This window comes from Strix aluco, chromosome 14 (genome assembly GCF_031877795.1).
Source record: "Strix aluco isolate bStrAlu1 chromosome 14, bStrAlu1.hap1, whole genome shotgun sequence".
NCBI lineage: Eukaryota > Metazoa > Chordata > Aves > Strigiformes > Strigidae > Strix > Strix aluco.
This window is the reverse complement of record NC_133944.1, coordinates 2501-69994: the sequence shown is the minus strand read 5'-3', so window position 1 is coordinate 69994 and position 67494 is coordinate 2501. Positions and strand designations below refer to the sequence as shown.

The window sequence follows — 67494 nt, the reverse complement described above, 5'->3', positions numbered from 1 at the left end:
TTTGTCTGTATTTGTATCTCTCTGTCTCGCTTTGACCCTCACTCCCTCTCTGTCTGTCTGCCTCCCTCAGTCCCTCTCTGCCTCCCTCAGTCTATTTAGTTAAGAGGGAATTAGCAGCACTGTAACATGGTTGTTGCCTGGGAGTAATGAAATAAATAAAATTTTGGTTTTAAAAAATAAAACTGATTAGTCCTAGGCATTTTGGCCATGGCTCAGGACTTACTATGTTTGATTCTTTTCCATACACAACTCTTGCACCACTACACACTGAACCACCCCCAAACAAGCCCCCTCTACAAAACTTCACCTCCCTTCACAGCTGAAAACTCACTGCCCACGCACGACCCCACCACATCAGTTACACCCACCCCTCCCACACTATCTCCCCCAAGTCCCTGTTTCCGCCCGGACCGTATTCGGAGTTGCACCTTGCCGCGGGTCCCTGTTCCCGCCCGGACCCTATTCGCGGTTGCATCTGCCGCGGGTCACCGTTCCCGCCCGGACCCTATTCGGGGTTGCACCTTGCCGAGGGTCACTGTTTCCGCCCGGTCCCTATTCGGGGTTGCACCTTGCCGCGGGTCACTGTTTCCGCCCGGACCCTATTCGGGGTTGCACCTCGCCGCGGGTCACTGTTTCCGCCCGGACCCTATTCGGGGTTGCACCTCGCCGCGGGTCACTGTTTCCGCCCGGTCCCTATTCGGGGTTGCACCTTGCCGCGGGTCACTGTTTCCGCCCGGACCCTATTCGGGGTTGCACCTCGCCGCGGGTCACTGTTTCCGCCCGGACCCTATTCGGGGTTGCACCTCGCCGCGGGTCACTGTTTCCGCCCGGACCCTATTCGGGGTTGCACCTTGCAGCGGGTCACTGTTTCCGCCCGGTCCCTATTCGGGGTTGCACCTTGCCGCGGGTCACTGTTCCCGCCCGGACCCTATTCGGAATTGCACCTTCCCCGCGCACGGCCGTGCCGATGGTCATGCTCGGGAAGTGCCGCCCCCGCCCCCCCCCCCCCCCCCCCGTGCGCGCTGTCGGCGGGTGCTCGGGGCGCAAAGCGCGGAACGGCAGCGCCGGTGCCGATCTACGGCAATAACGGTCAGTGCTTCTGCCTCTTGCCCTCTTCCAGAGGCTGCACTGAGGACGCGCTGCCTGGCCTTAATCCCGGTGCTGGTCGCTATAGTTACCGGGGGGGGGGGGGGGGGGAGCGTGGGCCGGGCTGGAGGAGTCCCCGGGGCGGGCAGTGAGGCTGCGGGCAGTGGCCCCTCCCTGTCCGGGGCGGTGCTGGAGGAGGAGCCGGTGCGAGCCGAGGGAGCAGCAGAGAGAACGTGAGCGGGGCCGCGTGGTCGTTCGCCTGGCGGCTGCCGGAGAAAGCCGCCACGGGGGGGGGGGCGCGCGTTGCGGCGGGACCGGCGGCAGAAGCCGCTCCGGGTCGGGGCCGGGCGGCAGCGGCGCTTCCCGGAGCTGCGCGGCGCTGCGGTCGGCCGGGCTTCTGGGTGCATGGGCGACGGGGTGGGGGGGGGGGGAAGAATGGTGTCCCCGTAGGGTCAGAAAGGCGGGGCGGCCGGCTGTGGCGGTGTGGGAGGTGCTGTAGTCACGTGAGTGGGTCTTCCGGTCGGCCATGTTTGCTCCCCGGGGCACGCCGGGAGCTGTAGTTTTTGCGCACTCGGCTGCCCGGCAGCTGCGTCACTCCCGGGGGCGCGCGCGGCACGGCACAGTCCTCGCTACCGGCGCGGCCCCGCGGTGCGGCGCGAGGGGCGGTTTTGTGGCGGGTTCGTGCGGTTTCCCGCGGGCTGCCCGCGGCTCTCCCAGGACCGGTGTGCCCGTGCCCCGGCAGTGCGCATGCGCGGTGGCGGCCCCCGGAAGTGCGGCAATCCCCAAGCGCTCCCCAAACCTGCCCGTGGGGCTCTGGGAGTGCAGGGCTGTGGGGTGGCTGCATTCACCCCACCCCCCCAACCCTCGGCATTGCCCGTGGGGACTGCGGAGGGGGTCAGAGAGCAGACGGGGTGAGCTGTGCTGTGGGCCAGAAATGGAGGCAACGTTTTGCCTTCCTGGGACTTGAGAACAGACGCATGTGGCTGATTGAGGGGCTCAGAAACAGACGGAGTTGTGTGGCTTTGGGCTCAGAAACAAAGGTCAAGTCGTGAATTTTTGGGACTTGAGAAGTGGCTCAGCAGGCAGGTTTTTGGGCTCAGAAAGAGGCACTAAGGCGTCTGGTTTGGGGGCCAAAAGCAGAATGCAGTTTGGCTGGTTTTGCAGGCAGGTGAGAGGTGGAGGGGTGTGGGAGGGCCCTGGGGGCTACGGGGGAAAGGAGGGGGTGGGGTTTGGGGTGGCATGGGACCCCGAAGCTTGGGAGGCCGGCGTGCACCAGGCCAAACTCCATGTCTGAGGTGGTCTCGGGGGGGAAACGCGCTTTTCAGACCCTACGTGCCTTCTTTGAGTTCAGCAATTATTTGTACGCTGCTTAGAATAATTATGACCTGATTAATAATCCAAAGTAATGAATGCTTAGAGAATGTACAAGGTGGATGTTTACTCCTAATACTCAAGCTCTGACAGTGATTGATTTACAGCCTTGTCAAAAGCTCAGGCTGTTGCCGGTAGCTGGAGCCTGTGAGGAGAAAGAGCTGAAATCAAGCGGAGTTTCAGTGCAAAGTTGAAGCGTCACCTAGCCAGACCTGTATCCAGCAGGAGCTGGAACGAGACAGGGTGTCCGCTGTCTGGAGCCGGCATTAGCCAGAACTACGATTCTCTGCGGCTGTGAGGAGCAGGAGCTGCAGCCGGACTGCCGACTGGCTGCAGCACCCCTTGGCTCGACGGCGGAGGCTCCTCAAAGAGTGCAGGATTTGAGGTGAGTTGGTGGGAGAGAGAGGAGCAGTAGGGCAGGAGCCACAGAGCAAGTGATTGCTTCTGAGTACAACGGATGCTTTACCTCTCTGGTTTTCTGGCTTCCACGGGAGATGACGGCTGCAACACCTGCTTTTTGGGGGCAGCACAGCACTTCCCAGGAGGGTACTGTTGCAGTAGAGGTCAGTGCTGGCTGGCATGTCGGTGACTGGGGGCGCTCTGTCTTGCAGGTGATGGAGAGGAACCTGGTGAATGCGGGAGCGTCCCAGTGAGATGACGTGCTCCTGATGAGGATGGATTCTGGAGCATGCTCTCTGAAAGGTAAGTCAAGGGGCAAAAGCCGTGGGTAGGGTGGGGCCAGCAGAGGCTCTACCATCAGGGCTGTGGAGAGGGCTATTTAGGCTTCCTTAAGTCTGTGGGAAGAGAGCAGGGTCTGTCCCACAGGACGTGCATGTTCTGGCCTGTGTCAGTGTACTTGTGTCGTTTGTGGTGTCTGTGTTCTGTCTTGTATGCAGTGCCTTCTCCACGTCTCTGTGGTGCCCCACGGGCTCTCTGCACGGCGCATGCACCGTGGTAGGCGTCCATAGGGTCTCGGATGCCTTGCTGCTTTGGAAAAGAGCCCATTGAGCACTCCCCGTCTCGTGAGTGGAGCTTATGGCGTCTTTTGCATCACAGTTGTTTGTGGAGGGTTGCCTTTGTGGAGGAGATCTGGGCCAGAATGACAGCTCTGCTCTTCAGAGTTCTGTTTCCATAGAGGTCCCTCCCCTACAGCACTTCACCCCCCGTGTCCTTGTGGGCCTCGGCCTTAAAGTCTGGCTCCTCCCACGTCGGTTGTTCTGGTTGTGTATTGCACTGCAGCACTCGCTGTCGGTTTTGACTATGCCTTGCTTTGCAGGGCTTTGTGTTCTGCAGGTGACACAGGGCCATCTGGATCCCCAGAGAAAATCCTTGAGCGAGGTTTGCCGGAGCGTACAAACGCAAGCGAAGGAGGAGCGGGAGCGGGGCCCGTTGCGAAACATCTTCCTTGGCTCCCGGTTAGGAAGGCTGACACCGTGGGGGCGTGTGGAGCAGCGACGCTGCCGAGGCGCACGGTGAGGCAGTTCCAGGGGTGGGTTTAGAATGGGGGTGATCTGCCACTGTGGCAGGTGGGCAGTGGAATGGATGTTTGGAGTGAGGGGTGGATCGAGTGGCTGTTGAATGAGCGTCAGTTTCTGAATGTGTCTAACCTTGTGTGTGTGAAGTTTTTTTCATTTCAGGTTGTATTTAATGTTGAGATAGTAAATGTTTTTTTAAAATTGTGTTTAAAATAAAAGCCTAGCTGGGGGTTCGGTGTCTCTCTTACTCAGACAGAACCCTTCCTCAGGCTTTCTCTGTGCCCCTGAGCTCTCTCACAGTCTTCACTGCTGTCTTGGATGTCTCCATTCAGTCGCTCATCCCCTGGGGACATCTGTACATTGCTGGAACGCCTTGACTTTTGCACCGTGTCCCAGAGCCGCCTTCTGTCTCTCTTTCAGTCTCAGCACCCTGCTCCTGCTGTCACCACGCCTACTGAGGCCAACCTTGTGCCCCGCAGCCCTCTTTTGGCACCGTGGCGCACTCTGCACCCTCCTTCCTCCCTGAGACCCTTTCCTGATGCCACCTTTCATCTGCAGAACGCTCATGTTGTCCTCTGTGCTAGCTAGGATACCTACCTGGTCCCCTGAGGACACCTGCAGTTTCTTCAAATCCCGTCTGAACTTCTTTATCACGTCCTTGAGCATTCTTTTGGGTGTCCTCCTCTGCTGCTGTCACGATGCCTCCTGAGGTCTTGGATGATCCCTGCAGCACACTTTTATCCCTGTAAGTCTCCTTTGGACTTGTTTTGTCGCAATAGCACCTCTCCTAAGATCTCTGTTCCCAAAAAAGAGCATTCTTTTTCTTCTTTATGCCACCTAGGATGCCTCCTCAGACCTTCTTTGTGTACCACAGCCCTGTTTTAGCTCTGTAGCGGGCTTGGATTCTCTCTCATGCCCTCAGAAACCCATCCTCAGGTGTGTTTGTACCTCAGAGCACTCTTAATCATTCTCTGTGCCATCTAGGGTGTCTCCATTTGGTCCCCGCCTCCCGACAACATCTGTACTGTTCAAATCCCCTCCAGACTTCCTTTCTCATGTCCCTGAGCCTTCTTTGGCGTCTTTGGCCCAATCAGGACCTCTCTAAGGGTGTCATGATGCCTATCGATGCCTTCAAGGATACCCCTAGCAGACTTCTAGCTTTGTAGCAGACCTCGCAGCCATCTCATTCCCTCAGAGGGCTTCCTGAGTGTTCCTGCTATCTGTGACCCAGCCCAGTCAGTCTGTCCTCCCTTCCCTCTAGCCGTGCCTCTGTTCGTTCCCTGGCCCTCTGATGACGTGTTTACTTGGTTCAGATCCCCTCGGGATTTAATCGTCATGTCCCCAGTCCTTTTTCTGTCTCTCTGGCTCCCTCGGAACAGTTCTGCTCCCAGTCACGATGCCTCCCAAGACCTTCCTTGTGGTCCGGTTCCATCCTGTAGCACTTTAGGTGGGGCCGTCTTTGAGCCGCACACGAACTCATTTGTTCCTCTGTGCTAGCCAGGATTCCCATGTTTAGTTCCCAGCCACCCAAGACCATCTGTACTCTGCTCAGGTGATCACCTGAGTTCCTCCTGGTTGTCCCTCAGCCTTCGTTTATCCATCAGCCCTGCCCCCACGATCCCTCTCCTCACAGTCGCAGTGCCTGCTGAGACCTCCCTCGATCTCCGCAGCCCCTTGAGGCACTCGATCTCCTTTTCTCTCTCTCTCGTTCTGTCAGAGCCTCCCTCCTTTCTTTGCTGTGCAGCGCTCCTTTTTCTTTCTCTCTGCCATCGAGGGTGTCTCCGTTTGGTTGTTCTCTCAGTCATCTGTAGTTTGCCCAGATGCCCTCCTGAGACTCCAGGGCCCTCGCTGTGTCTGCAAGGCTTCTTTTCTTACCGTGCTTCCTCCTAACTCCTCTACTCTGTATAACAGTGTCTTCCGAGTCCTTTTGCGTACTCCACCGCGCTCTTGTGGCACTTCAGCTCCCTTTGGATTTTGGTTTTTGGCGCTCTTCAGAGCACTCTTCTCTTACTCTCTGGCGTGTCAGCCTGCACACGTATGTGGGTTGGAACTGCCCTGCCTGGGGGCACAGCGATGTCGGTCAGGGGAAGAATAGCACTAAGAGTCTGTAGTTAATGTTGATTTGCCTGGACTGTTTAGGTACAGCCCGTACAGCCCCCTCGCAGCAAGCAGCCCTCAGCAGCAGGCAAGGATGTCACGAGGATGACAGGAGCTATCTGGGAGAGGCTGCGGGAGTGGTAGTTGAACAGATGGAATCTCAAAGGTGTTAAGGCTCCTTGTGTGTAGGGCTTAATGCTGTTTTATTTTTATGGGTTTTTTTAATGGCAGGCTGTAATGACACCCTAGACGGTGTTCCTACATGGAGTCAAGAACTCTGGAATTGTTAAGCTGTCACTCAACATCCAGGTGACTTGCTTAAAAGTTTTTTTCAGATCCAGAGGGACAATATATGCACCGAAGAGTGACAGAGGCAGCGAGCAGGGCACTGTAAGAAGGTGGGTCAGTGTGTGGTGTCGGAGGAGAAGACGTGACTGGTTGCTAGATGACTGGCTTATCGGTTTGGGGGTTTTTTTGTTTTGAAGGTGCAAAGCAGGATATCGGCACCGGAGGTGACTCGGGCAAGGTGAGATGAGTCGGCTGAGTTATTTTTCAGTTATTTTTCATGTGTCGTACTGTTGGTGAAGCTAGAAGCATCTCCTGTTGTCTGTGTCTTACAGGTGGTACCCAGGCCTCGACGTGGCGACCGGTAAATGTCAGAGGCAGGGTGGGTGAGTGGCCAAGGTAACGGGGCAGGAGATGGCAGTCGGTGTGGGCAGGCTGCAGGTTCAGCTTGTGCCTCTCGCTTTGGTTTATGCAGGTGCCACATGTAGGCTGGGAGGGGCGAAGCCGCGTGCCGCTGAGCAGTCCAGGACAATGAGGCGGTTGTTGGCTGGGTCAGGGTTTTCGTGCAGAGAATCATGTGGCAGCTCAATGAAGCATTTCTCTTTGGTTTTGCAGGAGCCGGGCAGGCTGCCTTTGGAATCGGATGAGCGTTTGAGGTGAGCTGGGTAGTAGAGAGCAGGAGCACGGTGCTGGTGATTTCTCGCAAGCACAGTGGTAGCTCTCTGTCTTTTGGTATCGTAGGTGCCACGGGCCACGCTGGCCGCAGCGTCCAACACTGGACTCTGTGCAGAGCAGCTGAGCGGAAAGCCCCGTGGCTGTTGAGGTGGAGGGTGTTGTGGCAGAGGTGTGTCAGCTGATGTGATTCTGACTGCTGGCACTGGTTTTTTTTGCAGATGATGAAGAGGAACTTGGCAGCTGCAGGAATGTCCCGGTTAGCTGATGTGGTTTTTGTTGAGGATGGATTCAGACCCCCAGCCCTCTGAAAGCTGAGTTGAGGGATGAGGGACCGGTGCCCTACAGTGTCTAATCTTGACTTCAGTTAGAAAGAGACTTTACAAAATGGAAACCTTTCTCAAGGAAGTTTCATTTTATGAACTCTCCATCAGAGTGGATCTTCAGAGATGATGTATTTGGCAGTAGTACTCTTGGGCGGTGCAGCTGGCCCGACATCCCTGCTAATTATGGAACACACCAAACCCCCCCCCCCTCGTCAAGTTGTACGGGTGTATTTTGGAGATAGACAGTCTAGTGGTATCAGCTCACAGCTGGGAGAGTTCAGGGAATGCAAAAGGAAAATCAAATACTTACACATCTAATAAAAACACTTCTATAAGCGTATGCCCACCTTTACACTAAAGAGTGAAGGACTGAGCTTTATTGTTTGTTTTACTCTTTAAAGTTTTACACTTCACTTCTGATTTTATTGACCCAGCAAGCAGGATGTGCAGCAGCAGCAGCGCAAGGGCTGCGGCTGTCGCGGCGGATCCGTCAGCCGTAGGTTGTGATGACGGTACGACCTCGTCCTGCAGCCTCACAGGGTTCCCTCCCTGCAGCCCTGCTGTAAGGACGGGATGAGACATTCCAACACCACCAAGAGCGTTTGCTTTTATGGGCAGAATGTGCTCGGGATCGCATCGATTGGCCTTGCTGGTGATTTGAGGAGTTGAAATTGCTCCGGCCTTGCCAGGGTGTGTTGTATGTGGAGCTGATTAGATCAGGTGAGTTCAGGATGGCCGGGCTGTCTGTGGGCAGTCCCAGCTGCTGTTCTCATTATGCAAGAAGCCAGAAAATTAACTATGGTGCAGAAGATAACAATGCACGTCCCTCATGCTGTACTTACTGCACTGGAACACAAAGGACGTTACTGGCTTGCGCCGAGTCGTTTGTTACGGTATCAAGCCCTGTTATTGGAGCAAGACGACATCACCTTAGAAAAAAGTACGGTACTAAATCCTGCATCTTTAATGCCGACAGATAAGAAAAATGACTCTAACCTTGATTGTTTACAAGTGATTGAAGAGGCATATGCCAGCAGACCAGACCCGAGAGATGCTCCCCTCCAAACTCCAGCTGAGGAACTGTATATACTGATGGAAGCAGTTGCGTTTTGAAAGGAATAAGAAAGGCTGGTTGTGCTGTGGTGACACTAACTGAGGATTGGGAAGCTAAAGCATTGTCTCCAAATACCTCTGCACAAAAGGCTGAAATAATTGCCTCAACCAGGCCTTTGGAATTAGCCAAAGGAAAAAGAGTCAGTATCTATACAGACTCTAAATATGCTTTTGGGGTTGTTCATGCCCATGGCGCTATTTGGAAAGAATGAGGACTTTGATCTGCCAGTGGCACACCTATAAAGCACAGAGCAGAGATTTTAAACTTGCTGGAAGCAGTACAGAAGCCGGAGTCACCGTGATACATTGTAAAGCACATCAGAGAGGAAATGCGGATGTAATCCAAGGAAATCGGAGGGCAGATGAAGCTGCAAAACCAGTGACGCTCAGTGCTCCTTGTGTTCTAATTCCATCAAGGGAAATGCAAGTAGAATCCCCGAGGTCTAAAGAGAAAGAAAATAAATTGGCTGAGTTACTAAAGCACAAAAGCACGGTGGAGGGTGGTAGATTACCCCACACGGGCAATGCGTAGTGACTCCTGAAAACATGAAAAGGTTAACGACTAAAACCCGTGAAGAAACGCATGTGGGAGCAGAAGCAGCGGTCGGATCAGGAAGACGTTATGCAGTCGGGGTCAAAATGTTGCTCACTGCCAAAAGTGTGAGTAACCCCTGTGAAATTTGTTTTAGGAACGATCCAAAGATACAAGCCCGACGCCCTCCAGGAGAGGTAAGAAAAGGCATAACTCCTAGTGAGTATTGGCAAGTAGATTTTTCAGAATTGCCAAGGTGTAACCAGTACTGATGTTTATTGGTACTGGTGGATGCCTTCTCCGGTTGGCCTGAAGCTTTCCCATGTCAAACCAGCAAGGTAACAAAGGATTTACTAAAAGAAATTATTCCAAGGTTTGGGGTTCCTTTACGAATGTCCTCTGACAGAGGTCCACATTTTATAGCTGAGGTTGTCAAGAATATGAGCAAAATACTAGGGATGGGGTGGAACCGACACACCCCCTGGGGGCCCCAATCCAGTGGACAGGTAGAAAGAATGAATCAAACACGAAACTGACAAATTGCTAAATTATGCCAGGAAGTCCAAGGAAAATGGGTTGAAGCTTTGCCACTTGCCCTGCTGAGGATTAGAGTGACTCCTAGAACTAGAGGAAGGATAAGCCCATGTGAAAGTCTATACAGCAAACCTTCTAACGTCAGTCTGACAGGGAGGCCCCAACGCTTGCATCTCGTAGGGGAAAAGGTATGAACCGAATACGTTATTGAGGTCCATCCACAAATGTGTCCTTTTAAGAGCACCTGTACCCCTTGATTTCCCGGCACACTCTTTCTGTGCCAGAGATCAGGTCTGCCTACGGACGTGGAAGGACGATCCCCTTGATGAACAGCGGAAGGGACCCTATCGAGTGTTGCTAACCGCGAGCGCTGCTGTGAAGCTGGGACGAGCGGAACCCTGGGTCCATGACACGAGGGTAAAGGAAACACCTCCTGGGCTGGGGCGTCTGTACCTAAGGGACCTTGGAAATTCACTTTAAGATGCAGTTAACGAATCGCACCTGCAATGCTGCTGAAACATTGGTTCATCTAGGTTGTACACAAGGAATATCTCTGGTTTGTATCCTTACAAGTGTGGGGAGAATAGCCGTATTAACCTGTTTGTACAGAGAATTTAACCTGTGCTAAGGATGGACATCAGAGTTGGAGATTGAAGTCTTCGGAAGTTTATGAGCGCTTCCATTAGATGGTATTGAGCGTCAGTTCTTGGTGATTGGAACTTGTTGCTTAATTCAGCGTATGGCGCTTTGGAGACAACCTAGAAAAGAACGGTGTGAGCCTTGCGTTGTTTACAACAGGGTAAGCCTCTCGGGGGGGAATTGCTACCAAGCGCTTTGCACTTGCCAGCGGCCGCGGTTAATCCCGGTGCTGGTCGCTATAGTTACCGTGGGGGGGGGGGGGGGGGTAGGGGAGCGTGGGCCGGGCTGGAGGAGCCCCCGTGGCGGGCAGTGAGGCTGCGGGCAGTGGCCCCTCCCTGTCCGGGGCGGTGCTGGAGGAGGAGCCGGTGCGAGCCGAGGGAGCAGCAGAGAGAAGGTGAGCGGGGCCGCGTGGTCGTTCGCCTGGCGGCTGCTGGGGAAAGCCGCGACGGGGGGGCCGCGCGTTGCGGCGGGACCGGCGGCAGAAGCCGCTCCGGGTCGGGGCCGGGCGGCAGCGGCACTTCCCGGAGCCGCGCGGGGGCCGCGCTCGGCCGGGCTTCCGGGTGCGTGGGCGATGGGGGGGGTGGGAAGGACGGTGTCCCCGCAGGGTCAGAAAGGCGGGACGGCCGCCTGTGGCGGTGTGTGTGTGTGTGGGGGGGTGCTGTAGTCACGTGATCGGGGCTTCCGGTCGGCCATGTTGTCTCCCCGGGGCACGGCGGGAGCTGTAGTTTTCGCGCACTCTGCTGCCCGGCAGCTGCGTCGCTGCCGGGCGCGCGCGGCACGGCACAGTCCTCGCTACCGGCGCGGCCCCGCGGCGCAGCGCGAGGGGCGGTTTTGTGGCGGGTTCGTGCGGTTTCCCGCGGGCTGCCCGGGGCTCCCCGAGGACCGGTGTGCCCGTGCGCCAGCAGTGCGCATGCGCAGTGGCGCCCCGGTGCTGCCGCTGCAATATGGCGGCTGGAGGGGCGAGATTGCTGGCGGCGGGTGAGGGCCGAGGGGAGTGGTGGGGCGGGGGTGTCTGCTGCCCGCCGGCCGCCTGGCGGGGGCGGGACGGGAAGCTTCACTCCGCCGCTGCGGCAGGGTCCCGTTCCGCTGGAGGTGAGGCGGGCCGGGGCAGCCCCGGGCAGTTCCCCGAGAGCTGGTAGAGGGGAAGAGAGGCAGTTACCGGGCGCATCCGCAACTCGCCAGAGCTCCCCCTGAGCCGGCTCTGGCCCCGCTCACCCAGTGCAGCTGCCTCGAGCTCCAGCAACTGCCCTGAAGCCTGTCCCGTAGCCCCAGGCCACCGCCAAGCCCTGTGGTGAGGGCAGCAGGCTGGTCCTCGGTGCGTCTGCAGAAGCCTCTGTGGAAGGTGGGGCTCCGGCCGGGGGCGATCTAAGGTAGTAATGGTCAGTGCTGCTTCTTTCCCTCTTCCAGAGACCGTGCTGAGGCCGCGCTGGTCTGTTCCTGTCCTGGGGATGCTGTTCACTGCACCCACCTCGGGCTTGTGTGGGGTGTCTCTGCCTGGCCTTGTGCTTCTCACAGCACGGGGGCAAAAAGGGACAGGCGGAGCCTTTCCCGGCTGTGGACCGTGGCCAGGAGCTGCCACAGCTGAAGCTGGAGAGGCCAGAGAAAGGGAAAGAAGGAGAAAATCAAGGCTATGTGGGCAGCACCCGCCTCCCAGTGCAGGAAGAGAGAGCCTGCCTCTCTGGGTGAGGAAGGAGCCCTCTTCACAGTCCGCAGCAGGCCAGGCCGCCAGCGTGCACCCGGGGTCTGCGTGCGTCACCCCAAGCGCAGTACGGCCGCGTAGTGCGCAAGCAAGCGAGGCTGCGTGTGTCGGAAGCCTGGTCTTGTAAGAGGTGAGAGACACCCGCGTATTCTTTGAGGGGGAGGACAGCCAGGCGACTGGATTTTCAGAAGAAGAAGAGGGGCAGGAGGAAGGAAGGAGAAAGAAGCATCTGACCCGTCAAATTCTCCCGGCAGCGCCGAGAGCGAGAGCTGCGGTGAGTCCTGGGCCTTCGGGGCCCTGTCACCCGTCTTGTGCGTCCCGGTCCCTTCCTGCCCTCTCCTGTACCTCTCTCTTTTCCATGCTGCTGTTATTTCTGCCCCCCCCCCACCCCTTTCCTATACCTCTCCTTTATTCTTCTGTCCTGTTCCTCCGTCCTTCCTTTCTCACTTTCTCTCTCTTGTCCTACTGCTCCCTTTTCTCATTTCTCTCTGCGCTTTTGTCCTGCCTCTCCCTCCTTTTTTTCATCTTCTGTCTCTGCGCTTAGTGCCGTCACTTTTTAAATTTTCATTCTACGTATTTTAGTTTGCTGTTGCTATTTCGTGTTTCCTTAGGGCCGTCACTTTTTAAATTTTCTTTTTTCTACCTCTGTTCTAGTTCGGTGTCCATGTGTGATCATTTTTTCCTTTATTTCACCAATGCCTGTTGCTTTTAAAATGTTCTTTTTCCCTTCAGTGTCTTTTTAATGAGTTCTTCTCTTTGCTTAATGCCGTCTCTGTCTTTTTAAATCGTCCCCTCTTTTGTTCGCTGTGGCTACTTTTTAGTTCCAGGGCATGGTTGGACCAGATGACCTGCAAGAGTTCCCTTCCCACCTCAAACCGTTCTGCAGTTCGGGAGTCACAACTGTCACATCCAGGGCTGTGAGCTACCACAGGTGTGAGAAAGTTGCCCCAGGCTTCAAGGCCATCCCGAGCGCCTGCTGCTTTACTCCGGCCGCAGCGCTCCTGAAGAAGAGGAGAAGATAATTTTGCAGTGGTCAGGGCTTTTAGGGCTCAGTGGTCGTGCTCAGTGGGTTGCGTGGTTGGGTGGTTTGAAGGGACAGTCTGAGAAGGTGTCTGAAATGCCCTTGCAGGGTGGAGGGAGGCAGGAAAGCGGCGGGTTAGAGCTGGCAAGGGACTGCCCCGGGCTGGGGGGCGGTGTGCCCGTGGGTGCCAGTACCTCAGCTGCTGTGTCGGCATTGCGGGAGCCGTGGGGGTCGTGGACTTTACTCTGCCTCCCCCCAGAAAGCTCTGGCTGACGAAGTTATGCCACAACAGAGACTGCAGCCGTCAGCACCACGGGATGCTGATAATGACCAGCACAGGCCTCGCTGTACTGTCGTTTTCGCTGCTGCTTGCAATGGATCTGCAGTGGCCTTTGATTCGCGGAAAAAGACTCTACAACTCGAAATGGAGTTATAAAGCAGGTATGTTTTACTCCAGCCGGGGTGCAAGGGGATTTCTCCACAAAGCTTGCACACCACCAGCACATTTTACCAAAAACTTACAGAGTGTGGATATACATATTCACTGGATTACATAACACAAACATGCATATGCATGAGTAAGGCTGGGTTAGTTCTAGAGGCTGGTGCCAGCAGTTTATGTTATCTTTGCACCTGCGCATTGCCTCCTGGGGGGCGTCTTCGGGGTCTTTGGGAGGAAGGCTCGTAGTCTTTCTCACCTTGTGTTTTCCCCGGAGCATGCGCAGATTCTCTTAGCCAATTTCTTGAACAACAAAAATGTTTTTCAGCCGGTTTACTCATGCTATCTTATTTAAGGGAAGCAATGAAACTTCTGCCATCCGTATATGGCTATCTTTACTCATTACTGAGGCCGAACTAGTTAGAGCACACCTGATCCTCAAGGACAAAGCCATGATGTTTTGCTGAACACTGCAGTTCTTGGTAGATTTTGACAGTAAACTGCTTTGTTTTGATGAACACAGCAGTCCTTGGTAAAATTCCACAGAACAGTCCGGGCAAGCAGGATTGTTAGCAATATTAAAAAATACTATAAGTAATACTATAACTTGCTAGAAGTAAGGAAATAAGTTGCTAAGCAGTTTTCTACAAGTAAATAAGTCTTCCCCCCCCCCCGCCCCCCCCCCCCAAAACAGTTTTCTTTTCTTTCCTTGAAGAACATCGATGGTGGGAAAGCTTATTTGGATGGTCACCACCAACAACAGGACTGTTTAATTCCATGTTTCACTCGGTCTGATTTTCCTAATTCCAACTTTAATATGTTTAGTACTTCTAATAGTATTGTATATTAAGGTTTGGAGGATGGTTAAACAGATCACTCAGTTACAAAAGTATCCCTGTGTGTATACTTCCCTAAAATATTTTTTTTTAATAGAAGCTAATAAAACACAAAATTCCCTTCAATTATAATTGGATTATGGCATCATCTGTTTATAGGCATAGAGGCAAGAGGCAACCACACTGCCAGTCTATGGACAAGATAAATTGACTTTAGTCACGGGGTGGATTGTGGTGGTGCAATTCTTACCCCTCCCCGCTCCTCCTTGTTGGGCTTCTTGGTGCTAGGTGTGATTCCACCCACATTCCCCCGAGCTATACACCGATCTGTGGAGATAAAGCAATCATCTCGTCCTCGGTGTCTTTTGCAGGGCTTTTCCCAGCTGTCATTATGCTACTTGTCTGACTTTGGCTCACTGTTTGACATATAATTTCCACTGCACTCGCAACAGTCGCGGCTATGTAATAATGTTCTCTCTTATCTCCTTAACCTGCATTGCTCTAAATTTCTCATCTCCCGGAGTTTTGCTCGCTATTGGTGTGTGTGAAGGTGCCTTGGCTCTAAAAAGATGCCTGACGCATACTGCTTACATCTCAGAAGAGCCACAAGAAATGAAGTACTGTAGCCCAGGTAATAGATTGTGAGGGCGGGAAAGTGGCTGTGGGGGGCGGAGCAGCCGCCTGAGGGGAAGGGGGCGGGACCTGCCTGTGGGAAGGGCGAAGGGCAGGAAAGTCGCTGTGAGGGGCGGAGCGGCCGCCTGAGGGGAAGGGGGCGGGACCTGCCTGTGGGAAGGGCAAAGGGCGGGAAAGTCACGATGAGGGGTGGAGCGGCCGCCTGAGGGGAAGGGGGCGGGACTTGCCTGTGGGAAGGGCGAAGGGCGGGAAAGTCGCTGTGAGGGGCGGGGCGGCCGGCTGAGGGGAAGGGGGCGGGACTTGCCTGTGGGAAGGGCGAAGGGCGGGAAAGTCGCTGTGAGGGGCGGAGCGGCCGCCTGAGGGGAAGGGGGCGGGACTTGCCTGTGGGAAGGGCGAAGGGCGGGAAAGTGGCTGTGAGGGGCGGAGCAGCCGCCTGAGGGGAAGGGGGCGAGACCTGCCTGTGGGAAGGGTGAAGGGCGGGAAAGTCACGATGAGGGGCGGAGCGGCCGCCTGAGGGGAAGGGGGCGGGACCTGCCTGTGGGAAGGGCAAAGGGCGGGAAAGTCACGATGAGGGGCGGAGCGGCCGCCTGAGGGGAAGGGGGCGGGACTTGCCTGTGGGAAGGGCGAAGGGCGGGAAAGTCGCTGTGAGGGGCGGAGCGGCCGCCTGAGGGGAAGGGGGCGGGACTTGCCTGTGGGAAGGGCGAAGGGCGGGAAAGTCGCTGTGAGGGGCGGAGCGGCTGCCTGAGGTGAAGGGGACGGGTCCAGCCCTGCCAGATGCAGCCAGGAGCCCAGAGCAGATGAATGCCCGTTGCAGTTGTCCCTGCGGGAAGCACTGGAGCACCAACTGGGTGGGAAAAGCTGATCTGTGAGGTTTTTTCGGGGGGGGGGGGGGGTGGGGGGGGTGGGGGGGGTGGGCAGCGCGGCCGGGATTCTGGTGGTGCTGTGGTGAGCTCTGTCCACGGGCCGGCGTCCTTCTCAGACCCAACGGCGTCCCTCTCAGACCCAATGGCGTCCTTCTGCCCTTGCAACAGCTGGTGGTGGAGAAGAAAGAAGAGACAAACATGGCGTGCGGAAGGACCCGCAAGGCAAGAGAGAGTGGCAGGAAGAGTGGAGGAAGTCTAGGCAACAAGTGGAGGAAAGAGAAGGGTGCTCCGGGCAAAGCAGCACTGTGAGGGGCGGAGCGGCCACCTGAGGGGAAGGGGAGCACCGTCGCCGCCTGCGGGCGGGGGGGAGCGCCGTCACCGCGAGGCAGGGTGGGGGTGGACTGGAGCTGCCTGGGGGGGGGGAGCGCCATCGCCTCAGGGGCTGAGGAGGGTCCAAGGCCCCGCTGGACGCAGCCAGGAGCCCGGAGCAGACGAGTGCCCATCACAGTCATCCCTGCAGGAAGCACTGAAGCACGAACTAGGTGAGAAAAGCTGATCTGTGAGGTTTTTTTGGCTGGGGCGGGGGGGGGGGGGGGGTATGGGGGGGGGCACGGAGTGCTGTGGGGACCTCCCTCCAGGGGCCGGCTTCCCTCTGTGCTCTGGGTGGGGGAGCTGCTGCCTGACTGCACTCTCCTTCTGAGCAGCAGCTCCTGGAGAAGAAAGACGAGGCATCATGAGGAGTGGCGGGCTGAAGGGAGGAGCGGGGCAAGAGAAGGGAGCTCTGGGCAAAGGGGCTTCCCCGCTACCGGGGCTGCGGTCACACAAGACCATTGCTGGCACCTTTGGTGCCCTGGCCGGCACTGCACTGGGTGACCTCCCTGTAAGCAGGGCTCGGGTCTCTGGCCTTTTGCCACCTTGCCCCACGGTTTGGCTGCCTGGAGAGAAGGGCGTCCCTGTCAGGAGAGTGAGCGGCGCTGTCTCCGTGCTGAGAGGGAAATGGGGCTCTCCAGACCCCACGCCCACCCTGTAAGCAGGGGAGGGCTGTTTACCCAGCCCTGGCGGCTTTCTGGCTGCTGGCGGCCTGGCCAGCGTGACCCCCTGGAGTCGGGGCGTGTCACGGCATTTGTCCCTTGGCCAGCTGTGAAGGCCCGCGGCACGTTGAGTCCCTGTGGCCTCCGTGCATCCTGCGGGGCAGGTCTGGGGCTCTGCTCTCCTGCTCGTGGGAAGGGATGGCTCCCCAGACACTGGCTGCACAGAGCTTGCTCTCTCTTCTGGGAAGTTTTGTTTGTCCCTGTGTGTGTCTGTGTGTGTGTGCCTGCCTGTGTCTGCGTCGGTGCGAGTGAGCGAGTGAATGAGCTTCTCGTTTAGGCCCCTGTTGGAATCACTGCAGCGTACTTAGCTTAAACTTCCCAGGAGGGAAAGAAGGACTCTGTGCAGCAACAGGGGGTCGGTCCCCTCTGAGCCTGCGAGCGGAGGGTGAGTCCCGGCTTGCCCCTCCTTATCAAGGACAGAGCGAAGCCGCGTGGCCGTAGCATGGCCAACGTGCGACCCGCCTGTAGTCAGGGCCCGGGTCTCTGCCTGGGTGGCCGCCTGTCCTGCTGGCGACCTGCCAGCGTGCCTGCCCTGTACTCGGGGCGAGTGCCACGAGCCGTGGAGCCCTCTGTCCCCAGGAGAAGCTGGGCTGCCCTGTAATCAGGGCTGGGCAGGCTGCTGTAGGCAGCCAGCAGGGGCTACCCTATAAGTCTGGGGCTGCCCTGTAGGTCCGGGGCTGGCCAGTGACCTGCAGGCCAGGGCACTCTGCAGTGCTGGCAGCGGCTCGAGCCCCCTGTAAGCAGGGGTGCAGCTTCTTTGGCTGCCGCTTTGTGTGCCCAGCTCCCATTTGTCCAGAGTGCCTGACTCTGAGCCCAGCTCCAGTGCCGGCTGGGACTGCACGCGTGGCAGCCCCGGAGCACCGACTGGATGAGAAAAGCAGATCTGTGAGATTTTTTGCTGGGAGGGGGTTGGGGGGTGTTAGAGTATAGGGGGTTGCGGGTGGGAGGGCAGCCAGGATTCGGGTGGTGCTGTGGCGAGCTCTGTCCGGGGGCCGGCGTCCCTCTCAGACCCAATGGTGGCGTCCTGGCCTTGCAGCAGCTGGTGGTGGAGAAGAAGGAAGAGACAAACACCACGTGCGAAAGGACCTGCAAAGGTAAGAGTGGGGGTAGGAGCGGAGGAAGTCTGGGCAACAAGTGGAGGCAAGAGAAGGGCACTCTGGGCAACGGGACCTCCCTGTCACCGGGGCTGCGGTCGCGCAAGGGTGTCGCCAGGACCTTTGGTGCCCTGGCCGGCGTTGTGCCAGGTGACCTCCCTGTAAGCAGGGCTCGGGTCTTTGGGTATTTGCCGGAATTTTTGCCCACCCCTTCTAGTCCTTGCACACTGTTTTGGCCTCCACTTTTTTCTGGCCTCTAATTACCTCCAGCTTCCCACCCCATTTTGGCCTCCACTATTTTCTGGCCTCTACTTCCCTCTGGCCTCCCGCCCCGTTTCAGCCTCCCACCCCATTTTGGCCGCCACTTTTTTCTGGCCTGTATTTCCCTCCGGCCTCCCACCCCGTTTCAGCCTCCCACCCCATTTCAGACTCCACTTTTTTCCTGGCCTCTCCTTCTCTCCAGCCTCCCACCCCTTGTGATCCTCCCATCCCATTTTGACCTCCACTTTTTTCTGGCCTCTACTTCCCTCCGTCATCCTGCCCCGTTTCAGCCTCCCACCCCGTTTTGGCTGCCACTTTTTTTTGGCCTCTACTTCCCTGTGGCCTCCCACCCCGTTTCAGCCTCCCACCCAATTTTAGCCTCCACTTTTATCTGGCCTCTATTTCTCTCCGGCCTCCCACCCCCTTTCGGCCTCCCACCCCTTTTCGGCCTCCACTTTTTTCTGGCCTCTTCTTCCCTACAGCCTGTCACCTCTTGTGATCCTCCCACCCAATTTTAGTCTCCACTTTTTTCTGGCCTCTACTTCCCTCCAGCCTCCCACCCCTTGTGATCCTCCCACCCCATTTTGGCCTCCACTTTTCTCTGGCCTCTTCTTCCTTCCGGCCTCTCACCCCGTTTCAGCCTCCCACCCCATTTCAGCCTCCACTTTTTTGTCCCACCTCTACTTCCCTCCGGCTTCCCACCCATTTCAGCCTCCCACCCCATTTCGGCCTCCACCTTTTTCTGGCCTCTACTTCCCTCCGCCCTCCCACCCCGTTTCAGCCTCCCACCCCATTATGGACTCCACTTTCTTCTGGCCTCTACTTCCCTCTGGCCTCCCACCCCGTTTCAGCCTCCCACCCCATTTTGGCCTCCTCTTTCCTCTGGCTTCTACTTCCCTCCGGCCTCCCACCCCTTGTGATCCTCCCACCCCATTTTGGCCTCCACTTTTCTCTGGCCTCTACTTCACTCCAGTCTCCCACCCCATTTTGGCCTCCACTTTGTTCTGGCCCCTACTTCCCTCCGGCCTCCCACCCCGTTTCAGCCTCCCACCCCGTTTCGGCCTACACTTATTTCTGGCCTCTGCTTTCCTCCAGCCCCCCACCCTGTTTCAGCCTCCCACCCCATTTTGCCGTCCACTCTTTTCTGGCCTCTAATTCCTTCCAGCCTCCCACCCTGTTTCAGCTTGGCACCTCTTTTCGAACTCCCCTTTTCTCTGGTCTCTACTTCCCTCTGGCCTCTCACCCTGTTTCAGCCTCCCACCCCATTTCGGCCTCCACTTTTCTCTGGCCTCTACTGCCCTCCGGCCTCACACCCCGTTTCAGCCTCACACCCCATTTCAGCCTACACTTTTTTCTGGCCTCTATGTCCCTCCAGCCTCCCACCCCATTTTGGCCTTTACTTTTTTCTGTCCTCTACTTCCCTCCAGCCTCCCACCCCTTGTGATCCTCCCACCCCATTATGGCCTCCACTTTCTTCTGGCCTCTGCTTCCCTCCGGTGTCCCACCCTGTTTCATCCTCCCACCCCATTTTGGCCACCACTTTCTTCTGGCCTCTACTTCCCTCTGGCCTCCCACCCCGTTTCAGCCTCCCACCCCTTTTCACCCTTCACTTTTTTCTGTCCTCTACTTCCCTCTGGCCTCCCACCCCTTGTGATCCTCCTACCCCATTTCAGCCTCCACTTTATTCAGGCCTCTACTTCACTCCAGCCTCCCACCCCATTTTGGCCTCCACTTTGTTCTGGCCCCTACTTCCCTCCGGCCTCCCACCCCGTTTCAGCCTCCCACCCCGTTTCGGCCTACACTTATTTCTGGCCTCTGCTTTCCTCCAGCCCCCCACCCTGTTTCAGCCTCCCACCCCATTTTGCCGTCCACTCTTTTCTGGCCTCTAATTCCTTCCGGCCTCCCACCCTGTTTCAGCTTGGCACCTCTTTTCGAACTCCCCTTTTCTCTGGTCTCTACTTCCCTCTGGCCTCTCACCCTGTTTCAGCCTCCCACCCCATTTCGGCATCCACTTTTCTCTGGCCTCTACTGCCCTCCGGCCTCACACCCCGTTTCAGCCTCACACCCCATTTCAGCCTACACTTTTTTCTGGCCTCTATGTCCCTCCAGCCTCCCACCCCATTTTGGCCTTTACTTTTTTCTGTCCTCTACTTCCCTCCAGCCTCCCACCCCTTGTGATCCTCCCACCCCAGTTTGGCCTCCACCTTTCTCTGGTGTCTACTTCACTCCAGCCTCCCACCCCGTTTAAGCCTCCCACCCCGTTTTGGCCGCCACTTTTTTTTGGCCTCTACTTCCCTGTGGCCTCCCACCCCGTTTCAGCCTCCCACCCAATTTTAGCCTCCACTTTTATCTGGCCTCTATTTCTCTCCGGCCTCCCACCCCCTTTCGGCTTCCCACCCCTTTTTGGCCTCCACTTTTTTCTGGCCTCTTCTTCCCTACAGCCTGTCACCTCTTGTGATCCTCCCACCCCATTTCAGCCTCCACTTTTTTCTGGCCTCTACTTCCCTCCAGCCTCCCACCCCTTGTGATCCTCCCACCCCGTTTTGGCCTCCACTTTTCTCTGGCCTCTTCTTCCTTCTGGCCTCTCACCCCGTTTCAGCCTCCCACCCCATTTCAGCCTCCACTTTTTTCTCCCACCTCTACTTCCCTCCGGCTTCCCACCCATTTCAGCCTCCCACCCCGTTTTGGCTGCCACCTTTTTCTGGCCTCTACTTCCCTCTGCCCTCCCACCCCGTTTCAGCCTCCCACCCCATTATGGACTCCACTTTCTTCTGGCCTCTACTTCCCTCTGGCCTCCCACCCCGTTTCAGCCTCCCACCCCAGTTTGGCCTCCTCTTCCCTCTGGCTTCTACTTCCCTCCGGCCTCCCACCCCTTGTGATCCTCCCACCCCATTTTGGCCTCCACTTTTCTCTGGCCTCTACTTCACTCCAGCCTCCCACCCCATTTTGGCCTCCTCTTTCCTCTGGCCTCTACTTCCCTCTGGCCTCCCACCCCGTTTCAGCCTCCCACCCCTTTTCAGCCTCCAGTTTTTTCTGGGATCTGCTTCCCTCCAGCCTCCCACCCCGTTTCAGCCTCCCACCCAATTTTAGTCTCCACTTTTTTCTGGCCTCTACTTCCCTCCGGCCTCCCACCCTGTTTCAGCCTGGCACCTCTTTTCGAACTCCACTTTTCTCTGGCCTCTAATTGCCTCCAGCCTCTCACCCCGTTTCAGCCCTCCGTCCCTTTTCAGACTCCACTTTTTTCTCCGGACTCTACTTCCCTCCAGCCTCCCACCCCGTTTCAGCCTCCCACCCCATTTCAGCCTACACTTTTTTCTGGCCTCTATGTCCCTCCAGCCTCCCACCCCATTTTGGCCTTTACTTTCTTCTGGCCTCTACTTCCCTCCGGCCTCCCACCCCATTTCAGCCTCCACTTTATTCAGGCCTCTAATTCCCTCCAGCCTCCCACCCCTTTTGATCCTCCCACCCCATTTTGGCCTCCACTTTTCTCTTGCCTCTACTTCACTCCAGCCTCCCACCCCGTTTAAGCCTCCCACCCCATTTTGGTGTCCACTTTTTTCTGGCCCCTACTTCCCTCCGGCCTCCCACCCCATTTCAGCCTCCCACCCCGTTTCGGCCTCCACTTATTTCTGGCCTCTGCTTCCCTCCAGCCTCCCACCCTGTTTCAGCCTCCCCCCCAATTTTGCCATCCACTCTTTTCTGGCCTCTAGTTCCCTCCGGCCTCCCACCCTGTTTCAGCTTGGCACCTCTTTCCCAACTCCACTTTTCTCTGGTCTCTACTTCCCTCCGGCCTCTCACCCCATTTCAGCCTTCCGTCCCTTTTCGGCCTCCACTTTTTTCTGGCCTCTACTTCCCTCCAGCCTCTCACCCCTTGTGATCCTCCCGCCTCATTATGGCCTCCACTTTCTTATGACCTCTACGTCCCTCTGGCCTCCCACCCCGCTTCAGCCTCCCACCCCATTTCGGCCTCCACTTTTTTCTCCAGCCTCTACTTCCCTCAATCCTCCCAGCCCATTTTGGCCTCCACTTTTTTCGGGTCTCTACTTCCCTCCAGCCTCCCACCCTGTTTCAGCCTCCCACCCTGTTTCAGCCTCCCACCCCATTTCGGCCTCCACTTTCTTCTGGCCTCTACTTCCCTCCGGCCTCCCTCCCCGTTTTAGCTTCCCACCCCATTTTGGCCTCCACTGTATTCTGGCCTCTACTTGCCTCCGGCCTCCCACCCCTTGTGAGCCTCTCACCCCATTTTGACCTCCACTTTTATCTGGCCTCTACTTCCCTCCGGCCTCCCACCCCGTTCGGGCCTCCCTCCCCGTTTTAGCCTTCCACGCTGTTTTGGCCTCTACTTTTTTCTGGCCTCAATTTCCCTACAGCCTCTCACCTCTTGTGATCCTCCCACCCCATTTTGACCTCCACTTTCTTTCTGGCCTCTACTTCCCTCCAGCTTCCAACCCCGTTTCAGACTCCCACTCCATTTTAGCGTCCACTTTTTTCTAGCCTCTACTTCTCTCCGGCCTCCTACCCCAGTTTGGCCTCCACTGTATTCTGGCCTCTACTTCCCTGCGGCCTCCCACCCCGTTTCAGCCTCCCATCCCATTTTGTCCTCCACTGTATTCTGGCCTCTACTTCTCTCCAGTCTCCCACCCTGTTTCAGCCTCCACTTTTTTCTGGCCTCTAGTTCCCTCCGGCCTCCCACCCCATTTTTGCCCTCCCACCCAATTTCGGCTGGATAGACGTGGAAGGCAGAAAAAATTGGAGGCAGAAAAGTGGTGGGAGGCCAAAAACATGTGGGAGGCTGGAGAGAAAAAGAGACCAAAAAAAAAAATTGGAGGCCGCAAAGGAGTGGGAAGCCGAAAAATGGTGGGAGGACAAAAAGGTTGGGAGGCTGGAGAGAAGTAGAGGCCAGGAAAAATTGGAGGCCGAAAAATAGTGGGAGGCCAAAAAGGAGTGGGAGACCGGTGAATAGTAGAGGCCAGAAAAAATTAGCAGCCGAAAAGGGGTGGGAGGGCAAAAAGGGGTGGGAGGCCCAAAAAGGGTGGGAGGCTGGAGAGAAGTAGAGGCCAGGAAAAATTGGAGGCCAAAAAGGAGTGGGAGGCCAAAAAATGGTGGGAGGCTGGAGAGAAGTAGAGGCCAGGAAAAATTGGAGGCCGAAAAATAGTGGGAGGCCAAAAAGGAGTGGGAGACCAGTGAACATTACAGGCCAGAAAAAATCAGAAGTTGAAAAGGGGTTGGAGGTCAAAATGGAGTGGGAGACCGGTGAATAGTAGAGGCCAGAAAAAATTAACATGCGAAAAGGGGTGGGAGGCCGAAAAGGGGTGGGAGGCCCAATAAGGGTGGGAGGCTGGAGAGAAGTAGAGGCCAGAAAAAATTGGCGGCCGAAAAGGAGTGGGAGGCCGAAAAGGAGTGGTAGACCGGTGAATAGTAGAGGCCACAAAAAATTAGCAGCCGAAAAGGGGTGGGAGGCCAAAAAATGGTGGGAGGCCCAAAAAGGGTGGGAGGCCGGAGAGAAGTAGAGGCCAGGAAAAATTGGAGGCCAAAAAGGAGTGGGAGGCCAAAAAATGGTGGGAGGCTGGAGAGAAGTAGAGGCCAGAAAAAATTGACGGCCGAAAAGGAGTGGGAGGCCAAAAAGGAGTGGTAGACCGGTGAATAGTAGAGGCCAGAAAAAATTAGCAGCCAAAAAGGGGTGGGAGGGCAAAAAGGCTGGGAGGCCCAAAAAGGGTGGGAGGCTGGAGAGAAGTAGAGGCCAGGAAAAATTGGAGGCCAAAAAGGAGTGGGAGGCCAAAAAGGAGTGGTAGACCGGTGAATAGTAGAGGCCAGAAAAAATTAGCAGCCAAAAAGGGGTGGGAGGGCAAAAAGGCTGGGAGGCCCAAAAAGGGTGGGAGGCTGGCGAGAAGTAGAGGCCAGGAAAAATTGGAGACCAAAAAGGAGTGGGAGGCTGGAGAGAAGTAGAGGCCAGAAAAAACTGGAGGCCAAAAAAGAGTGGCAGGCCAAAAAGGAGTGGGAGACCAGTGAACAGTAGACGCCAGAAAAAATCAGAAGTTGAAAAGGGCTGGGAGGACAAAAAGGAGTGGGAGACCGGTGAATAGTAGAGGCCAGAAAAAATTAACATGCGAAAAGGGGTGGGAGGCCCAAAAAGGGTGGGAGGCTGGAGAGAAGTAGAGGCCAGGAAAAATTGGAGGCCGAAAAGGAGTGGGAGGCCAAAAAATGGTGGGAGGCTGGGGAGAAGTAGAGGCCAGAAAAAATCAGAAGTTGAAAAGGGGTGGGAGGGCAAAAAGGGGTGGGAGGCCCAAAAAGGGTGGGAGGCTGGAGAGAAGTAGAGGCCAGGAAAAATTGGAGGCCGAAAAGGAGTGGGAGGCCAAAAAATGGTGGGAGGCTGGAGAGAAGTAGAGGCCAGAAAAAATCAGAAGTTGAAAAGGGGTGGGAGGGCAAAAAGGTGTGGGAGGCCCAAAAAGGGTGGGAGGCTGGAGAGAAGTAGAGGCCAGGAAAAATTGGAGGCCAAAAAGGGGTGGGAGGCCAAAAAGGAGTGGGAGACCAGTGAACAGTAGAAGGCAGAAAAAATCAGAAGTTGAAAAGGGGTGGGAGGCCAAAAAGGAGTGGGAGACCGGTGAATAGTAGAGGCCAGAAAAAATAAACATGCGAAAAGGGGTGGGAGGCCGAAAAGGGGTGGGAGGCCCAATAAGGGTGGGAGGCTGGAGAGAAGTAGAGGCCAGAAAAAATTGGCGGCCGAAAAGGAGTGGGAGGCCGAAAAGGAGTGGTAGACCGGTGAATAGTAGAGGCCACAAAAAATTAGCAGCCGAAAAGGGGTGGGAGGCCAAAAAATGGTGGGAGGCCCAAAAAGGGTGGGAGGCCGGAGAGAAGTAGAGGCCAGGAAAAATTGGAGGCCAAAAAGGAGTGGGAGGCCAAAAAATGGTGGGAGGCTGGAGAGAAGTAGAGGCCAGGAAAAATTGGAGGCCGAAAAAGGGTGGGAGGCCCAAAAAGGGTGGGAGGCTGGAGAGAAGTAGAGGCCAGGAAAAATTGGAGGCCGAAAAGGAGTGGGAGGCCAAAAAGGAGTGGTAGACCAGTGAATAGTAGAGGCCAGAAAAAATTAGCAGCCAAAAAGGGGTGGGAGGGCAAAAAGGCTGGGAGGCCCAAAAAGGGTGGGAGGCTGGAGAGAAGTAGAGGCCAGGAAAAATTGGAGACCAAAAAGGGGTGGGAGGCCCAAAAAGGGTGGGAGGCTGGAGAGAAGTAGAGGCCAGGAAAAATTGGAGGCCGAAAAGGAGTGGGAGGCCAAAAAGGAGTGGGAGACCAGTGAACATTACAGGCCAGAAAAAATCAGAAGTTGAAAAGGGGTTGGAGGTCAAAATGGAGTGGGAGACCGGTGAATAGTAGAGGCCAGAAAAAATTAGCAGCCGAAAAGGGGTGGGAGGCCAAAAAGGGGTGGGAGGCCCAAAAAGGGTGGGAGGCTGGAGAGAAGTAGAGGCCAGGAAAAATTGGAGGCCAAAAATGGGTGGGAGGCCCTAAAAGGGTGGGAGGCTGGAGAGAAGTAGAGGCCAGAAAAAATTGGAGTCCGAAAAAGAGTGGCAGGCCAAAAAGGAGTGGGAGACCAGTGAACAGTAGACATCAGAAAAAATCAGAAGTTGAAAAGGGCTGGGAGGACAAAATGGAGTGGGAGACCGGTGAATAGTAGAGGCCAGAAAAAATTAACATGCGAAAAGGGGTGGGAGGCCCGAAAAGGGGTGGGAGGCCCAAAAAGGGTGGGAGGCTGGAGAGCAGTAGAGGCCAGGAAAAATTGGAGGCCGAAAAGGAGTGGGAGGCGAAAAAAGGAGTGGGAGACCAGTGAACATTACAGGCCAGAAAAAATCAGAAGTTGAAAAGGGGTTGGAGGTCAAAATGGAGTGGGAGACCGGTGAATAGTAGAGGCCAGAAAAAATTAGCAGCCGAAAAGGGGTGGGAGGCCAAAAAGGGGTGGGAGGCCCAAAAAGGGTGGGAGGCTGGAGAGAAGTAGAGGCCAGGAAAAATTGGAGGCCGAAAAGGAGTGGGAGGCCAAAAAGGAGTGGGAGACCAGTGAACATTACAGGCCAGAAAAAATCAGAAGTTGAAAAGGGGTTGGAGGTCAAAATGGAGTGGGAGACCGGTGAATAGTAGAGGCCAGAAAAAATTAGCAGCCGAAAAGGGGTGGGAGGCCAAAAAGGGGTGGGAGGCCCAAAAAGGGTGGTAGGCTGGAGAGAAGTAGAGGCCAGGAAAAATTGGCGGCCGAAAAGGAGTGGGAGGCCAAAAAGGAGTGGGAGGCCAAAAAATGGTGGTAGGCTGGAGAGAAGTAGAGGCCAGGAAAAATTGGAGGCCAAAAATGGGTGGGAGGCCCAAAAAGGGTGGGAGGCTGGAGAGAAGTAGAGGCCAGAAAAAATCAGAAGTTGAAAAGGGGTGGGAGGCCAAAAAGGAGTGGGAGACCGGTGAATAGTAGAGGCCAGAAAAAATTAACATGCGAAAAGGGGTGGGAGGCCCAAAAAGGGTGGGAGGCTGGAGAGAAGTAGAGGCCAGGAAAAATTGGAGGCCAAAAAGGAGTGGGAGGCCAAAAAGGAGTGGGAGACCAGTGAACAGTACAGGCCAGAAAAAATCAGAAGATGAAAAAGGGTGGGAGGTCAAAATGGAGTGGGAGACCGGTGAATAGTAGAGGCCACAAAAAATTAGCAGCCGAAAAGGGGTGGGAGGGCAAAAAGGGGTGGGAGGCCCAATAAGGGTGGGAGGCTGGAGAGAAGTAGAGGCCGCGAAAAATTGGAGGCCGAAAAGGGGTGGGAGGCCCAAAAAGGATGGGAGGCAGGAGAGAAGTAGAGGCCAGGAAAAATTAGAAGTTGAAAAGCGGTGGGAGGGCAAAAAGGGGTGGGAGGCCCAAAAAGGGTGGGAGGCTGGAGAGAAGTAGAGGCCAGGAAAAATTGGAGGCCGAAAAGGAGTGGGAGGCCAAAAAATGGTGGGAGGCTGGGGAGAAGTAGAGGCCAGAAAAAATCAGAAGTTGAAAAGGGGTGGGAGGGCAAAAAGGGGTGGGAGGCCCAAAAAGGGTGGGAGGCTGGAGAGAAGTAGAGGCCAGGAAAAATTGGAGGCCGAAAAGGAGTGGGAGGCCAAAAAATGGTGGGAGGCTGGAGAGAAGTAGAGGCCAGAAAAAATCAGAAGTTGAAAAGGGGTGGGAGGGCAAAAAGGTGTGGGAGGCCCAAAAAGGGTGGGAGGCTGGAGAGAAGTAGAGGCCAGGAAAAATTGGAGGCCAAAAAGGGGTGGGAGGCCAAAAAGGAGTGGGAGACCAGTGAACAGTAGAAGGCAGAAAAAATCAGAAGTTGAAAAGGGGTGGGAGGCCAAAAAGGAGTGGGAGACCGGTGAATAGTAGAGGCCAGAAAAAATAAACATGCGAAAAGGGGTGGGAGGCCGAAAAGGGGTGGGAGGCCCAATAAGGGTGGGAGGCTGGAGAGAAGTAGAGGCCAGAAAAAATTGGCGGCCGAAAAGGAGTGGGAGGCCGAAAAGGAGTGGTAGACCGGTGAATAGTAGAGGCCACAAAAAATTAGCAGCCGAAAAGGGGTGGGAGGCCAAAAAATGGTGGGAGGCCCAAAAAGGGTGGGAGGCCGGAGAGAAGTAGAGGCCAGGAAAAATTGGAGGCCAAAAAGGAGTGGGAGGCCAAAAAATGGTGGGAGGCTGGAGAGAAGTAGAGGCCAGGAAAAATTGGAGGCCAAAAAGGAGTGGGAGGCCAAAAAGGAGTGGTAGACCAGTGAATAGTAGAGGCCAGAAAAAATTAGCAGCCAAAAAGGGGTGGGAGGGCAAAAAGGCTGGGAGGCCCAAAAAGGGTGGGAGGCTGGAGAGAAGTAGAGGCCAGGAAAAATTGGAGACCAAAAAGGGGTGGGAGGCCCAAAAAGGGTGGGAGGCTGGAGAGAAGTAGAGGCCAGGAAAAATTGGAGGCCAAAAAGGAGTGGGAGGCCCAAAAAGGGTGGGAGGCTGGAGAGAAGTAGAGGCCAGGAAAAATTGGAGGCCAAAAAGGGGTGGGAGGCCCAAAAAGGGTGGGAGGCTGGAGAGAAGTAGAGGCCAGGAAAAATTGGAGGCCGAAAAGGAGTGGGAGGCTGGAGAGAAGTAGAGGCCAGGAAAAATTGGCGGCCGAAAAGGAGTGGGAGGCCGAAAAGGAGTGGTAGACCGGTGAATAGTAGAGGCCACAAAAAATTAGCAGCCGAAAAGGGGTGGGAGGCCAAAAAATGGTGGGAGGCCGAAAAAGGGTGGGAGGCCGGAGAGAAGTAGAGGCCAGGAAAAATTGGAGGCCAAAAAGGAGTGGGAGGCCAAAAAATGGTGGTAGGCTGGAGAGAAGTAGAGGCCAGGAAAAATTGGAGGCCAAAAATGGGTGGGAGGCTGGAGAGAAGTAGAGGCCAGGAAAAATTGGAGGCCAAAAATGGGTGGGAGGCCCTAAAAGGGTGGGAGGCTGGAGAGAAGTAGAGGCCAGAAAAAATTGGAGGCCGAAAAGGAGTGGGAGGTCAAAAAGGAGTGGGAGACTGGTGAATAGTAGAGGCCAGAAATAATCAGAAGCCGAAAAGGGGTGGGAGGCCAAAAAAGTGTGGGAGGCCCAAAAAGGGTGGGAGGCTGGAGAGAAGTAGAAGCCAGAATATATTGGAGGCCGAAAAGGGGTGGGAGGCGAAAAAATCGTGGGAGGCTGGAGAGAACTGGAGACTGTTTCCACCCGGACCCTATTCGCGGTTGCACCTGCCGCGGGTGTTTCCGCCCGGACCCTATTCTGTGTCGCACCTGTCGCGGGTCAGGTTTTGCACCCGGACCCTATTCGGGGTTGCACCTGCCCCTTGTCACTGTTTCCACCCGGACCCTATTGGGGGTTGCATCTGCCGCAGGTCACTGTTTCCACCCGGACCCTATTCGGGGTTGCACCTGCTGCGGGTCACTGCTTCCACCCGGACCCTATTCGCGGTTGCACCTCCCCCGGGTCACTGTTTCCACCCGGACCCTATTCGCGGTTGCACCTGCCGCGGGTCACTGTTTCCACCCGGACCCTACTCGCGCTTGCACCTGTCGTGGGTCACTGTTTCCATCCGGACATTATTAGGCGTTGCACCTGCTGCGGGTCACTGCTTCCACCCGGACCCTATTCGCGGTTGCACCTGCCGCGGGTCACTGTTTCCACCCGGATCCTATTCGCGGTCGCACCTGACGCGGGTCACTGTTTCCGCCCGGACCCTATTCGGGGTTGCACCTCGCCGCGGGTCACTGTTTCCGCCCGGTCCCTATTCGGGGTTGCACCTTGCCGCGGGTCACTGTTTCCGCCCGGACCCTATTCGGGGTTGCACCTCGCCGCGGGTCACTGTTTCCGCCCGGACCCTATTCGGGGTTGCACCTCGCCGCGGGTCACTGTTTCCGCCCGGACCCTATTCGGGGTTGCACCTTGCAGCGGGTCACTGTTTCCGCCCGGTCCCTATTCGGGGTTGCACCTTGCCGCGGGTCACTGTTCCCGCCCGGACCCTATTCGGAATTGCACCTTCCCCGCGCACGGCCGTGCCGATGGTCATGCTCGGGAAGTGCCGCCCCCGCCCCCCCCCCCCCCCCCCGTGCGCGCTGTCGGCGGGTGCTCGGGGCGCAAAGCGCGGAACGGCAGCGCCGGTGCCGATCTACGGCAATAACGGTCAGTGCTTCTGCCTCTTGCCCTCTTCCAGAGGCTGCACTGAGGACGCGCTGCCTGGCCTTAATCCCGGTGCTGGTCGCTATAGTTACCGGGGGGGGGGGGGGGGGGGAGCGTGGGCCGGGCTGGAGGAGTCCCCGGGGCGGGCAGTGAGGCTGCGGGCAGTGGCCCCTCCCTGTCCGGGGCGGTGCTGGAGGAGGAGCCGGTGCGAGCCGAGGGAGCAGCAGAGAGAACGTGAGCGGGGCCGCGTGGTCGTTCGCCTGGCGGCTGCCGGAGAAAGCCGCCACGGGGGGGGGGGCGCGCGTTGCGGCGGGACCGGCGGCAGAAGCCGCTCCGGGTCGGGGCCGGGCGGCAGCGGCGCTTCCCGGAGCTGCGCGGCGCTGCGGTCGGCCGGGCTTCTGGGTGCATGGGCGACGGGGTGGGGGGGGGGGGAAGAATGGTGTCCCCGTAGGGTCAGAAAGGCGGGGCGGCCGGCTGTGGCGGTGTGGGAGGTGCTGTAGTCACGTGAGTGGGTCTTCCGGTCGGCCATGTTTGCTCCCCGGGGCACGCCGGGAGCTGTAGTTTTTGCGCACTCTGCTGCCCGGCAGCTGCGTCACTCCCGGGGGCGCGCGCGGCACGGCACAGTCCTCGCTACCGGCGCGGCCCCGCGGTGCGGCGCGAGGGGCGGTTTTGTGGCGGGTTCGTGCGGTTTCCCGCGGGCTGCCCGCGGCTCTCCCAGGACCGGTGTGCCCGTGCCCCGGCAGTGCGCATGCGCGGTGGCGGCCCCCGGAAGTGCGGCAATCCCCAAGCGCTCCCCAAACCTGCCCGTGGGGCTCTGGGAGTGCAGGGCTGTGGGGTGGCTGCATTCACCCCACCCCCCCAACCCTCGGCATTGCCCGTGGGGACTGCGGAGGGGGTCAGAGAGCAGACGGGGTGAGCTGTGCTGTGGGCCAGAAATGGAGGCAACGTTTTGCCTTCCTGGGACTTGAGAACAGACGCATGTGGCTGATTGAGGGGCTCAGAAACAGACGGAGTTGTGTGGCTTTGGGCTCAGAAACAAAGGTCAAGTCGTGAATTTTTGGGACTTGAGAAGTGGCTCAGCAGGCAGGTTTTTGGGCTCAGAAAGAGGCACTAAGGCGTCTGGTTTGGGGGCCAAAAGCAGAATGCAGTTTGGCTGGTTTTGCAGGCAGGTGAGAGGTGGAGGGGTGTGGGAGGGCCCTGGGGGCTACGGGGGAAAGGAGGGGGTGGGGTTTGGGGTGGCATGGGACCCCGAAGCTTGGGAGGCCGGCGTGCACCAGGCCAAACTCCATGTCTGAGGTGGTCTCGGGGGGGAAACGCGCTTTTCAGACCCTACGTGCCTTCTTTGAGTTCAGCAATTATTTGTACGCTGCTTAGAATAATTATGACCTGATTAATAATCCAAAGTAATGAATGCTTAGAGAATGTACAAGGTGGATGTTTACTCCTAATACTCAAGCTCTGACAGTGATTGATTTACAGCCTTGTCAAAAGCTCAGGCTGTTGCCGGTAGCTGGAGCCTGTGAGGAGAAAGAGCTGAAATCAAGCGGAGTTTCAGTGCAAAGTTGAAGCGTCACCTAGCCAGACCTGTATCCAGCAGGAGCTGGAACGAGACAGGGTGTCCGCTGTCTGGAGCCGGCATTAGCCAGAACTACGATTCTCTGCGGCTGTGAGGAGCAGGAGCTGCAGCCGGACTGCCGACTGGCTGCAGCACCCCTTGGCTCGACGGCGGAGGCTCCTCAAAGAGTGCAGGATTTGAGGTGAGTTGGTGGGAGAGAGAGGAGCAGTAGGGCAGGAGCCACAGAGCAAGTGATTGCTTCTGAGTACAACGGATGCTTTACCTCTCTGGTTTTCTGGCTTCCACGGGAGATGACGGCTGCAACACCTGCTTTTTGGGGGCAGCACAGCACTTCCCAGGAGGGTACTGTTGCAGTAGAGGTCAGTGCTGGCTGGCATGTCGGTGACTGGGGGCGCTCTGTCTTGCAGGTGATGGAGAGGAACCTGGTGAATGCGGGAGCGTCCCAGTGAGATGACGTGCTCCTGATGAGGATGGATTCTGGAGCATGCTCTCTGAAAGGTAAGTCAAGGGGCAAAAGCCGTGGGTAGGGTGGGGCCAGCAGAGGCTCTACCATCAGGGCTGTGGAGAGGGCTATTTAGGCTTCCTTAAGTCTGTGGGAAGAGAGCAGGGTCTGTCCCACAGGACGTGCATGTTCTGGCCTGTGTCAGTGTACTTGTGTCGTTTGTGGTGTCTGTGTTCTGTCTTGTATGCAGTGCCTTCTCCACGTCTCTGTGGTGCCCCACGGGCTCTCTGCACGGCGCATGCACCGTGGTAGGCGTCCATAGGGTCTCGGATGCCTTGCTGCTTTGGAAAAGAGCCCATTGAGCACTCCCCGTCTCGTGAGTGGAGCTTATGGCGTCTTTTGCATCACAGTTGTTTGTGGAGGGTTGCCTTTGTGGAGGAGATCTGGGCCAGAATGACAGCTCTGCTCTTCAGAGTTCTGTTTCCATAGAGGTCCCTCCCCTACAGCACTTCACCCCCCGTGTCCTTGTGGGCCTCGGCCTTAAAGTCTGGCTCCTCCCACGTCGGTTGTTCTGGTTGTGTATTGCACTGCAGCACTCGCTGTCGGTTTTGACTATGCCTTGCTTTGCAGGGCTTTGTGTTCTGCAGGTGACACAGGGCCATCTGGATCCCCAGAGAAAATCCTTGAGCGAGGTTTGCCGGAGCGTACAAACGCAAGCGAAGGAGGAGCGGGAGCGGGGCCCGTTGCGAAACATCTTCCTTGGCTCCCGGTTAGGAAGGCTGACACCGTGGGGGCGTGTGGAGCAGCGACGCTGCCGAGGCGCACGGTGAGGCAGTTCCAGGGGTGGGTTTAGAATGGGGGTGATCTGCCACTGTGGCAGGTGGGCAGTGGAATGGATGTTTGGAGTGAGGGGTGGATCGAGTGGCTGTTGAATGAGCGTCAGTTTCTGAATGTGTCTAACCTTGTGTGTGTGAAGTTTTTTTCATTTCAGGTTGTATTTAATGTTGAGATAGTAAATGTTTTTTTAAAATTGTGTTTAAAATAAAAGCCTAGCTGGGGGTTCGGTGTCTCTCTTACTCAGACAGAACCCTTCCTCAGGCTTTCTCTGTGCCCCTGAGCTCTCTCACAGTCTTCACTGCTGTCTTGGATGTCTCCATTCAGTCGCTCATCCCCTGGGGACATCTGTACATTGCTGGAACGCCTTGACTTTTGCACCGTGTCCCAGAGCCGCCTTCTGTCTCTCTTTCAGTCTCAGCACCCTGCTCCTGCTGTCACCACGCCTACTGAGGCCAACCTTGTGCCCCGCAGCCCTCTTTTGGCACCGTGGCGCACTCTGCACCCTCCTTCCTCCCTGAGACCCTTTCCTGATGCCACCTTTCATCTGCAGAACGCTCATGTTGTCCTCTGTGCTAGCTAGGATACCTACCTGGTCCCCTGAGGACACCTGCAGTTTCTTCAAATCCCGTCTGAACTTCTTTATCACGTCCTTGAGCATTCTTTTGGGTGTCCTCCTCTGCTGCTGTCACGATGCCTCCTGAGGTCTTGGATGATCCCTGCAGCACACTTTTATCCCTGTAAGTCTCCTTTGGACTTGTTTTGTCGCAATAGCACCTCTCCTAAGATCTCTGTTCCCAAAAAAGAGCATTCTTTTTCTTCTTTATGCCACCTAGGATGCCTCCTCAGACCTTCTTTGTGTACCACAGCCCTGTTTTAGCTCTGTAGCGGGCTTGGATTCTCTCTCATGCCCTCAGAAACCCATCCTCAGGTGTGTTTGTACCTCAGAGCACTCTTAATCATTCTCTGTGCCATCTAGGGTGTCTCCATTTGGTCCCCGCCTCCCGACAACATCTGTACTGTTCAAATCCCCTCCAGACTTCCTTTCTCATGTCCCTGAGCCTTCTTTGGCGTCTTTGGCCCAATCAGGACCTCTCTAAGGGTGTCATGATGCCTATCGATGCCTTCAAGGATACCCCTAGCAGACTTCTAGCTTTGTAGCAGACCTCGCAGCCATCTCATTCCCTCAGAGGGCTTCCTGAGTGTTCCTGCTATCTGTGACCCAGCCCAGTCAGTCTGTCCTCCCTTCCCTCTAGCCGTGCCTCTGTTCGTTCCCTGGCCCTCTGATGACGTGTTTACTTGGTTCAGATCCCCTCGGGATTTAATCGTCATGTCCCCAGTCCTTTTTCTGTCTCTCTGGCTCCCTCGGAACAGTTCTGCTCCCAGTCACGATGCCTCCCAAGACCTTCCTTGTGGTCCGGTTCCATCCTGTAGCACTTTAGGTGGGGCCGTCTTTGAGCCGCACACGAACTCATTTGTTCCTCTGTGCTAGCCAGGATTCCCATGTTTAGTTCCCAGCCACCCAAGACCATCTGTACTCTGCTCAGGTGATCACCTGAGTTCCTCCTGGTTGTCCCTCAGCCTTCGTTTATCCATCAGCCCTGCCCCCACGATCCCTCTCCTCACAGTCGCAGTGCCTGCTGAGACCTCCCTCGATCTCCGCAGCCCCTTGAGGCACTCGATCTCCTTTTCTCTCTCTCTCGTTCTGTCAGAGCCTCCCTCCTTTCTTTGCTGTGCAGCGCTCCTTTTTCTTTCTCTCTGCCATCGAGGGTGTCTCCGTTTGGTTGTTCTCTCAGTCATCTGTAGTTTGCCCAGATGCCCTCCTGAGACTCCAGGGCCCTCGCTGTGTCTGCAAGGCTTCTTTTCTTACCGTGCTTCCTCCTAACTCCTCTACTCTGTATAACAGTGTCTTCCGAGTCCTTTTGCGTACTCCACCGCGCTCTTGTGGCACTTCAGCTCCCTTTGGATTTTGGTTTTTGGCGCTCTTCAGAGCACTCTTCTCTTACTCTCTGGCGTGTCAGCCTGCACACGTATGTGGGTTGGAACTGCCCTGCCTGGGGGCACAGCGATGTCGGTCAGGGGAAGAATAGCACTAAGAGTCTGTAGTTAATGTTGATTTGCCTGGACTGTTTAGGTACAGCCCGTACAGCCCCCTCGCAGCAAGCAGCCCTCAGCAGCAGGCAAGGATGTCACGAGGATGACAGGAGCTATCTGGGAGAGGCTGCGGGAGTGGTAGTTGAACAGATGGAATCTCAAAGGTGTTAAGGCTCCTTGTGTGTAGGGCTTAATGCTGTTTTATTTTTATGGGTTTTTTTAATGGCAGGCTGTAATGACACCCTAGACGGTGTTCCTACATGGAGTCAAGAACTCTGGAATTGTTAAGCTGTCACTCAACATCCAGGTGACTTGCTTAAAAGTTTTTTTCAGATCCAGAGGGACAATATATGCACCGAAGAGTGACAGAGGCAGCGAGCAGGGCACTGTAAGAAGGTGGGTCAGTGTGTGGTGTCGGAGGAGAAGACGTGACTGGTTGCTAGATGACTGGCTTATCGGTTTGGGGGTTTTTTTGTTTTGAAGGTGCAAAGCAGGATATCGGCACCGGAGGTGACTCGGGCAAGGTGAGATGAGTCGGCTGAGTTATTTTTCAGTTATTTTTCATGTGTCGTACTGTTGGTGAAGCTAGAAGCATCTCCTGTTGTCTGTGTCTTACAGGTGGTACCCAGGCCTCGACGTGGCGACCGGTAAATGTCAGAGGCAGGGTGGGTGAGTGGCCAAGGTAACGGGGCAGGAGATGGCAGTCGGTGTGGGCAGGCTGCAGGTTCAGCTTGTGCCTCTCGCTTTGGTTTATGCAGGTGCCACATGTAGGCTGGGAGGGGCGAAGCCGCGTGCCGCTGAGCAGTCCAGGACAATGAGGCGGTTGTTGGCTGGGTCAGGGTTTTCGTGCAGAGAATCATGTGGCAGCTCAATGAAGCATTTCTCTTTGGTTTTGCAGGAGCCGGGCAGGCTGCCTTTGGAATCGGATGAGCGTTTGAGGTGAGCTGGGTAGTAGAGAGCAGGAGCACGGTGCTGGTGATTTCTCGCAAGCACAGTGGTAGCTCTCTGTCTTTTGGTATCGTAGGTGCCACGGGCCACGCTGGCCGCAGCGTCCAACACTGGACTCTGTGCAGAGCAGCTGAGCGGAAAGCCCCGTGGCTGTTGAGGTGGAGGGTGTTGTGGCAGAGGTGTGTCAGCTGATGTGATTCTGACTGCTGGCACTGGTTTTTTTTGCAGATGATGAAGAGGAACTTGGCAGCTGCAGGAATGTCCCGGTTAGCTGATGTGGTTTTTGTTGAGGATGGATTCAGACCCCCAGCCCTCTGAAAGCTGAGTTGAGGGATGAGGGACCGGTGCCCTACAGTGTCTAATCTTGACTTCAGTTAGAAAGAGACTTTACAAAATGGAAACCTTTCTCAAGGAAGTTTCATTTTATGAACTCTCCATCAGAGTGGATCTTCAGAGATGATGTATTTGGCAGTAGTACTCTTGGGCGGTGCAGCTGGCCCGACATCCCTGCTAATTATGGAACACACCAAACCCCCCCCCCCTCGTCAAGTTGTACGGGTGTATTTTGGAGATAGACAGTCTAGTGGTATCAGCTCACAGCTGGGAGAGTTCAGGGAATGCAAAAGGAAAATCAAATACTTACACATCTAATAAAAACACTTCTATAAGCGTATGCCCACCTTTACACTAAAGAGTGAAGGACTGAGCTTTATTGTTTGTTTTACTCTTTAAAGTTTTACACTTCACTTCTGATTTTATTGACCCAGCAAGCAGGATGTGCAGCAGCAGCAGCGCAAGGGCTGCGGCTGTCGCGGCGGATCCGTCAGCCGTAGGTTGTGATGACGGTACGACCTCGTCCTGCAGCCTCACAGGGTTCCCTCCCTGCAGCCCTGCTGTAAGGACGGGATGAGACATTCCAACACCACCAAGAGCGTTTGCTTTTATGGGCAGAATGTGCTCGGGATCGCATCGATTGGCCTTGCTGGTGATTTGAGGAGTTGAAATTGCTCCGGCCTTGCCAGGGTGTGTTGTATGTGGAGCTGATTAGATCAGGTGAGTTCAGGATGGCCGGGCTGTCTGTGGGCAGTCCCAGCTGCTGTTCTCATTATGCAAGAAGCCAGAAAATTAACTATGGTGCAGAAGATAACAATGCACGTCCCTCATGCTGTACTTACTGCACTGGAACACAAAGGACGTTACTGGCTTGCGCCGAGTCGTTTGTTACGGTATCAAGCCCTGTTATTGGAGCAAGACGACATCACCTTAGAAAAAAGTACGGTACTAAATCCTGCATCTTTAATGCCGACAGATAAGAAAAATGACTCTAACCTTGATTGTTTACAAGTGATTGAAGAGGCATATGCCAGCAGACCAGACCCGAGAGATGCTCCCCTCCAAACTCCAGCTGAGGAACTGTATATACTGATGGAAGCAGTTGCGTTTTGAAAGGAATAAGAAAGGCTGGTTGTGCTGTGGTGACACTAACTGAGGATTGGGAAGCTAAAGCATTGTCTCCAAATACCTCTGCACAAAAGGCTGAAATAATTGCCTCAACCAGGCCTTTGGAATTAGCCAAAGGAAAAAGAGTCAGTATCTATACAGACTCTAAATATGCTTTTGGGGTTGTTCATGCCCATGGCGCTATTTGGAAAGAATGAGGACTTTGATCTGCCAGTGGCACACCTATAAAGCACAGAGCAGAGATTTTAAACTTGCTGGAAGCAGTACAGAAGCCGGAGTCACCGTGATACATTGTAAAGCACATCAGAGAGGAAATGCGGATGTAATCCAAGGAAATCGGAGGGCAGATGAAGCTGCAAAACCAGTGACGCTCAGTGCTCCTTGTGTTCTAATTCCATCAAGGGAAATGCAAGTAGAATCCCCGAGGTCTAAAGAGAAAGAAAATAAATTGGCTGAGTTACTAAAGCACAAAAGCACGGTGGAGGGTGGTAGATTACCCCACACGGGCAATGCGTAGTGACTCCTGAAAACATGAAAAGGTTAACGACTAAAACCCGTGAAGAAACGCATGTGGGAGCAGAAGCAGCGGTCGGATCAGGAAGACGTTATGCAGTCGGGGTCAAAATGTTGCTCACTGCCAAAAGTGTGAGTAACCCCTGTGAAATTTGTTTTAGGAACGATCCAAAGATACAAGCCCGACGCCCTCCAGGAGAGGTAAGAAAAGGCATAACTCCTAGTGAGTATTGGCAAGTAGATTTTTCAGAATTGCCAAGGTGTAACCAGTACTGATGTTTATTGGTACTGGTGGATGCCTTCTCCGGTTGGCCTGAAGCTTTCCCATGTCAAACCAGCAAGGTAACAAAGGATTTACTAAAAGAAATTATTCCAAGGTTTGGGGTTCCTTTACGAATGTCCTCTGACAGAGGTCCACATTTTATAGCTGAGGTTGTCAAGAATATGAGCAAAATACTAGGGATGGGGTGGAACCGACACACCCCCTGGGGGCCCCAATCCAGTGGACAGGTAGAAAGAATGAATCAAACACGAAACTGACAAATTGCTAAATTATGCCAGGAAGTCCAAGGAAAATGGGTTGAAGCTTTGCCACTTGCCCTGCTGAGGATTAGAGTGACTCCTAGAACTAGAGGAAGGATAAGCCCATGTGAAAGTCTATACAGCAAACCTTCTAACGTCAGTCTGACAGGGAGGCCCCAACGCTTGCATCTCGTAGGGGAAAAGGTATGAACCGAATACGTTATTGAGGTCCATCCACAAATGTGTCCTTTTAAGAGCACCTGTACCCCTTGATTTCCCGGCACACTCTTTCTGTGCCAGAGATCAGGTCTGCCTACGGACGTGGAAGGACGATCCCCTTGATGAACAGCGGAAGGGACCCTATCGAGTGTTGCTAACCGCGAGCGCTGCTGTGAAGCTGGGACGAGCGGAACCCTGGGTCCATGACACGAGGGTAAAGGAAACACCTCCTGGGCTGGGGCGTCTGTACCTAAGGGACCTTGGAAATTCACTTTAAGATGCAGTTAACGAATCGCACCTGCAATGCTGCTGAAACATTGGTTCATCTAGGTTGTACACAAGGAATATCTCTGGTTTGTATCCTTACAAGTGTGGGGAGAATAGCCGTATTAACCTGTTTGTACAGAGAATTTAACCTGTGCTAAGGATGGACATCAGAGTTGGAGATTGAAGTCTTCGGAAGTTTATGAGCGCTTCCATTAGATGGTATTGAGCGTCAGTTCTTGGTGATTGGAACTTGTTGCTTAATTCAGCGTATGGCGCTTTGGAGACAACCTAGAAAAGAACGGTGTGAGCCTTGCGTTGTTTACAACAGGGTAAGCCTCTCGGGGGGGAATTGCTACCAAGCGCTTTGCACTTGCCAGCGGCCGCGGTTAATCCCGGTGCTGGTCGCTATAGTTACCGTGGGGGGGGGGGGGGGGGTAGGGGAGCGTGGGCCGGGCTGGAGGAGCCCCCGTGGCGGGCAGTGAGGCTGCGGGCAGTGGCCCCTCCCTGTCCGGGGCGGTGCTGGAGGAGGAGCCGGTGCGAGCCGAGGGAGCAGCAGAGAGAAGGTGAGCGGGGCCGCGTGGTCGTTCGCCTGGCGGCTGCTGGGGAAAGCCGCGACGGGGGGGCCGCGCGTTGCGGCGGGACCGGCGGCAGAAGCCGCTCCGGGTCGGGGCCGGGCGGCAGCGGCACTTCCCGGAGCCGCGCGGGGGCCGCGCTCGGCCGGGCTTCCGGGTGCGTGGGCGATGGGGGGGGTGGGAAGGACGGTGTCCCCGCAGGGTCAGAAAGGCGGGACGGCCGCCTGTGGCGGTGTGTGTGTGTGGGGGGGGTGCTGTAGTCACGTGATCGGGGCTTCCGGTCGGCCATGTTGTCTCCCCGGGGCACGGCGGGAGCTGTAGTTTTCGCGCACTCTGCTGCCCGGCAGCTGCGTCGCTGCCGGGCGCGCGCGGCACGGCACAGTCCTCGCTACCGGCGCGGCCCCGCGGCGCAGCGCGAGGGGCGGTTTTGTGGCGGGTTCGTGCGGTTTCCCGCGGGCTGCCCGGGGCTCCCCGAGGACCGGTGTGCCCGTGCGCCAGCAGTGCGCATGCGCAGTGGCGCCCCGGTGCTGCCGCTGCAATATGGCGGCTGGAGGGGCGAGATTGCTGGCGGCGGGTGAGGGCCGAGGGGAGTGGTGGGGCGGGGGTGTCTGCTGCCCGCCGGCCGCCTGGCGGGGGCGGGACGGGAAGCTTCACTCCGCCGCTGCGGCAGGGTCCCGTTCCGCTGGAGGTGAGGCGGGCCGGGGCAGCCCCGGGCAGTTCCCCGAGAGCTGGTAGAGGGGAAGAGAGGCAGTTACCGGGCGCATCCGCAACTCGCCAGAGCTCCCCCTGAGCCGGCTCTGGCCCCGCTCACCCAGTGCAGCTGCCTCGAGCTCCAGCAACTGCCCTGAAGCCTGTCCCGTAGCCCCAGGCCACCGCCAAGCCCTGTGGTGAGGGCAGCAGGCTGGTCCTCGGTGCGTCTGCAGAAGCCTCTGTGGAAGGTGGGGCTCCGGCCGGGGGCGATCTAAGGTAGTAATGGTCAGTGCTGCTTCTTTCCCTCTTCCAGAGACCGTGCTGAGGCCGCGCTGGTCTGTTCCTGTCCTGGGGATGCTGTTCACTGCACCCACCTCGGGCTTGTGTGGGGTGTCTCTGCCTGGCCTTGTGCTTCTCACAGCACGGGGGCAAAAAGGGACAGGCGGAGCCTTTCCCGGCTGTGGACCGTGGCCAGGAGCTGCCACAGCTGAAGCTGGAGAGGCCAGAGAAAGGGAAAGAAGGAGAAAATCAAGGCTATGTGGGCAGCACCCGCCTCCCAGTGCAGGAAGAGAGAGCCTGCCTCTCTGGGTGAGGAAGGAGCCCTCTTCACAGTCCGCAGCAGGCCAGGCCGCCAGCGTGCACCCGGGGTCTGCGTGCGTCACCCCAAGCGCAGTACGGCCGCGTAGTGCGCAAGCAAGCGAGGCTGCGTGTGTCGGAAGCCTGGTCTTGTAAGAGGTGAGAGACACCCGCGTATTCTTTGAGGGGGAGGACAGCCAGGCGACTGGATTTTCAGAAGAAGAAGAGGGGCAGGAGGAAGGAAGGAGAAAGAAGCATCTGACCCGTCAAATTCTCCCGGCAGCGCCGAGAGCGAGAGCTGCGGTGAGTCCTGGGCCTTCGGGGCCCTGTCACCCGTCTTGTGCGTCCCGGTCCCTTCCTGCCCTCTCCTGTACCTCTCTCTTTTCCATGCTGCTGTTATTTCTGCCCCCCCCCCACCCCTTTCCTATACCTCTCCTTTATTCTTCTGTCCTGTTCCTCCGTCCTTCCTTTCTCACTTTCTCTCTCTTGTCCTACTGCTCCCTTTTCTCATTTCTCTCTGCGCTTTTGTCCTGCCTCTCCCTCCTTTTTTTCATCTTCTGTCTCTGCGCTTAGTGCCGTCACTTTTTAAATTTTCATTCTACGTATTTTAGTTTGCTGTTGCTATTTCGTGTTTCCTTAGGGCCGTCACTTTTTAAATTTTCTTTTTTCTACCTCTGTTCTAGTTCGGTGTCCATGTGTGATCATTTTTTCCTTTATTTCACCAATGCCTGTTGCTTTTAAAATGTTCTTTTTCCCTTCAGTGTCTTTTTAATGAGTTCTTCTCTTTGCTTAATGCCGTCTCTGTCTTTTTAAATCGTCCCCTCTTTTGTTCGCTGTGGCTACTTTTTAGTTCCAGGGCATGGTTGGACCAGATGACCTGCAAGAGTTCCCTTCCCACCTCAAACCGTTCTGCAGTTCGGGAGTCACAACTGTCACATCCAGGGCTGTGAGCTACCACAGGTGTGAGAAAGTTGCCCCAGGCTTCAAGGCCATCCCGAGCGCCTGCTGCTTTACTCCGGCCGCAGCGCTCCTGAAGAAGAGGAGAAGATAATTTTGCAGTGGTCAGGGCTTTTAGGGCTCAGTGGTCGTGCTCAGTGGGTTGCGTGGTTGGGTGGTTTGAAGGGACAGTCTGAGAAGGTGTCTGAAATGCCCTTGCAGGGTGGAGGGAGGCAGGAAAGCGGCGGGTTAGAGCTGGCAAGGGACTGCCCCGGGCTGGGGGGCGGTGTGCCCGTGGGTGCCAGTACCTCAGCTGCTGTGTCGGCATTGCGGGAGCCGTGGGGGTCGTGGACTTTACTCTGCCTCCCCCCAGAAAGCTCTGGCTGACGAAGTTATGCCACAACAGAGACTGCAGCCGTCAGCACCACGGGATGCTGATAATGACCAGCACAGGCCTCGCTGTACTGTCGTTTTCGCTGCTGCTTGCAATGGATCTGCAGTGGCCTTTGATTCGCGGAAAAAGACTCTACAACTCGAAATGGAGTTATAAAGCAGGTATGTTTTACTCCAGCCGGGGTGCAAGGGGATTTCTCCACAAAGCTTGCACACCACCAGCACATTTTACCAAAAACTTACAGAGTGTGGATATACATATTCACTGGATTACATAACACAAACATGCATATGCATGAGTAAGGCTGGGTTAGTTCTAGAGGCTGGTGCCAGCAGTTTATGTTATCTTTGCACCTGCGCATTGCCTCCTGGGGGGCGTCTTCGGGGTCTTTGGGAGGAAGGCTCGTAGTCTTTCTCACCTTGTGTTTTCCCCGGAGCATGCGCAGATTCTCTTAGCCAATTTCTTGAACAACAAAAATGTTTTTCAGCCGGTTTACTCATGCTATCTTATTTAAGGGAAGCAATGAAACTTCTGCCATCCGTATATGGCTATCTTTACTCATTACTGAGGCCGAACTAGTTAGAGCACACCTGATCCTCAAGGACAAAGCCATGATGTTTTGCTGAACACTGCAGTTCTTGGTAGATTTTGACAGTAAACTGCTTTGTTTTGATGAACACAGCAGTCCTTGGTAAAATTCCACAGAACAGTCCGGGCAAGCAGGATTCTTAGCAATATTAAAAAATACTATAAGTAATACTATAACTTGCTAGAAGTAAGGAAATAAGTTGCTAAGCAGTTTTCTACAAGTAAATAAGTCTTCCCCCCCCCCGCCCCCCCCCCCCCCCAAAACAGTTTTCTTTTCTTTCCTTGAAGAACATCGATGGTGGGAAAGCTTATTTGGATGGTCACCACCAACAACAGGACTGTTTAATTCCATGTTTCACTCGGTCTGATTTTCCTAATTCCAACTTTAATATGTTTAGTACTTCTAATAGTATTGTATATTAAGGTTTGGAGGATGGTTAAACAGATCACTCAGTTACAAAAGTATCCCTGTGTGTATACTTCCCTAAAATATTTTTTTTTAATAGAAGCTAATAAAACACAAAATTCCCTTCAATTATAATTGGATTATGGCATCATCTGTTTATAGGCATAGAGGCAAGAGGCAACCACACTGCCAGTCTATGGACAAGATAAATTGACTTTAGTCACGGGGTGGATTGTGGTGGTGCAATTCTTACCCCTCCCCGCTCCTCCTTGTTGGGCTTCTTGGTGCTAGGTGTGATTCCACCCACATTCCCCCGAGCTATACACCGATCTGTGGAGATAAAGCAATCATCTCGTCCTCGGTGTCTTTTGCAGGGCTTTTCCCAGCTGTCATTATGCTACTTGTCTGACTTTGGCTCACTGTTTGACATATAATTTCCACTGCACTCGCAACAGTCGCGGCTATGTAATAATGTTCTCTCTTATCTCCTTAACCTGCATTGCTCTAAATTTCTCATCTCCCGGAGTTTTGCTCGCTATTGGTGTGTGTGAAGGTGCCTTGGCTCTAAAAAGATGCCTGACGCATACTGCTTACATCTCAGAAGAGCCACAAGAAATGAAGTACTGTAGCCCAGGTAATAGATTGTGAGGGCGGGAAAGTGGCTGTGGGGGGCGGAGCAGCCGCCTGAGGGGAAGGGGGCGGGACCTGCCTGTGGGAAGGGCGAAGGGCAGGAAAGTCGCTGTGAGGGGCGGAGCGGCCGCCTGAGGGGAAGGGGGCGGGACCTGCCTGTGGGAAGGGCAAAGGGCGGGAAAGTCACGATGAGGGGTGGAGCGGCCGCCTGAGGGGAAGGGGGCGGGACTTGCCTGTGGGAAGGGCGAAGGGCGGGAAAGTCGCTGTGAGGGGCGGGGCGGCCGGCTGAGGGGAAGGGGGCGGGACTTGCCTGTGGGAAGGGCGAAGGGCGGGAAAGTCGCTGTGAGGGGCGGAGCGGCCGCCTGAGGGGAAGGGGGCGGGACTTGCCTGTGGGAAGGGCGAAGGGCGGGAAAGTGGCTGTGAGGGGCGGAGCAGCCGCCTGAGGGGAAGGGGGCGAGACCTGCCTGTGGGAAGGGTGAAGGGCGGGAAAGTCACGATGAGGGGCGGAGCGGCCGCCTGAGGGGAAGGGGGCGGGACTTGCCTGTGGGAAGGGCGAAGGGCGGGAAAGTCGCTGTGAGGGGCGGAGCGGCCGGCTGAGGGGAAGGGGGCGGGACTTGCCTGTGGGAAGGGCGAAGGGCGGGAAAGTCGCTGTGAGGGGCGGAGCGGCTGCCTGAGGTGAAGGGGACGGGTCCAGCCCTGCCAGATGCAGCCAGGAGCCCAGAGCAGATGAATGCCCGTTGCAGTTGTCCCTGCGGGAAGCACTGGAGCACCAACTGGGTGGGAAAAGCTGATCTGTGAGGTTTTTTCGGGGGGGGGGGGGGGTGGGGGGGGTGGGGGGGGTGGGCAGCGCGGCCGGGATTCTGGTGGTGCTGTGGTGAGCTCTGTCCACGGGCCGGCGTCCTTCTCAGACCCAACGGCGTCCCTCTCAGACCCAATGGCGTCCTTCTGCCCTTGCAACAGCTGGTGGTGGAGAAGAAAGAAGAGACAAACATGGCGTGCGGAAGGACCCGCAAGGCAAGAGAGAGTGGCAGGAAGAGTGGAGGAAGTCTAGGCAACAAGTGGAGGAAAGAGAAGGGTGCTCCGGGCAAAGCAGCACTGTGAGGGGCGGAGCGGCCACCTGAGGGGAAGGGGAGCACCGTCGCCGCCTGCGGGCGGGGGGGAGCGCCGTCACCGCGAGGCAGGGTGGGGGTGGACTGGAGCTGCCTGGGGGGGGGAGCGCCATCGCCTCAGGGGCTGAGGAGGGTCCAAGGCCCCGCTGGACGCAGCCAGGAGCCCGGAGCAGACGAGTGCCCATCACAGTCATCCCTGCAGGAAGCACTGAAGCACGAACTAGGTGAGAAAAGCTGATCTGTGAGGTTTTTTTGGCTGGGGCGGGGGGGGGGGGGGGGTATGGGGGGGGGCACGGAGTGCTGTGGGGACCTCCCTCCAGGGGCCGGCTTCCCTCTGTGCTCTGGGTGGGGGAGCTGCTGCCTGACTGCACTCTCCTTCTGAGCAGCAGCTCCTGGAGAAGAAAGACGAGGCATCATGAGGAGTGGCGGGCTGAAGGGAGGAGCGGGGCAAGAGAAGGGAGCTCTGGGCAAAGGGGCTTCCCCGCTACCGGGGCTGCGGTCACACAAGACCATTGCTGGCACCTTTGGTGCCCTGGCCGGCACTGCACTGGGTGACCTCCCTGTAAGCAGGGCTCGGGTCTCTGGCCTTTTGCCACCTTGCCCCACGGTTTGGCTGCCTGGAGAGAAGGGCGTCCCTGTCAGGAGAGTGAGCGGCGCTGTCTCCGTGCTGAGAGGGAAATGGGGCTCTCCAGACCCCACGCCCACCCTGTAAGCAGGGGAGGGCTGTTTACCCAGCCCTGGCGGCTTTCTGGCTGCTGGCGGCCTGGCCAGCGTGACCCCCTGGAGTCGGGGCGTGTCACGGCATTTGTCCCTTGGCCAGCTGTGAAGGCCCGCGGCACGTTGAGTCCCTGTGGCCTCCGTGCATCCTGCGGGGCAGGTGTGGGGCTCTGCTCTCCTGCTCGTGGGAAGGGATGGCTCCCCAGACACTGGCTGCACAGAGCTTGCTCTCTCTTCTGGGAAGTTTTGTTTGTCCCTGTGTGTGTCTGTGTGTGTGTGCCTGCCTGTGTCTGCGTCGGTGCGAGTGAGCGAGTGAATGAGCTTCTCGTTTAGGCCCCTGTTGGAATCACTGCAGCGTACTTAGCTTAAACTTCCCAGGAGGGAAAGAAGGACTCTGTGCAGCAACAGGGGGTCGGTCCCCTCTGAGCCTGCGAGCGGAGGGTGAGTCCCGGCTTGCCCCTCCTTATCAAGGACAGAGCGAAGCCGCGTGGCCGTAGCATGGCCAACGTGCGACCCGCCTGTAGTCAGGGCCCGGGTCTCTGCCTGGGTGGCCGCCTGTCCTGCTGGCGACCTGCCAGCGTGCCTGCCCTGTACTCGGGGCGAGTGCCACGAGCCGTGGAGCCCTCTGTCCCCAGGAGAAGCTGGGCTGCCCTGTAATCAGGGCTGGGCAGGCTGCTGTAGGCAGCCAGCAGGGGCTACCCTATAAGTCTGGGGCTGCCCTGTAGGTCCGGGGCTGGCCAGTGACCTGCAGGCCAGGGCACTCTGCAGTGCTGGCAGCGGCTCGAGCCCCCTGTAAGCAGGGGTGCAGCTTCTTTGGCTGCCGCTTTGTGTGCCCAGCTCCCATTTGTCCAGAGTGCCTGACTCTGAGCCCAGCTCCAGTGCCGGCTGGGACTGCACGCGTGGCAGCCCCGGAGCACCGACTGGATGAGAAAAGCAGATCTGTGAGATTTTTTGCTGGGAGGGGGTTGGGGGGTGTTAGAGTATAGGGGGTTGCGGGTGGGAGGGCAGCCAGGATTCGGGTGGTGCTGTGGCGAGCTCTGTCCGGGGGCCGGCGTCCCTCTCAGACCCAATGGTGGCGTCCTGGCCTTGCAGCAGCTGGTGGTGGAGAAGAAGGAAGAGACAAACACCACGTGCGAAAGGACCTGCAAAGGTAAGAGTGGGGGTAGGAGCGGAGGAAGTCTGGGCAACAAGTGGAGGCAAGAGAAGGGCACTCTGGGCAACGGGACCTCCCTGTCACCGGGGCTGCGGTTGCGCAAGGGTGTCGCCAGGACCTTTGGTGCCCTGGCCGGCGTTGTGCCAGGTGACCTCCCTGTAAGCAGGGCTCGGGTCTTTGGGTATTTGCCGGAATTTTTGCCCACCCCTTCTAGTCCTTGCACACTGTTTTGGCCTCCACTATTTTCTGGCCTCTACTTCCCTCTGGCCTCCCGCCCCGTTTCAGCCTCCCACCCCATTTTGGCCGCCACTTTTTTCTGGCCTGTATTTCCCTCCGGCCTCCCACCCCGTTTCAGCCTCCCACCCCATTTCAGACTCCACTTTTTTCCTGGCCTCTCCTTCTCTCCAGCCTCCCACCCCTTGTGATCCTCCCATCCCATTTTGACCTCCACTTTTTTCTGGCCTCTACTTCCCTCCAGCCTCCCACCCTGTTTCAGCCTCCCACCGCATTTCAGACTCCACTTTTTTCCTGGCCTCTCCTTCTCTCCAGCCTCCCACCCCTTGTGATCCTCCCATCCCATTTTGACCTCCACTTTTTTCTGGCCTCTACTTCCCTCCGTCATCCTGCCCCGTTTCAGCCTCCCACCCCGTTTTGGCTGCCACTTTTTTTTGGCCTCTACTTCCCTGTGGCCTCCCACCCCGTTTCAGCCTCCCACCCAATTTTAGCCTCCACTTTTATCTGGCCTCTATTTCTCTCCGGCCTCCCACCCCCTTTCGGCCTCCCACCCCTTTTCGGCCTCCACTTTTTTCTGGCCTCTTCTTCCCTACAGCCTGTCACCTCTTGTGATCCTCCCACCCAATTTTAGTCTCCACTTTTTTCTGGCCTCTACTTCCCTCCAGCCTCCCACCCCTTGTGATCCTCCCACCCCATTTTGGCCTCCACTTTTCTCTGGCCTCTTCTTCCTTCCGGCCTCTCACCCCGTTTCAGCCTCCCACCCCATTTCAGCCTCCACTTTTTTGTCCCACCTCTACTTCCCTCCGGCTTCCCACCCATTTCAGCCTCCCACCCCATTTCGGCCTCCACCTTTTTCTGGCCTCTACTTCCCTCCGCCCTCCCACCCCGTTTCAGCCTCCCACCCCATTATGGACTCCACTTTCTTCTGGCCTCTACTTCCCTCTGGCCTCCCACCCCGTTTCAGCCTCCCACCCCATTTTGGCCTCCTCTTTCCTCTGGCTTCTACTTCCCTCTGGCCTCCCACCCCTTGTGATCCTCCCACCCCATTTTGGCCTCCACTTTTCTCTGGCCTCTACTTCACTCCAGTCTCCCACCCCATTTTGGCCTCCACTTTGTTCTGGCCCCTACTTCCCTCCGGCCTCCCACCCCGTTTCAGCCTCCCACCCCGTTTCGGCCTACACTTATTTCTGGCCTCTGCTTTCCTCCAGCCCCCCACCCTGTTTCAGCCTCCCACCCCATTTTGCCGTCCACTCTTTTCTGGCCTCTAATTCCTTCCAGCCTCCCACCCTGTTTCAGCTTGGCACCTCTTTTCGAACTCCCCTTTTCTCTGGTCTCTACTTCCCTCTGGCCTCTCACCCTGTTTCAGCCTCCCACCCCATTTCGGCATCCACTTTTCTCTGGCCTCTACTGCCCTCCGGCCTCACACCCCGTTTCAGCCTCACACCCCATTTCAGCCTACACTTTTTTCTGGCCTCTATGTCCCTCCAGCCTCCCACCCCATTTTGGCCTTTACTTTTTTCTGTCCTCTACTTCCCTCCAGCCTCCCACCCCTTGTGATCCTCCCACCCCAGTTTGGCCTCCACCTTTCTCTGGTGTCTACTTCACTCCAGCCTCCCACCCCGTTTAAGCCTCCCACCCCGTTTTGGCCGCCACTTTTTTTTGGCCTCTACTTCCCTGTGGCCTCCCACCCCGTTTCAGCCTCCCACCCCTTTTCACCCTTCACTTTTTTCTGTCCTCTACTTCCCTCCAGCCTCCCACCCCTTGTGATCCTCCTACCCCATTTCAGCCTCCACTTTATTCAGGCCTCTACTTCACTCCAGCCTCCCACCCCATTTTGGCCTCCACTTTGTTCTGGCCCCTACTTCCCTCCGGCCTCCCACCCCGTTTCAGCCTCCCACCCCGTTTCGGCCTACACTTATTTCTGGCCTCTGCTTTCCTCCAGCCCCCCACCCTGTTTCAGCCTCCCACCCCATTTTGCCGTCCACTCTTTTCTGGCCTCTAATTCCTTCCGGCCTCCCACCCTGTTTCAGCTTGGCACCTCTTTTCGAACTCCCCTTTTCTCTGGTCTCTACTTCCCTCTGGCCTCTCACCCTGTTTCAGCCTCCCACCCCATTTCGGCATCCACTTTTCTCTGGCCTCTACTGCCCTCCGGCCTCACACCCCGTTTCAGCCTCACACCCCATTTCAGCCTACACTTTTTTCTGGCCTCTATGTCCCTCCAGCCTCCCACCCCATTTTGGCCTTTACTTTTTTCTGTCCTCTACTTCCCTCCAGCCTCCCACCCCTTGTGATCCTCCCACCCCAGTTTGGCCTCCACCTTTCTCTGGTGTCTACTTCACTCCAGCCTCCCACCCCGTTTAAGCCTCCCACCCCGTTTTGGCCGCCACTTTTTTTTGGCCTCTACTTCCCTGTGGCCTCCCACCCCGTTTCAGCCTCCCACCCAATTTTAGCCTCCACTTTTATCTGGCCTCTATTTCTCTCCGGCCTCCCACCCCCTTTCGGCTTCCCACCCCTTTTTGGCCTCCACTTTTTTCTGGCCTCTTCTTCCCTACAGCCTCTCACCTCTTGTGATCCTCCCACCCCATTTCAGCCTCCACTTTTTTCTGGCCTCTACTTCCCTCCAGCTTCCAACCCCGTTTCAGACTCCCACTCCATTTTAGCGTCCACTTTTTTCTAGCCTCTACTTCTCTCCGGCCTCCTACCCCATTTTGTCCTCCACTGTATTCTGGCCTCTACTTCTCTCCAGTCTCCCACCCTGTTTCAGCCTCCACTTTTTTCTGGCCTCTAGTTCCCTCCGGCCTCCCACCCCATTTTTGCCCTCCCACCCAATTTCGGCTGGATAGACGTGGAAGGCAGAAAAAATTGGAGGCAGAAAAGTGGTGGGAGGCCAAAAACATGTGGGAGGCTGGAGAGAAAAAGAGACCAAAAAAAAAAATTGGAGGCCGCAAAGGAGTGGGAGGCCGAAAAATGGTGGGAGGACAAAAAGGTTGGGAGGCTGGAGAGAAGTAGAGGCCAGGAAAAATTGGAGGCCGAAAAATAGTGGGAGGCCAAAAAGGAGTGGGAGACCGGTGAATAGTAGAGGCCAGAAAAAATTAGCAGCCGAAAAGGGGTGGGAGGGCAAAAAGGGGTGGGAGGCCCAAAGAGGGTGGGAGGCTGGAGAGAAGTAGAGGCCAGGAAAAATTGGAGGCCAAAAAGGGGTGGGAGGCCCAAAAATGGTGGGAGGCTGGAGAGAAGTAGAGGCCAGGAAAAATTGGAGGCCGAAAAGGAGTGGGAGGCTGGAGAGAAGTAGAGGCCAGGAAAAATTGGCGGCCGAAAAGGAGTGGGAGGCCGAAAAGGAGTGGTAGACCGGTGAATAGTAGAGGCCACAAAAAATTAGCAGCCGAAAAGGGGTGGGAGGCCAAAAAATGGTGGGAGGCCGAAAAAGGGTGGGAGGCCGGAGAGAAGTAGAGGCCAGGAAAAATTGGAGGCCAAAAAGGAGTGGGAGGCCAAAAAATGGTGGTAGGCTGGAGAGAAGTAGAGGCCAGGAAAAATTGGAGGCCAAAAATGGGTGGGAGGCTGGAGAGAAGTAGAGGCCAGGAAAAAATCAGAAGTTGAAAAGGGGTGGGAGGGCAAAAAGGGGTGGGAGGCCCAAAAAGGGTGGGAGGCTGGAGAGAAGTAGAGGCCAGGAAAAATTGGAGGCCAAAAATGGGTGGGAGGCCCTAAAAGGGTGGGAGGCTGGAGAGAAGTAGAGGCCAGAAAAAATTGGAGGCCGAAAAGGAGTGGGAGGTCAAAAAGGAGTGGGAGACTGGTGAATAGTAGAGGCCAGAAATAATCAGAAGCCGAAAAGGGGTGGGAGGCCAAAAAAGTGTGGGAGGCCCAAAAAGGGTGGGAGGCTGGAGAGAAGTAGAAGCCAGAATATATTGGAGGCCGAAAAGGGGTGGGAGGCGAAAAAATCGTGGGAGGCTGGAGAGAACTGGAGACTGTTTCCACCCGGACCCTATTCGCGGTTGCACCTGCCGCGGGTGTTTCCGCCCGGACCCTATTCTGTGTCGCACCTGTCGCGGGTCAGGTTTTGCACCCGGACCCTATTCGGGGTTGCACCTGCCCCTTGTCACTGTTTCCACCCGGACCCTATTGGGGGTTGCATCTGCCGCAGGTCACTGTTTCCACCCGGACCCTATTCGGGGTTGCACCTGCTGCGGGTCACTGCTTCCACCCGGACCCTATTCGCGGTTGCACCTCCCCCGGGTCACTGTTTCCACCCGGACCCTATTCGCGGTTGCACCTGCCGCGGGTCACTGTTTCCACCCGGACCCTACTCGCGCTTGCACCTGTCGTGGGTCACTGTTTCCATCCGGACATTATTAGGCGTTGCACCTGCTGCGGGTCACTGCTTCCACCCGGATCCTATTCGCGGTTGCACCTGCCGCGGGTCACTGTTTCCACCCGGATCCTATTCGCGGTCGCACCTGACGCGGGTCACTGCTCCCACCCGGACCCTATTCGGGGTTGCACCTGCCGCGGGTCACTGTTTCCACCCGGACTGTACTCGTCGTTACACCTGCCGCGCGGGTCAGTGTTTCCACCTGGACCGTAGTCGCGGTTGCAACTGCTGGGGGGGTCACTGTTTCCACTCGGACCCTATTCGCGGTTGCACCTGCTGCGGGTCACTCTTGCCACCCGGACACTATTTGGGGTTGCACCTGCCGCGGGTCACTGTTTCCACCCGGATCCTATTCGCGGTTGCACCTGCCGCGGGTCACTGTTTCCACCCGGACCCTATTCGCGGTTGCACCTGCCGGGGGTCACTGTTTCCACCCGGACCCTATTCGCGGTTGCACCTGCCGCGTGTCAGTGTTTCCACCCGGACCCTAATCGCGGTTGCACCTGCCGCGGGTTACTGTTTCCACCCGGACCCTAATCGCGGTTGCACCTGCCGCGGGGTAACAGTTTCCGCCCGGACCCTATTCGGGGTTCCACCTGCCGCGGGTCACTGTTTCCACACAGAGTGCACTCCAGGTTGCACCTCCTCCTGCACACTATTTCCACACCGATTCTATTCGAGTTTAAAACCCACATTACACGTTACAGCTTAGTAACACCTTCCAATTACAACTGTAGGTTACAGCTTACACTGACACCTTAGGGTTACAGTTACACTGTACACCTTAGGGTTACAGGTTAGAGTTAGGGGGTGGAGTCAGGGGTGGACTTAGAGTTAGGGAGTGGACTCGGGGGTGGGCTCTACGGTTAGGGGGTGGACTCGGGGATGGGCTTAGTGTTAGGAGGTGGACTTGGGGGTGGGCTTAGAGTTAGGGGGTGGAGTCGGGGGTGGGCTTAGTGTTAGGAGGTGGACTCGGGGGTGGGCTTAGGGTTAGGGGGTGGAGTTAGGGGTCATCTTAGAAGTATGGGGTGGACTCAGGGGTAGGCTTATGGTTAGGGGTTGGGCTCAGGGGTGGGCTTAGGGTTAGGAGGTGGTCTCGGGGGTGGGCTTAGGGTTAGGGGGTGGACTCAGGGGTGGGCTTAGAGTTAGGCGGTGGAGTCGGGGATGGGCTTAGTGTTAGGAGGTGGACTCGGGGGTGGGCTTAGAGTTAGGGGGTGGACTTACGGGTGGTTTTAGGGTTAGGGGGTGGAGTCAGGGGTGGGCTTAGAGGTAGGGGGTGGACTCAGGGGTGGGCTTAGAGTTAGGGGGTGGACTCAGGGGTGGGCTTAGAGTTAGGGGGTGGAGTCAGGGGCGGGCTCTAGGGTTAAGGGGCAGAATTGGGGGGGACTCTAGGGTTAGGGGTTAGGGGTTGTGGTTAGGGATTAGGCTGAGGGTCAGGGGTTAGGATTAGGGGTTGGGGGTGAGGGTTTAGGGTGATGGTGAGGGGTTAGGGTTTAAAAAAATAAATTTGGAGGCCAAAATGGGGTGGGAGGCCCAAAAGGGGTGGGAGACCAGAAAAAATTGGAGGCTGAAATGGGGTGGGAGGCCAAAAACCTGTGGGAGACCCGAGGGAAGGAGCGGCCAGAAAGAATTGGAGGCCGAAACGTGGTGGGAGGCCAAAATGTGGTGGTAGGCTGGATGGAAGTAGATGCCATTCAAAGTGGAGGTTGAAAAGGGGTGGGAGGCCAAAACAGGGTGGGAGGATGGAGGGATGTAGAGGCCTCCCACCCTGTATCGGTCTCCCACCATGATTCAGTTTGAAATTTCTTCTGGCCTCTACTTCTCTCCAGCTTCCCACCCCTTGTTGCCCTCCCACCCCATTTCCACCTCCACTTTTTCTGGCCTCTACTTCCCTCTGGCCTCCACCCCATTTTGGCCTCACAGCATGATTTTGCATCCACCTTTCATGGCCTCTACTTCCTTCTGGCCTCCCACTATATTTTGGCCTTCTGCCGTGTTTCAGCATCCACTATTTTATGGCCTCTACTTTGCTCTAGCTCCCACCCTGTTTGGGCCTCCCACCATGGTTCTGCCTCTAATTTTTTCTGTCCTCTACTTCTGTCTGGCCACCCACCCCATTTCGGCCTCCCACCCCGTTTCGGCCTCCACCTTTCCTGGCGTCTACTTCCCTCCATCCTCCCACCCCGTTTTGGTCTCTCACTCCTTTTTGGCTTCCACATTTTTCTGGCCTCTATTTCCATTCCAGCCTTCCATTTTGGCCTCCCGCAGTTTTTCTGCCACCTCCTTTATTCAGGCTTTTATGTGCTCTTTGCACTTCCGACACTTTGTTGCCCACCGAGCCCTTTTTGTTTCTCTCACGCCTTTTGGCACTCTACAGTTTTCTGCCCTGTACTTGCCCTTCAGCCTCTTACCTATTTTCGGTCTCCACTCTTTTCTGCCCTCCGTGTCCCCCTGGGACTCCTGGCATCAAAGGCCAAGGGTTCAACGGTAACCAGGCTCAAACATCCGGAGAGGCCCCACCACGGCCGAATCCAGAGAGGCCCCAGAAAGGGAAAGAAGAAGAAAATCATGGCCATCTCGGCAGCACCTGCCTCCCACCGCAGGAAGAGAGAGCCCGCTCTGCAGACGAGGAAGGAGCCCTCTTAACGGTCCACAGCGGGCCAGAGCGCCAGCGAGCGCCGCAGGGTCCACGCGCGTCACCCAGAGTGCGGCACGGCCACGCGGCACACGAGGGAGCACGGCTACACGTACGGGAAGCCGCGTCTTCCCTTCGGGGCTCCGTCGCCGCTATCATGCGTTTCGGGCTCTCCCCTGGCCCCCTCTCTCTCCCACACCGCCGTGATTTTTTTGCTTCCCTTTACCTCCGCTCTCCTTCTTCTCTCCCGCTCCCTCTTATTCTGTCTTCTGCTAGCTCTCCCTTTTTCTTTTTCTCTAGACGCCTTTGTCCCGCTTCCTCTCCTTCCGTTTTTTCATCCTCCCTCTCTCTCCCATACCCCAGCACCGGTTTTTTCCTTTTCCGGTTCTTCGTCCCGTCCGGCATCGGCGTCTTTTTGCCCGCGGCGTCTATTCGTTTGGCATCTTATCGTACGTCTCTTTTCGGTATCCGGTATCCCAAAGACGTGCGTCGTCAGCTTAGATCTCTTCTCGAGTTTTTCAGAGAAGAGGATTGCATTCATCTATCATCTAGGCATCTCCTATGGTTTTTTCTGTTAAGTTTGCATTTTTTTTTTTTTGTTCTAGCAATTTAGGCGTCAGGCCGTTTCATACGCTTTCCGATACATTTCAGGGAATTCCACGTTTTTTTGGTGTTTTCCGTCCTTTGGGACTCTTAAGGGAGTCAGTCGGAGAGACGGTCAAGGTCACTCCGAATCGTTGGCGACACACAGTAAATAATTTATATCGGAACCGGTGATATTTCCGAGAAGGAATTCTTATAGGATCTAGTTCCGCTTCGTTCTTTAGTGCTCTCCGGGACACGGTTCCATTATCACAGAATCACAGAATCAACTAGGTTGGAAAGGACCTTGAAGATCATCCAGTCCAACCATTCACCTAACACTGCCAGTTCCCATGTACACCATATCTCTCAGCGCTATGTCGACCGTACTCTTAAACACCTCCAGGGATGGGGACTGTACCGCCTCCCCAGGCAATCCATTCCACTGCCTAATAACCCGTTCTGTAAAGAAATACTTCCTGACATCTAGTCTAAACCTTCCGTGGCACAGCTGGAGGCCACTCCCTCTTGTCCTATTGCTTGTTATTTCATTAAAGAGACTCATCCCCAGCTCTTTGCAACCTCCTTTCAGGTAGCTATAGAGGGCCATGAGGTCTCCCCTCAGCCTCCTCTTCTCCAGACTAAACAACCCCAGTTCCCTCAGCCGCTACCCGTACGACATGCGCTCCGGACCCTTCACCGGCATCGTTGCCCTTCTCTGGACACGCTCGAGTAATTCAATGTCCTTTTTGTAGCGAGGGGCCCAAAACCGAACACAGTAATCGAGGTATGGCCTTACCAGTGCTGAGTACAGGGGCAAGATCACTTCCCTGTCCCTGCCGGCCACGCTATTTCTGATACAGGCCAGGACGCCATGGGCGTTGTCGGCCACCTGGGCACACTGCTGGTTCACGTTCAGCCGGTTGTCAATCAACACCCCCAGGTCCCTCTCTGACCGGCAGCTCTCCAGCCACTCCTCCCCAAGCCCGTAGCGCCACCGGGGGGGCTTAGGCAGCACGCGCGGTCTCGCCAGAAAAGACGAGTCACCCCGCAGCATTTCGGTTTTCACGTAGGAAACTACAGCGCCTCGTTTGGGATAACGATATTATTACCGCATTTAGCCGACTACTTCCCCACGTAGCTTAGCATGATATCTGTCTTTTTCTATCTATACCCCAGAAAAACTAGGTTTCATTCCCGTCCCGGTCACATCGCCGACACAATAGACTTAGCGAAAGAGCGGATATCGTCGTATCCGGTAAGGGTCGTTTTCTTCCTACGGCATTTTGCAGGTCACAAACTTAAGGCAGAGGAGAAAACTCCCAGCTGCTCCCACAGGTGCCTTTATGCCTTCTGGTGGTTCAGCCCTCCCCTTTCCCAGGTGATCATGGTCAAGGTGGTGGGTGGGGCCTGGGGTATATGAGCCACAGCCTCTCATCAGGGAGCTCATTCTGCTCTCGGGCCTCTCTGAGGTCAGTGCTCTGGTGTTCTTCAGAGTCAGTGGCAGATTTTGAGCCGAGGAAGATCTTCATTGTGCTCTCGGGCCTCTCTGAGGTCAGACCTCTGGTGTTCTTCAGAGTCAGTGGCAGATTTTGAGCCGAGGCAGCTCTTTGGGCAGGTGTGTTTTAATAATCACAGAAATAGAGGTACCTGAGACAAGAGTTTCAGCATCAGTCAAGGTTCAGCAGTGTGTATAGTAGGAAGTAAACAGGTACATAGTGGGTTTTTTTCAGGTAAGTAATTTTGTATCCGTGGGGCGGGTAAAACAGTTTAATAGCGTACACTTACATTTTTTCTTTTCATTCTAGATACATTGCATTTTCCTGACTTCATCGAAGATGGGACCTCGTTTTTTTCCCTAGCGTCGGTGTATACATCGTAAGGCGTCGATATCATCCACATAAATGGGACCAAAGGGGAGAGGATGGAGCGAGGGTCAGAGCGAGCATCTCGTAAGCATCCGTATATGGAGTTTTAGCCTTTCTCAGAAAAACGGTGGGGACGTTTTAGCATTCGTCAGGAAAGAGGCAGGGACGTAAGGCACGGAGTCTTTAGGGATCTGGGACGGCTCATCGCGTTTCCCGATCGCCCGCAGAGCACCGTATCGTCTCGCGGGCGCAGCGTAGGCAGCCTTTGGAATAGGATGAGCATTTGAGGCGAACCGGGGCAGCGGAGAGGAGGGGCACGGGCCCGGTGTTTTCCCCCGAGCACAAATATAATATTCCATCTTTTGAAATCACAGGCGCCGCAAGCGACGACGGCCATGGCATCCGACACCGAAACCGGCACGGAGCGGGTGAGCTGAAAGGGCCACGCTTTCAAGGAGGAGGGCGTCGCGGAAGAGGGCCGCATCGGCCGACACGACGCCGACTGGTCGCTCACTTCGCGGACGTTCGGCGGACGACGCGGAGGAACCCAGCGACTCGGGAGCGTCCCGGTCAGCCGACGCGGTCGTCACGGAAGACGGTCTGGCCTCTGGCCCTCTCAAAGCTAAGTCAAGGGTCCAGGGTGGGAAGGGTCTGGGAGGAAGGGACAGGGTCGGGAATCGCAGGGAGGGCTCTTCGAGGTAGCGTAGGGGAGAGGACTGTCTGGGAGCGGCGCCCCATGCGCCCGTAAAGGGAGCGAGTCACTTTTCAGCACCAGAGTACCGTGGTCAGGGCAGTTCCAGCCCGCGTCTGTGTCGTCGTGTACTTTGCGTGTTCTGCGTTCCGTATCTTATACCGTGCCATCCTCAGGTCTAGACGTCTCTGTAGGTCTTTGCGATCGTCAGGCATCTTGATAGCCCTCCCGAGAGTCTCGAGTACGTCCCCTCGTCGGCACGGCACCCGTCGAGCCCTTCTCGTCTCGCAATTATAACCGGAAGCGCGGATCCGTCCCGCGCGTGTCGCGTCGAGGACGTTCTCGAGCGGTCGTCTCTCGCAGGGGCGAGCTAGGCGGTGCCCCAGGCCGTGCTTTCGAGCGTCATTTTGGCACCCGGTAGTCTTCCGGGGTTTCGTCCCCACATCTTATGACTTAAAACATGGCTTCTCACGCATCCATCGTTCAGGTTTTGACGGTAACTTTGTCTCACGGGCCGCAGCGGTCGCCTCTCATTTTGGGGCCGCCATCGCGGCACCGTAGGCCTTCTCCACCGGCGGCATCTTCCCTACGGCCGTCGTTCTCGTCGCTCGCCGTCTTCTCGCGTCACTTGTGGCATCTGCGTTTGGCGTCTGTCTGCGTCCGGGTCGGACCCGTCCTGCCCAGGGGTTTAGCCATAGTAAAGATGAGGGGAGCGTGTAGTAACGCATCCATCCGCCCGGATGCTTTTGGCGAAGACCATGCAGTCCATCTCCGGGCGAGTAGCCGTAGAGAGCCTCCACGGTTATTTTCCTCGCGTTCAGCAGGCATCAGAGGGCGGACTCCGGGTCGCAGGGAGCGGGCGATCGAGCGGGTCAAACGAGCCTTAGCTTGCACGTGAGGCTCGGTACTTAGGATTTTGGGTATTTTAGCAGTAGTCAGAAGGGAGATGGAAAGGAAAGACAAACCTTTGGTCTCGTAAAAGTCTAGGTTAACAGCGAGATGCCTTTCCTTACAGGGTTTGGGTCGTTTAAGTGCAAAGCGAGAAGCCGCTTCACGACGGGCGACGGAAGAGGTCAGAGGATCCGTGGGACCGGCGACTCCGAGGGGCTCACGCCATTCCGGTTTTATTTTCTAGGCACGAATCGACGCGTGAAGCGGGATACCCGCACCCTCGGACTTCGGCGAGGCGAGCGATGACCGGCGTGCCCGAGCGGCAGTTCTTCAGGTGTCTTAATAGTATCGTAGCTAAAGTCATACCCCGTTTGAATCGCACAGGCGGCGACCGGGCCTCGGCACAGCGGACGGAAGAATCCGTCTCCGAGCGGCCGAGGTAAACGAGCAGGGGAGAGGAAGCTCCGCGAGCGAGCCGAGGATCGGGGCGGCATCTCGCCGCGTGCTTTTACCTCTTTCTTTTGCAGGTGCCACGCTCCTTCCCGGAGCGTCGACGCCGCAGAGTCACGAGCGGTTTGAGAAAAGGCGAGAGAGTCGTTAAGCGGTCCGCCGGGACCCGAATCGCTGAGGATCGTGCAGCCATACGAACGACCATTTGCCTTCGCTTTTGCGGGCGTCGTGAGGTCTCCGCTCGAACGGCGGAGGCTTCGAGGTGAGTCGTCGGAAGAGAGGACCGGGATGCCAGGTGCCGCCGAGCGGGCGATCGCTTACGAGTAGGACAGCGGCTGCGTTTCTCCAGTTTCTAGGCTTCCACGGGAGACGGGGGGGCACAACGTACAGTTATCGGGAGCTGCGTGGTCATTCCGAGGAGGGCATCGCCGCGGTAGAGGTCGATACGTGTCAGCGTGTCGGTGACCGGAGACGTTCTGCATTACAGGTGATGAAGAGCAATGCGGTGACCGCAGGGAAACCCTGGTTAGATGACGTGCTCCCGATGAGGATGAGTTATGGACCATGCTCTCTGAAAGATAAGTCAAGGGGCCAAAGCAGTGGGTGGGGCGGGGCGGGGCTAGAAGAGGGGGTAGGACATCAGGGTCGGTGGGAGGGGTCTTTAGGTTTTGTGAATTCTGGAGGCAGATAGCGGGCCTCGGGCCCGTGCGGGGCGGCGGCACGTCTCTGGGCGGCGTCGGGCAGCAGCGCGTCTCTCGGCGTCTCTGGGCGGCGTCGGGCAGCAGTGCGTCTCTCGGCGTCTCTGGGCGGCGTCGGGCAGCAGTGCGTCTCTCGGCGTCTCTGGGCGGCGTCGGGCAGCAGTGCGTCTCTCGGCGTCTCTGGGCGGCGTCGGGCAGCAGTGCGTCTCTGGGTGTCATCGGGCGGCAATGCGTCTGTGGGCGTTGTGTTTGGTTGTGTCTGATCTGAGTCTTATGCTGTCTGGCATTAAAGCAGCAAGAGCGGCGCATAGCTCTATATCTGTATTTCGTGAGCTTGCGAAGCCAGCGTTCACGTGAGCGGGAGTCGAGCAGATCTCAAGCGAATTGAGAGGTAACACGAGGGAAGCCTGTAAGTCAGCTTTTGCATTGTTCTTGCAGGCAATTTGCAACAAGACTGTAGAAATGGTGAGTGATACTTCTCGTGAGATATGTGCCCTGGCAAAGCAGCTCCGGGCCGAGTGGGCAGAGCCATGCGGTACGCCTAGCGGGCGTTCCTTAGTTACGTGACGTGTCGATGTTTGTCTCGGCCTTCAGTGTTGAGGGGTCTCGGGTATACTCGCATCCCGGTCCGCATGCAGCAGCCGTCCGTCTCACTCTGTACCGCTAAGAAGCGTGACATAGAAGGTCAACGTTCCCGATCTAGTTTAGTCTTGTAGGTGGAATCGGTAGGTCTTTCATGCAGCTCTCGCTCAGGCTTAACTGGCAGGCGTAGTCTCTGTGATGCTCTGTCTCGTGAGGTCTTCTGAGGGATTGTTCCCTGCGTCATGACAGTCTTTTGTCTTTCCTAGCATTTTGTCTCTGTCAGTCACCGGGATGTTATCACCCATCTTTCATCCGGAGTTCCGGTTGTCTTGCACAGCAGGCCACGCCGGGGCATACGCGTCACATCGTCTTGGCGTCGTTGTGTGCGCCGTCGGGCTGTGTCTTTCGGTGCGGCGTTAACTCTACCCCGTGCGGCACTCTCGCGTCCTCGGGTCACATTTATGGAGCACGTAGATGCCCGTGTTAGCGGCGGAGCCGCTTTGCGCGTTTGTAGCCATTCCGTATGGGGCGGAACGGTCCCAGGAAGGGACGCTAACGTGCCGGTGAGCGTGGCGAGTGGTCTCTAGAGTTCCTTCTTTTGTCTTTTGCAGGTACCACGGGGCTACCGGCATTCCAGAAGCGAATCCTTCCGTGAAGTTTGCCAGAGCGTATGACAGGAAGAAAAGAAGGACTGGGAGCGACGCACAGAGGGAAACGTATTCCTCTTCTTCTGAGGACGAGGGCCCGTGGCACGGATCGAGCGGAGCGGCGGTGACGGCTCGAGGCGCACGATTGTGCAATTCTGGGCACGGTTACAGAATCGGGGCCATCCGCCACTCTGGCGGGTGACGGTTGGATAGAGTAGATGTTGAATGAGCGTTAGTTTTGGAAGGTGTTTATCATTGTACGTGAGGATGTTTTTCACTTCAGGGTATATTGATGTAGAAAGAGTTAAGGTGTCTTTTAAAAATAGTAAAGAAACTGTTGAGCAGGGGGATTTCTTAATCTCTTTGAACAGGTTTAAGTCACTTAGTCCCACCCGCTCCATCTGGCGACGTTCACAGCCGGCGTTCAGGGGGAGGTCGGGCTCAGGCCATGGCGTTAGCGGGCGGGGTGAATTTCGAGGCCTTTGGGAACCACGTTCTGAGGAGCCACGGGGTGAGGGCCGGCGGCGGCGATCGGGTAGTGGGATGGGTTTGCCGGGAGCAGGGGGTGGTTGGCACGGTAGCCGAGCGAGCGGGGTGCTTAGAATGTGTCTGCTTGTGCGTGACTGTTTAAATTAATGTTGTTTTTGTTGCAGGTGGAGTTGAGTTTTTTGAGTAGTTAGGCAAAAACAATAAAATAGAATAAAAAAACCCCAGCCGGGGGATTTTTTTTTTTTCCCCCGGCTGGGTTTTTTTTTCCCCAGTCCCAGCCGGTCCGCGAGGTGACGATCGTCGCCAAAGTTTGGGCGCGGAGCGGTGCAGGGACAGGGTTTTCGCAGGCAGGGCGATCGGGGAGGCCCTGGGAGCGGCGTTCCCGAGGAGCCACGGGGCGAGGGCCGGTAGTAGCGGTTGGGTAGGGGGATGGGTTTGCTGAGAGTGGGGGGGTGGTTAGTGGGGTAGCTGAATGAGTGGTGTGTTTGGAATGTGTGTGTGTGTGTGCATGGTTGTTTAATGTAATTCTTTTTTTTTCTTGCAGGTGGAGTCTAGTTAGGCAAAAACCAATATAGAATAAAAAAACCCCAGCCGGGGGATTTTTTTTTTTTCCCCCGGCTGGGTTTTTTTCCCCCGGTCCCGGCCGGTCCGCGAGGCGACGATCGTCGCCAAAGTTTGGGCGCGGAGCGGTGCAGGGACGGGGTTTTCGCAGGCAGGGCCATCCGGGAGGCTCCTGGGAATGGCGTTCCCGAGGAGCCACGGGGTGAGGGCCTGTAATGGCGGTGGGGTAGCGGGATGGGTTTGCTGAGAGCTGGGGGGGTGGTTAGTGGGGTAGCTGAATGAGCGGTGTGTTTGGAATGTGTGTGTGCATGGTTGTTTAATGTAATATTTTTTCTCCTTGCAGGTGGAGTATAGTTAGGCAAAAAACCAATATAGAATAAAAAAACCCCAGCCGGGGGATTTTTTTTTTTTTTCCCCCGGCTGGGTTTTTTTTCCCCGGTCCCGGCCGGTCCGCGAGGCGACGATCGTCGCCAAAGTTTGGGCGCGGAGCGGTGCAGGGACGGGGTTTTCGCAGGCAGGGCGATCGGGGAGGCCCCGGGAACGGCGTTCCCGAGGAGCCATGGGGCGAGGGCCGGTAGTAGCGGTTGGGTAGGGGGATGGGTTTGCTGAGAGCGGGGGGGGCAGTTAGTGGGGTAGCTGAACGAGCGGTGTGTTTGGAATGTGTGTGTGTGTGCATGGCTGTTTAATGTAATTTTTTTTTTTCTTGCAGGTGGAGTCTAGTTAGGCAAAAACCAATATAGAATAAAAAAACCCCAGCCGGGGGATTTTTTTTTTTTCCCCCGGCTGGGTTTTTTTTCCCCGGTCCCGGCCGGTCCGCGAGGCGACGATCGTCGCCAAAGTTTGGGCGCGGAGCGGTGCAGGGACGGGGTTTTCGCAGGCAGGGCCATCCGGGAGGCTCCTGGGAATGGCGTTCCCGAGGAGCCACGGGGTGAGGGCCTGTAATGGCGGTGGGGTAGCGGGATGGGTTTGCTGAGAGCTGGGTGTGGTTAGCAGAGTAGCTGAATGAGCGGTGTGTTTGGAATGTGTGTGTGTGTGTGTGTGCATGGTTGTTTAATGTAATATTTTTTCTTCTTGCAGGTGGTGTATAGTTAAGCAAAAAAACAATTTAGAATAAAAAAACCCCAGCTGGGTTTTTTTTTTTCCCCCCCCCAGTCCCGGCAAGTCCGTGAGGTGATGATTGTTGCCAAAGTTTGAGTGGGAATGGTCCAGGGATGGGGATTTTGCAGGCAGGGCCATCCAGGAGGCCTCTGGGAACGGTGTTCCTGGGGAGCCATGGTGAGAGGGCTGGATGTAGTGGTGGGATAGTGGGATGGGTTTTCTGAGAGTGGGGGGTAGTCATTGTGGTAGCTGAATGAGTGGGATGCTTAGAATGTGTCTGTGAGAATGACTGTGTAATGTAATGTCGGGTTTTTTGTTGCAGGTGGGGTAGAGTTTTTGGAGTAGTAAGGCAAGAAAACAATATGGAATAAAAAAATCCCAGCTGGGTTTCCCCCCCCCCCGTTGCTCCTCGCAGCGATGATCGTTGCCAAGGTTCAGGCATGGAGTGGTCCAGGGATGGAGTTTTCACAGGTGGGGTGATTTGGGAGGCTGACGGGAGTGGTGTTCTTGGCATCATGTATATCATAGTAGTCTCTGAACAGTTATGAATATATTTAGTAAAGATCTGATGGTAATATAGATGTGTGGAATGACCCTAAATGTCGGCAGGTGAAGCACCCCTTAGGGTTTTAGGGTTTATGAAGTCCATAAGTGTGTTTGTGTAATGTAGGTTCAATGAAGGTGTATTTGTTGGTTTTTTTTAAGGTTTAATTAGTAAGTAAAAGCTGGTTTGTAATGTGGCCGTAGCAAAGGCACATTTGCCACGCTCGTAAGGTTTACTAAGGAAAGAAAGGTTTTGTGTGGCGTAGGCTCCTCGAAGGGGTATTTGCTGTTGGTTGTTCTGTTATTAAGTAAAAGCTATTCTGTAATGTAGCATTAATAAAGGAGTGTATGTCGGGGTCGGCTCCCGTGCATTTTTTGGGGGGGGAGGGGGGGGTAATAAAGGTGTGTACGTTGGGGTCGGTTCCTGTGTGGTTTTTTTGTATGTCTGAATTTGTTTCTCTCCCTGCCTGACTTTGTCTCCCTTTGTGTTAGCCGTCATCTGACTTTGCCCCTCCGTCTCCATCTTTGTGTCCGTCTTTGTCCCTTTGCCTTTGACCATGCGTGTTGGACTTTGACTGTGAGAGTTGGGGTTGGACATTGCCTTTGACTGTGTGCATTTGACTTGGACTTTGATTGTGTGCGTTGGACTCTGAGTGACTGTGTTGGATTTTGTCTTGGACTCTGAGTGACTGTCTTGGACTCTGAGTGACTGTCTTGGACTCTGAGTGACTGTCTTGGACTTTGTCTTGGACTCTGAGTGACTGTCTTGGATTCTGAGTGACTGTGTTGGACTTTGTCTTGGACTCTGAGTGACTGTGTTGGACTTTGTCTTGGACTCTGAGTGACTGTGTTGGACTTTGTCTTGGACTCTGAGTGAGTGTGTTGGATTCTGAGTGACTGTGTTGGACTTTGTCTTGGACTCTGAGTGACTGTCTTGGACTTTGTCTTGAACTCTGAGTGACTGTGTTGGATTCTGAGTGACTGTGTTGGACTTTGTCTTGGACTCTGAGTGACTGTCTTGGACTCTGAGTGACTGTCTTGGACCGTGTCTTGGACTTTGTCTTGGACTCTGAGTGAGTGTGTTGGATTCTGAGTGACTGTGTTGGACTTTGTCTTGGACTCTGAGTGACTGTCTTGGACTTTGTCTTGAACTCTGAGTGACTGTGTTGGATTCTGAGTGACTGTGTTGGACTTTGTCTTGGACTCTGAGTGACTGTCTTGGACTCTGAGTGACTGTCTTGGACCGTGTCTTGGACTTTGTCTTGGACTCTGAGTGAGTGTGTTGGATTCTGAGTGACTGTGTTGGACTTTGTCTTGGACTCTGAGTGACTGTCTTGGACTTTGTCTTGGACTCTGAGTGACTGTGTTGGATTCTGAGTGACTGTGTTGGACTTTGTCTTGGACTCTGAGTGACTGTCTTGGACTCTGAGTGACTGTCTTGGACCGTGTCTTGGACTTTGTCTTGGACTCTGAGTGAGTGTGTTGGATTCTGAGTGACTGTGTTGGACTTTGTCTTGGACTCTGAGTGACTGTCTTGGACTTTGTCTTGAACTCTGAGTGACTGTGTTGGATTCTGAGTGACTGTGTTGGACTTTGTCTTGGACTCTGAGTGACTGTCTTGGACTCTGAGTGACTGTCTTGGACTCTGAGTGACTGTCTTGGACTGTGTCTTGGACTTTGTCTTGGACTCTGAGTGACTGTGTTGGATTCTGAGTGACTGTGTTGGACTGTGTCTTGGACTCTGAGTGACTGTCTTGGACCGTGTCTTGGACTGTGTCTTGGACTCTGAGTGACTGTGTTGGACTGTGTCTTGGACTCTGAGTGACTGTCTTGGACTCTGAGTGACTGTCTTGGACTCTGAGTGACTGTCTTGGACTGTGTCTTGGACTGTGTCTTGGACTGTGTCTTGGACTGTGTCTTGGACTGTGTCTTGGACTGTGTGTTGGACTCTGAGTGACTGTGTTGGACTGTGTCTTGGACTCTGAGTGACTGTCTTGGACTCTGAGTGACTGTCTTGGACTGTGTCTTGGACTGTGTCTTGGACTGTGTCTTGGACTGTGTCTTGCACTCTGAGTGACTGTGTTGGACTTTGTCTTGGACTTTGACTGTGAGTGTTGGAGTGTGTGTGTCTGTCACTTTGTGGCTTTCTGTCTGTATTGGGTTTGTCAGTGGGTCTGACTTTGTCTCTTAGTTGCATTGTGTCTCTGACTCTGTCTTCCTCTCTGTATTGCTCTCTTTGTGTCTTTACTTGGGTGGGAACTAGCAGCACTGGAACACACCTGTTGCCTGGGAGTAATAAAAAGAAAAAAAACAAATTCCGAAATTAATAATAAATTACTCCCAGGCAATGAGGCAATGTTCCAGTGCTGCACCACACTTATTATTTTTATAGTTTTCCTATACACTACCACTACTAAAACACACCTGATACCCATCAATAAACCACTAATCACTCCCCCCTGCACACAATGCAACCCAACAACACAGTATTGTGGGAGGAGCCAAGGGCAGGACCTAGGGTTAGGGGATGGTCCCTACAGTTAGGGGAGGAGCTGGGGGCAGGGCCTAGAGTTAGGGGATGGGGCCACAGGCAGGGGTTAGGGTTAGTGGGCGGGCCTTAGGGTTAGGGGAGGGGCCACAGGCAGGGCTTAGGGTTAGTGGGCAGGCCTTAGGGTTAGGGGAGGGGCCATAGGTGGGGCCTAGTGTTAGGGGGTGGGCCTTAGGGTTAGGGGAGGGGCCACAGGCAGGGCTTAGGGTTAGTGAGCAGGCCTTAGGGTTAGGGGAGGGGCCATAGGTGGGGCCTAGTGTTAGGGGGTGGGCCTTAGGGTTAGGGGAGGGGCCATAGGTGGGGCCTAGTGTTAGGGGGTGGGCCTTAGGGTTAGGGGAGGGGCCACAGGCAGGGCTTAGGGTTAGTGAGCAGGCCTTAGGGTTAGGGGAGGGGCCATAGGTGGGGCCTAGTGTTAGGGGGTGGGCCTTAGGGTTAGGGGAGGGGCCATAGGTGGGGCCTAGTGTTAGGGGGTGGGCCTTAGGGTTAGGGGAGGGGCCATAGGTGGGGCCTAGTGTTAGGGGGTGGGCCTTAGGGTTAGGGGAGGGGCCATAGGTGGGGCCTAGTGTTAGGGGGTGGGCCTTAGGGTTAGGGGAGGGGCCATGGGCGGGGCCTAGGGTTAGGGTTAGGGGTAGGGGTGAGGGGTTAGGGGTTGGGGTGAGGGTTGGGGTTAGGGGTGAGGGTAGGGGTTAGGGTTAGGGTTGGGGGTTAGGGGTTGGGGGTTAGGGGTTAGGGGTGAGGGTGAGGGGTTAGGGTTGGGGTTGGGGTTAGGGTTGGGGTTAGGGGTTAGGGGTTAGGGTTAGGGGTGAGGGTGAGGGTTAGGGTTAGGGTTAGGGGTGAGGGTTAGGGTTTAGGGGTTAGGGTTAGGGTTAGGGTTAGGGTTAGGGTGTCGGGTTAGGGTGTCGGGTTAGGGTGTCGGGTTAGGGTTAGGGTGTCGGGTTAGGGTGTCGGGTTAGGGTGTCGGGTTAGGGTGTCGGGTTAGGGGTTAGGGGTTAGGGTTAGGGTTAGGGTTAGGGTTAGGGTTAGGGTTAGGGTTAGGGTTAGGGTTAGGGTTAGGGGTTAGGGTTAGGGTTAGGGTTAGGGTTAGGGTTAGGGTTAGGGTTAGGGTTAGGGTTAGGGTTAGGGTTAGGGTGTTAGGGTGTTAGGGTGTTAGGGTGTTAGGGTGTTAGGGGGTTAGGGTTAGGGTTAGGGTTAGGGTTAGGGTTAGGGTTAGGGTTAGGGTTAGGGTTAGGGTTAGGGTTAGGGTTAGGGTTAGGGTTAGGGTTAGGGTTAGGGTTAGGGTTAGGGTTAGGGTTAGGGTTAGGGTTAGGGTTAGGGTTAGGGTTAGGGTTAGGGTTAGGGTTAGGGTTAGGGTTAGGGTTAGGGTTAGGGTTAGGGTTAGGGTTAGGGTTAGGGTTAGGGTTAGGGTTAGGGTTAGGGTTAGGGTTAGGGTTAGGGTTAGGGTTAGGGTTAGGGTTAGGGTTAGGGTTAGGGTTAGGGTTAGGGTTAGGGTTAGGGTTAGGGTTAGGGTTAGGGTTAGGGTTAGGGTTAGGGTTAGGGTTAGGGTTAGGGTTAGGGTTAGGGTTAGGGTTAGGGTTAGGGTTAGGGTTAGGGTTAGGGTTAGGGTTAGGGTTAGGGTTAGGGTTAGGGTTAGGGTTAGGGTTAGGGTTAGGGTTAGGGTTAGGGTTAGGGTTAGGGTTAGGGTTAGGGTTAGGGTTAGGGTTAGGGTTAGGGTTAGGGTTAGGGTTAGGGTTAGGGTTAGGGTTAGGGTTAGGGTTAGGGTTAGGGTTAGGGTTAGGGTTAGGGTTAGGGTTAGGGTTAGGGTTAGGGTTAGGGTTAGGGTTAGGGTTAGGGTTAGGGTTAGGGTTAGGGTTAGGGTTAGGGTTAGGGTTAGGGTTAGGGTTAGGGTTAGGGTTAGGGTTAGGGTTAGGGTTAGGGTTAGGGTTAGGGTTAGGGTTAGGGTTAGGGTTAGGGTTAGGGTTAGGGTTAGGGTTAGGGTTAGGGTTAGGGTTAGGGTTAGGGTTAGGGTTAGGGTTAGGGTTAGGGTTAGGGTTAGGGTTAGGGTTAGGGTTAGGGTTAGGGTTAGGGTTAGGGTTAGGGTTAGGGTTAGGGTTAGGGTTAGGGTTAGGGTTAGGGTTAGGGTTAGGGTTAGGGTTAGGGTTAGGGTTAGGGTTAGGGTTAGGGTTAGGGTTAGGGTTAGGGTTAGGGTTAGGGTTAGGGTTAGGGTTAGGGTTAGGGTTAGGGTTAGGGTTAGGGTTAGGGTTAGGGTTAGGGTTAGGGTTAGGGTTAGGGTTAGGGTTA

The 67494-nt window shown here is 55.9% G+C and overlaps 2 protein-coding genes across 19 annotated transcripts; both read left to right on the top strand.

Moving 5' to 3' along the window:
* The first annotated feature begins 10822 nt into the window (after positions 1–10822).
* Positions 10823–15980, top strand: LOC141929928 (uncharacterized). Of its 10 annotated transcripts, none has more exons than XM_074840025.1 (7): positions 10823–11108; positions 11538–11812; positions 11987–12103; positions 12651–12760; positions 13110–13291; positions 14649–14756; positions 15790–15980. In XM_074840025.1, exons 1-7 carry the CDS (start codon positions 11075–11077, stop codon positions 15948–15950), a joined length of 987 nt encoding a protein of 328 aa, XP_074696126.1. In that variant the 5' UTR covers positions 10823–11074; the 3' UTR covers positions 15951–15980. The 10 variants fall into 10 exon arrangements, with proteins under 10 accessions (XP_074696126.1, XP_074696123.1, XP_074696121.1 ...); XM_074840022.1 differs by having other exon boundaries at positions 11538–11896; positions 12657–12760; positions 13143–13291; XM_074840020.1 differs by having other exon boundaries at positions 11538–11896; positions 12657–12760.
* A 23370-nt stretch (positions 15981–39350) lies between these two features.
* Positions 39351–44509, top strand: LOC141929929 (uncharacterized). Of its 9 annotated transcripts, none has more exons than XM_074840033.1 (7): positions 39351–39712; positions 40142–40500; positions 40591–40707; positions 41261–41364; positions 41747–41895; positions 43255–43362; positions 44319–44509. In XM_074840033.1, the coding sequence occupies exons 1-7, from the start codon at positions 39679–39681 to the stop codon at positions 44477–44479; spliced, it is 1032 nt and encodes a 343-aa protein (XP_074696134.1). In that variant the 5' UTR covers positions 39351–39678; the 3' UTR covers positions 44480–44509. The 9 variants fall into 9 exon arrangements, with proteins under 9 accessions (XP_074696134.1, XP_074696133.1, XP_074696135.1 ...); XM_074840032.1 differs by having other exon boundaries at positions 41255–41364; XM_074840034.1 differs by having other exon boundaries at positions 39352–39712; positions 40142–40416; positions 41255–41364; positions 41714–41895.
* Positions 44510–67494: the final 22985 nt, after the last annotated feature.

Coding starts and splice junctions, on each gene's coding strand:
- LOC141929929 (XM_074840030.1), top strand. CDS start 39,679: ATGGCGGCTGGAGGGGCGAGATTGCTGGCGGCGG. Junction 39,713..40,141: donor GGCGAGATTGCTGGCGGCGG/GTGAGGGCCGAG, acceptor TCCCTCTTCCAG/AGACCGTGCTGAGGCCGCGC. Junction 40,708..41,254: donor CGCCGAGAGCGAGAGCTGCG/GTGAGTCCTGGG, acceptor GCTACTTTTTAG/TTCCAGGGCATGGTTGGACC.
- LOC141929928 (XM_074840019.1), top strand. CDS start 11,075: ATGGCGGCTGGAGGGGCGAGATTGCTGGCGGCGG. Junction 11,109..11,537: donor GGCGAGATTGCTGGCGGCGG/GTGAGGGCCGAG, acceptor TCCCTCTTCCAG/AGACCGTGCTGAGGCCGCGC. Junction 11,897..11,986: donor CGTGCGTCACCCCAAGCGCA/GTACGGCCGCGT, acceptor GTATTCTTTGAG/GGGGAGGACAGCCAGGCGAC.